The sequence below is a fragment of the Megalops cyprinoides genome, chromosome 21 (assembly GCF_013368585.1).
Source record: "Megalops cyprinoides isolate fMegCyp1 chromosome 21, fMegCyp1.pri, whole genome shotgun sequence".
In the NCBI taxonomy this organism is placed as follows: domain Eukaryota; kingdom Metazoa; phylum Chordata; class Actinopteri; order Elopiformes; family Megalopidae; genus Megalops; species Megalops cyprinoides.
Genome location: NC_050603.1, coordinates 9,405,414 through 9,473,013, shown reverse-complemented (window position 1 = coordinate 9,473,013; position 67,600 = coordinate 9,405,414). Strand labels below are relative to the sequence as shown.

At 41.4% G+C, this 67,600-nt stretch overlaps 8 protein-coding genes across 9 annotated transcripts in view; 4 read left to right on the top strand and 4 right to left on the bottom strand.

Annotated features, from left to right (window-relative positions):
• LOC118768998 (transmembrane protein 222-like) overlaps positions 1-1,907 on the bottom strand; it is a 4,596-nt gene extending 2,689 nt beyond the window's left edge. The window contains exons 1-2 of the mRNA XM_036515992.1: positions 1,789-1,907; positions 692-776 (exon numbers count right to left, since the gene is read on the bottom strand). Of these exons, the coding sequence (XP_036371885.1) occupies positions 692-776; positions 1,789-1,907 (204 nt within the window). The remainder of the gene's footprint in view (positions 1-691; positions 777-1,788) is intronic.
• A 7,163-nt stretch (positions 1,908-9,070) lies between these two features.
• On the top strand, positions 9,071-12,757 carry paqr7a (progestin and adipoQ receptor family member VII, a). The gene is made up of 2 exons (XM_036515869.1): positions 9,071-9,191; positions 11,166-12,757. The coding sequence occupies exon 2, from the start codon at positions 11,227-11,229 to the stop codon at positions 12,292-12,294; it is 1,068 nt and encodes a 355-aa protein (XP_036371762.1). The 5' UTR covers positions 9,071-9,191; positions 11,166-11,226; the 3' UTR covers positions 12,295-12,757.
• A 4,708-nt stretch (positions 12,758-17,465) lies between these two features.
• Positions 17,466-20,282, top strand: LOC118769235 (SH3 domain-binding glutamic acid-rich-like protein 3). The gene is made up of 3 exons (XM_036516277.1): positions 17,466-17,566; positions 18,964-19,131; positions 19,769-20,282. The coding sequence occupies exons 1-3, from the start codon at positions 17,522-17,524 to the stop codon at positions 19,832-19,834; spliced, it is 279 nt and encodes a 92-aa protein (XP_036372170.1). The 5' UTR covers positions 17,466-17,521; the 3' UTR covers positions 19,835-20,282.
• A 9,972-nt stretch (positions 20,283-30,254) lies between these two features.
• LOC118769130 (complement C1q-like protein 2) lies at positions 30,255-31,865 on the bottom strand. The gene is made up of 3 exons (XM_036516149.1): positions 31,532-31,865; positions 31,073-31,201; positions 30,255-30,535 (listed from the first exon to the last, which is right to left on the bottom strand). The coding sequence occupies exons 1-3, from the start codon at positions 31,863-31,865 to the stop codon at positions 30,255-30,257; spliced, it is 744 nt and encodes a 247-aa protein (XP_036372042.1).
• Positions 31,866-35,756: 3,891 nt separating this feature from the next.
• On the bottom strand, positions 35,757-37,543 carry LOC118769225 (complement C1q tumor necrosis factor-related protein 3-like). Its single transcript, XM_036516263.1, has 3 exons — positions 37,294-37,543; positions 36,698-36,826; positions 35,757-36,382 (listed from the first exon to the last, which is right to left on the bottom strand). Exons 1-3 carry the CDS (start codon positions 37,523-37,525, stop codon positions 36,102-36,104), a joined length of 642 nt encoding a protein of 213 aa, XP_036372156.1. The 5' UTR covers positions 37,526-37,543; the 3' UTR covers positions 35,757-36,101.
• A 3,938-nt stretch (positions 37,544-41,481) lies between these two features.
• LOC118769226 (cerebellin-1-like) lies at positions 41,482-43,386 on the bottom strand. The gene is made up of 3 exons (XM_036516265.1): positions 43,114-43,386; positions 42,518-42,646; positions 41,482-42,080 (listed from the first exon to the last, which is right to left on the bottom strand). The coding sequence occupies exons 1-3, from the start codon at positions 43,343-43,345 to the stop codon at positions 41,800-41,802; spliced, it is 642 nt and encodes a 213-aa protein (XP_036372158.1). The 5' UTR covers positions 43,346-43,386; the 3' UTR covers positions 41,482-41,799.
• A 2,516-nt stretch (positions 43,387-45,902) lies between these two features.
• LOC118768992 (tRNA selenocysteine 1-associated protein 1-like) lies at positions 45,903-50,340 on the top strand. Its single transcript, XM_036515986.1, has 9 exons — positions 45,903-46,026; positions 46,540-46,637; positions 46,801-46,900; positions 47,551-47,603; positions 47,887-48,018; positions 48,469-48,588; positions 48,911-49,082; positions 49,510-49,543; positions 50,127-50,340. Exons 1-9 carry the CDS (start codon positions 46,003-46,005, stop codon positions 50,333-50,335), a joined length of 942 nt encoding a protein of 313 aa, XP_036371879.1. The 5' UTR covers positions 45,903-46,002; the 3' UTR covers positions 50,336-50,340.
• A 2,197-nt stretch (positions 50,341-52,537) lies between these two features.
• On the top strand, positions 52,538-58,979 carry LOC118768845 (syntaxin-12-like). 2 transcript variants are annotated; one of them, XM_036515798.1, is made up of 10 exons: positions 52,538-52,630; positions 54,056-54,235; positions 54,660-54,729; positions 54,985-55,084; positions 55,483-55,620; positions 55,846-55,889; positions 56,560-56,668; positions 57,506-57,578; positions 57,801-57,883; positions 58,313-58,979. In XM_036515798.1, the coding sequence occupies exons 2-10, from the start codon at positions 54,136-54,138 to the stop codon at positions 58,403-58,405; spliced, it is 810 nt and encodes a 269-aa protein (XP_036371691.1). In that variant the 5' UTR covers positions 52,538-52,630; positions 54,056-54,135; the 3' UTR covers positions 58,406-58,979. The 2 variants fall into 2 exon arrangements, with proteins under 2 accessions (XP_036371691.1, XP_036371692.1); XM_036515799.1 differs by having other exon boundaries at positions 52,568-52,645.
• The last annotated feature ends 8,621 nt before the right edge of the window (positions 58,980-67,600 follow it).

Sequence of the window (67,600 nt, the reverse complement as noted above, 5' to 3'; positions counted from 1 at the left end):
CAGAATCTCTCTGTGTTTAGTGCTGACAAGCACTCTGTTCAGAGTCCCACTTGTATAGATTTTCTTTTTGGGACCGCAGGATGTGTTCAGAGGCTGTGTCGAAGAGTTAGCGAATGATATCGAACACTGCATCGATTGTGGGACTTGGATGGTCCGGACTGCTTTTTTGAAAGGAAGCCACCGTCATCGCAATACAGAGCAACATGCCCTCATCAACCAGTGACAGTACCCCGCTATTGGCTGCTCCACTGTTATATCGAGAAACTGCATTATCCCCCCGACCCCTGCCCCCACTCCAGCCGTTCATTTGTTCTTCTGGGAAGTTAACTGCTTTCAAAGGGCTCCACAAACATCACAGGTCATCTTTACCGGCAGTCAGTCTGAGAGGTATAGCTGTGCTGAAACAGAGGAGTATAACTGTGCTGTGCTAAAGGAGAGCCATGTAACTGTGCTGAAGGCTATTAGTATAGCTGTGGTGAAGCAGAGGAGTATAACTGTGGTGTGCTAAAGCACAGCAATGTAACTGCTTAAAGAATGATGTGTAACTGTGCTGAGGGCTATTAGTGTAGCTTTGCTGAAGTAGACAGGAAGAGAAGTAGAGGAGTATAGGTGTGCTACAGCAGAGTGATTCATCTTGCTGTTTTTTATACGACATATCACTTCTTTTGAGTCTGGCGTGTCACGGACTCACAGAGACAAAGTATGGCCCGGCAAAGTCTCGGATCACACCTGCGGAAGTGCAGATTCCCATGTGCCCGACGAAAGGCAAGAGCCACCTGAGCAGAGAGGGAGAGGGAAAGAGAAAGGAGGGTTTCTGTGACAACCAGGCAATACAAGGTAACGTGGCATGAGAAAGGGCAACATTTTCTGCTCGCCTCAAAACACCTCCCTTTTACACACCCTAAATACCTCCATTTTGCCCTCCTTAAACTAAGTGCAACTTGGCCCTGGCACTGGAGGGCCACAGTATCGGCAGGCGTTCATTCCAACTATGCAATTACCTAGCAACCTGAGTGGTCCTGTCCCACGCTCTCAGCCCTTGTAAGACTGCATTTTCAGGATTTAATATCAGACCTGACTCCTGGTTGGCACCACATATCAGAGGGGTGACACCCATCTCCCCCAAACATCCAACTTCAGTGAGACCGTAAGAGAACTCAGTGTGCCTGTGACTTGAGTTACCTTGCCCCTCTTTGAATTAAATTTCGCTACCTCAAATTAAACCTCAGCAAATTAAACGGCCAACAAAAACATGTGGCTTGTTTCACGGGATGCTATCCAATAGCCTTGAGCTGCCAGCGCATGCATTTGCGGCAGTAGAAGCGAATGCGATTAAACCAATCACGTTCACTTTCACTGAAGTCTCACTTCAACCACACACATGCACCTCGGGTTAGCAAAACTTCGGGCGCAATCGTCGGAAATTTCTTTTTTTAGTGCACGGTCATATGACGCTGCGGCTACATGCTTTCGTCTCAATACCGTCGCTTCACCGCGTTAATCCCCGTGATGAATAATGCAATAGAACCCAATAACATCACCAGCCCGTGCAATTCACTTTCTCCACTTATCGCATCCGAGCTAGTCATGGATGAGGAAAACGAGTTTCAACAGGCGGTGTTTTTAAAGCTGTTTATACATGCACTGAAATAGCAGCTAGTGACTTTGTTATGGTGCACTGAACACAGCCGTCATAAACATACCACTTCCCTGACATATGACATAAACAATACAACAAATATTAAACAGAACGGAAGCGAACGCATGTACTCATGAGACTAGACTCACGTGAGCACTGGGATAGGGGTCCAAACGATGCAGTATGGATACCGGCTAATGTCTGGGTCTATGCCCTCGAAGCCCCTATGATACTTATTCATGTTGTCAAACACGTCCACATCCGCCATCATTTGTTAACTTTTTTCAGTTCCGCGACGTCTCCGGCTCCCTCTAGCGAGTACCCTTACTTCCGGGTTCAACATAAGGACTTATGTATAATGATGCGTCCCAAACCGCCCCTCTTCCCGATTGCCTCCACCAGCGGGGCCCTCAGTATTTTCCCTTTGGCGAACAGTAGGGGAGGGGGACAGGCGGGAGGTTTAAATTTTCCACTTCTGTCCTTACTCAGCGACAATGTACATACATGAAAGAATTGTTCGACAGGCAAAAGCTTTTGGTACTGATGACTATGTGTTCACATTTTAAAACCAAACCAAAGACTTCACTACACTATGGTGGCTGAGGTTGCATGTAAGTAATCCAGACCAATCTCAAATTTAGACCCGATCTAATCTAAAATAGGTACCTCTGTCACTATAGTGATTGATACTGGTGCCAACTGGAAGCCAACTTTGGAGACCAAACCAGTGATGCCTCAAATTCAGTGTTTCTGTAGTACAGTCCTGGATGCGCATAGTACATGATGGCTTTCATTGTACCTGAGTTCACAAATAACTTGCTTTTGAGATGGTAACTCATTACTAATTTTTATTTGATATTTCCCATAACCATAACTTCTGAGTGAAAGAAATGTACTGTCAGAGGTGTGCTTGTGCAAATATAAAGAAAGTGGAAGTTATTCATTCGACATATGCTTGCTACTGTCTGGTAAACTGGAGAAATTGGTTCTTTAAATGATTGTGCAATGCCCCACTGAAGCAAATACCTGTCTAGCTGCTATTAATTTGTTTATGGGTCTCAAATGAATAATAATAATGGATTGCATTCATATAGGATCAGCTGAGGGGGTGAGAGTGGGACCTTTTTATCCATTTCTGTGGAAATAACTTGCAGAAACACTTTTACTTGTATCCTTCTTATGAAAACTACTGGCTGACATTGTCAGCAAAGAGGAAAAAAAAAACATCCTGCACACTAATACACAGACCAACTCACCTTAACTCAGTTAATAATATCATTATAACAATATTACTAACAAGAATAATTATAACAAATAATAACATTATCATTAAAATTGTCATTGTGATCATGACAATCATCACTGTAATGATACTAAAGAATAAAACACGTTTTGTAAAGTCCGTACAGACAGAAAAATAAAACATCAGATGATGAATACACAATGGTGGTGAACGGTGAAAACACAAGAAAATACAATGCTGCAAACCGAAGTCATTTTTTGCCATTTCCAGTCAAGCACTGTCAGTCCACCATTCAGTCAGATTGACTAAGTGACTGAATTGGGCTGGGAATGCCCCAGCACTGTGCCCCGCTGGCCTGCATGACTATTCACCAGCACTGACATGACATCATCTGTTCCTTCCCGCCAGCTGTGACCCACCACCTGCAGCACCTTCACAGTCGACTCCGCTCTCCATCCCCGACACGCAGGACCAGATGGCCGCACCTGTCTCCCGGCCACTCTATATGGTTCATCACTGACAGTATGTCCTTCAAAGGGCCGCAACTACCCTCGAAGCAAATTATTTAAGGCGTAAAACCCAACCAAAAAGATTGCAGATACATCATTGGTGTATTAGTAAGCCTAACTCTAATCTCTAGTGTGCAGAGATAGATGGGACAGTGTAGCAGCCCACCAGTTTCCCATGATCCATTGCTGGAGCACAGGTGTTACTGCAGGGCCTCTGAGTCCTGTTAAATGTGATAGGTATTTCTTGTATTGCAAGAGCAGCAAGCAGCTCATCTGACACTGGCAGATGTTAACAAACGAAAGCCGGATATCACACCAGAGTCAGGAACTCTTTCTGAAAATGCCACTTTAGTACTTGGCCAAATTAATCAGCCCAATTAGGCCTGTAGGAGATGTCATTACGCAGCATCGGGATTTTTCAAACCATTCTTTTTCTCGCAACTTTCCTGTCAAAGGCCTTGAGTTTTAAATGTCGGTAGCCGCCTTCTTTGTGCTTGAACTCTTTGTGCCTGATTACTGCGGTCAGGAAAGATGTGCTCTGTATTTACAGCTGTTATAGAGTCATTCTTACAGTGGGAACAAGGAGAGTTAGGGCAAGGCGGCGGGGAAGATCTCAGAGAAATGGGATGTTTAACAAGCTCTGTCTCATCCCCAGAAATACTGAAACCGTAAGAAGAGGTTTAAAAGGCAGGAAGCACAGGTTACATATTATGAAAGATCATGCATTGCCAGAAAATTTGAATATGTCATGTATAAATTCAAGTTTTTGTACTTGGTAAATCAAATAGGTAAGATTCTAAATATAAATTCACAAAACACAGCTCTTTTTGTTTACTTTGTTCCTTTACACAAAATCTACACAAAATATGGATTCTTCATCTGAAAAATAACCCTGAGAGCTTTTAACCTTTAAAAGAAAGGAATGATGCCACAGTGAGACACAATTACCCATGATATCTGTCTCTCACAAACCTCTCTGGCCTGCACTAACAATTCTCAGGGGAGCCTTCTTACCACCACAGACCTCCAAACAGCAAACCAACTATAACCTTCAAACCTACACCATCCTCAGTGGTATTTCTAAACATTAATTCCACCAGTGGTTCAATTGCAGGAGTTGACATGGGTCTTATGTATGTGAAATACTAACCGGCATCTCTATTTCCTTTTAACTGCTCTTTCAGTCACCCACGGTGCCCTACAAATGAGACAGATTCCTGGATTGAGGCTTCAGAGATGTACTGCAGCTATAATGAGCAAAACAACAGAATCCCAGAAGGATTGTCAGAGCGCGTGGGCTGTGTGCTCAGGATAATGGAATATCTTTCAGAACGGTGAGATTAGGAGACGAGGCCTTTATGATCTCCTGGGAGAGAAAGCTGGGTCCGATTTCGGTTGGAAGGAGTCTGGATGCATGCACGGTGATCCAGCCCGGGGCTGCAAGTTACCTAAAGCACACCTATGAGATGGAGAGCCAAAGAGGGAGAAAATGAGATCTGGTTTGAATTGTTTAGCATAACCAAGCCAACCAGTGGCAGGGCAGAACAGCTATAACATACCAGCACTGAACACCCTGAAGGTAACAACCCAAAAGTAACTACACACAGGATTCAATGTGTATGAACGGATAGAGGAAACAAGGGCAATGTTCCATAATGACATAATCTGAGGGAAAAAAACACCCGTGGCAGACCGTGAGCAGGATAAAAGGAAGCGGAGGCCAACCTGTTAAACTGATTAGGATCTTGCTTCTGTTTTCATCAGCAACAAGCTTAAGGAGCAATCAGCAGCTGATTACTTTTGGCCTAATTGTGTTCAATGTTGCAGCATTATAATACCTTTCCACATTATAGTGCATTCCACATCAAAGCAGTTAAATAATAACAAAGAGCTTAAGTCACTTTGAACAATTCTGAGTATGATGAAGAGATAGAAGGCAAATTTAAATGAATACTGTTTTTGTTACAATTAAAATGATTTTCTATGAACTGGACAGTAAAAAAAGGTCACAACCTAGCCACAGACCCCTAGGAAGAAGGGTGTATAAAAGAGAGGAAAGTCTCAGGTTATATGTTCAATATGAAGGTTTTTGTGTGTGTGTGTTCATGTTTTTTTACTTTTGTTTTTCCAAAGTCACTGATGGAAACATCAGGAAACACAAACTTTCACTTAAAGATTTTTGATGACGCAAATAATGTATTTTTCACCCAAAGCCTCCCACTGAAACATTAATGTAAGGCATAAACGGTCAGTGCCCCCTGGTGGATATTTCACTCAGAACCTGAGGTCACACTGTACGTTAAATGCAACATTATTATACAGACAGCCTACATAAAAGTGACATAACAGCTGCCTTATCACTCATAATATATATCGTGCATGACACACTTTATCACAACTTCTTGCATGTTATGTAAAAATGGATGTCACAACAAACTGTAAACATATTATATTGGGACACTTTTTGCCTCACCTGTGTCACATGTGTCAGATGAAACTGTTGGCAGTTACGGGTTGAGGGCTTCAAGCCTAAACTTACCTAATCTGTTAATGAAGTGAATCACACACAGTACCAGTCAAAAGTTTGGACACACTTTTCTTTATTTTTACTGTTTTCCACAGTTTAGAATTATAGTAACGACATCAAAACTATGAAATAACACAAACAGAAATGCAGTGACCAAAAAAGTGTTATAAACAAACCAAAACTATGTTGTATTTTAGATTTTTCAAAATAAGCAAAAAAATTAAACAAATAAATATTACATTTTTTTGGGAAAAGATGTATACATTGGCATCAACTTCACTATCTATATTTGTCTAAGAAGCAAATTTCAAGCATTTAAGCATAAATCTTTACATCAAAATGTCTTTGAATGCATGTATGCAATATTTGTCCACATTTAATTTGGTATTATGTAGTCACACTTACAATTGCTTGAGAACATAATAATTAATCAATAATTAATTTTGTATCCTTGTATCTTCCCTCTATAGTATTCTGACTGTTCTACAGAACGGCAAGCCCCTTTACATTTTAAGCAAAATTAAGCCATGAACAAACACATAAATGTACAGGAGATGCATAATTTAAGACCACAACACATAATAATTCCAAAGGGCTTTTATCATCAGAGGAGATTGGTCACTTTTATGGCCAGTGGAGATTGATTCTGTGAAAAGCACTTAAGAATTGTGTCAACCCCTGATTTAGGAGTGAATAAAAATCTCACCTACCAGTGGCATGTGGGAAATCTGTGCAAAGGCCCTGAGACAAACCTTTAGCAAAGGGTAGAGTGTGAACCTTTCGACTGGGTATTAACTTATTACACAATTACAAGAATTCTGATAATGTGCAGATCTCTTTGGTTGCGCACATATTTTCAATTGCTCGAAGCACAATAAAACTTTAGTTCTGAGCACAGCATCCGGTGACAAAATACTTTATTGACTCTACAGGCTGCACAATAATTCTCAGAGATCTGCACATTCACATCCAAGATAGACATTCCACGTTATACACCCCCATGGATACATGCTTGTCCAGCACTGCATAACTTACCAAGACCCAAGAGCAAAGCATGACGGAAGAAAAAAGTACAAAGCACAAATTTGGTCTGATGCTTACAGTTCTGGACAAACAATCAGCAAGGGGGTGCTGGTATAACGGCCTCATTAAAACACAACAGGAGTCTTCAAGAAAGCAACCGACAATACTAACTAAGGAACACTCCAGTACTACGTTCAAAATATCAGTGAAAGCTAAAATGTGAAACGGATTCTTGAAGTGAGCGCACGTTGGCATGAAGTCACTTAATGTGTCAATTTAGTCATGACGGCCATACACCTCGGCAGTGACCCGAGCTCCATACAGCTTGTCAGGGCAGCTCGCAGCTTCCTTGTTGCTCTGAGACAAACTTCGCTCAAATCTCAGCAATTGTTTTACTTTTCACTCTGCCTGGCTTCTGTCTCATGTTTTCACGGCTTTCCCACAACGCCCCCTTGTGATCAAAGCGTAAAAGACACTTCAGCTATACTTGCCTGTTTGAAGCTCCGACAGGAAAGAGAGTGAAATATCAAATCTATACAAACACCTGAATAAAGACCTCTTCTAATCGCCTCCAGTGTGTAGTTATTATTATGCATTTATTATTATTATTCATATACACAAATATTCCCATTTGGGAGCTGCTGTCAATAATTCCACATAGATTTTCGCATACCAAAATATTTTTCTTCAGTCAGCGCACAATTTACGTTTCACTTGATAAACACAGTTTTCCTTCAAATACAGTCAGCTAGTCCTCCCAAATCCGTCTAAAAACGTCAAAGCTACGGTTTTCAAACAGCGCGTTGCTTTTCACTCCGCAATCACTACGCACTCTTCTCTGATTGATGCAGATGTCCCACGTGATACATCTGGGCAAATAACCGACAAATGCGTGTTGCTTGCGACCGGAACTTAACGCCGAAGCGCTGTCCACAGCATCATTTCAGTAATACATGTTGTTGGCTTTGAGTGTTCAAATCAATTCACACCATCAGTCAATATAACGTACTGACACAGATCTCAGACTGTTGGCAGATGTCGACAGAGCCTTGGCTTGCAAGTTAACTCCTCCTTACTCATGTAGGAGCTATGTTAAAAAAACCCGACCCAGTAACGTTCAATTAATCAGTTGATTAAGACAGTTTCCAAAACTTCTAACTGGACACGACGTAAAAAAAAAATTAAGTAGCCAGTGAACTGGGTGGTCTTGACTACGGTAATAGGCTACAGCAAGTGCGTCTGTAAGTCACGTGTAGTGCACTGAAACAAGTAAGAAACATTTCTTACGTAAGAGATAGCTTACATATAGATACGTCGATAGGTATGAAACCCACACCCACACCTCAGTCGACTACTGACTGTACAGCGTTTTACGCCTGTGTGAAAAAAAGGTGTACAAGGATCGCCCCATTTGATGAACTAATTTGGGATTCTAAACCACATCCAGCATTAGCTGGCGATAATACAGACAGACATTTATCAATTCAATGCGGAATGTCACGGACCTCGCATCTCCCTGCCAGGCTTCAACCACCAACATTCAAATAACATTTTTGACACATAGCCTATGGGTCGCGAATTTTGTGAAATGACATCTCATCTCTTGTTGAAAAAGCTTTCGTCGGTAGCCATATTACCCCACTTTTCACTTTCCGGCCTAACTGGGTGCGGTTTACAAAAACACCAGTGCAAGACTTTACAACATCTCGCGTGTTTAAAACACGCTCGTCCCCGTATATTACACAATCAGAACACAAAAGCGGAAAGTTGTCAATTTACATTGGTAATCCGTTTGAGATATTTCTGATTACTGTTCTACTATATACAACTCTTTAAACTTTGAAAGCTGTATCTCAGGCTACAAAACTGCTCATTGTCCGTGCCAGCTGACGACTAATGTGACAAAGACCACAGTGTCAAAGTTTCCAGTTGTCGAAAAGCACGGCACTCTCCCCCCACCTTGTGCGCCTCTGTACGCGACTGCCCGGCTTTCTTATTGGATATCGCACATGAGAGTCTAGACACATCTGTAACATCTCGGCCTTGCAGTGGCTGCAACAGGCTGAAAGGCGTGTTTGGCGTCGGTTCAGTGAGAAGACAGAAAGGAGATACACACCCGGATAACTTGCCCGGCAGGCTATTGAAGAAGCACTCCGTCAGCGGGGACTGTTCGTACCAAGGTACGGGAGAAGCAGTACCGGATGTAGCTTTCGTAGCAGACTCCTCTCCCGTAAGATATTCTCCGCTTCCGTAAGTATTACTGATAATACTGAACTTTAAGTGTAACACGAAGCTGTAACAACACATTTAACTGGGTCGTTATGATAACAATGGAGCATATAGGTTAGCCTGCAGCCCTTTGCAGAAAAAAAACAAAATAGCTAGCACAACACTGCTGTTACTGTCAGTATTTGCGTACCAGTCCTTTCAGGTTTCATCTCTTCATGCGTTCAGCATATCAAATAAATATGAACATCATTTAGATACCTGATTAGCTGTCTGATGGTAATAAGCCTGCACGATTCCCGGACATCACTCTCAAGTGGCTATGCGCCGCCAGGGTGAACACTTGTTGATTTGCGTTTAACATTTCATTCATCAGGCATTCATCATTCATCGTGAGTAGTATACACGATTCATTAAAAGTCTTTTCATTCTAAAATTCTTTTCACGAGCTATACAAGGTAAGCTAATCAGGCTTGTTTTACCCCGTACGCACCATAAGATCTCGTTCACCGAATTAAAATGCACAGTCCTACATTTACTTAGACTGAGGAGAGATGAAGTAACTCTGGAGTAACTATGGCAGTAACTAGTACCCTAATAACTCTGGAGTAACTAGTAGCTTCGTATGGAAAAAAAAATCATAGATAACATTGATTATCATGACCCACTCTATTATTAATTAGAACTCAAATTTACATTAAAACGAGTGCATTTACACCTACGTTACTTGCACCCCATCAGATATATCCAGCTTTTTATAAAGGACATTACTGATTGAAAGGACATTGTGACCTTAGATAAAATATGACTTTAAGGACGTGGTGAATGCCAACACAGTATAGTGACAACAGCCAAACAATCCTCAGACACATATGTGTTTAACTATGATTATTAGAGAAACGACATCACATGTCCAGGGTGAGGAAGTGTTTGTCCTTTGCAACTCTTGCAACTCTTTCACAGCTAGAGTAATCCCCTCTGTCAAAGATCTGCTGCTGGCAAACCCTGTATCTTATATTGGCTTGACACTAAAGTTTCATAAAGGAGCAGATGTTCTGACAGGTATGTTCCTGCATTGTCCCTGAGATTCACTGAAAGTCTGCCATGGGCTCAGATTGGGGTGTCTCTGTAGGGCTGTGGCAGTTTCACTACGGTCCTCATAACATGTTGAGATTGAGAGGTCATAACAGTGAGTCTGTAAGTCATTACAGTGCCAGATATGCAGTCATGGAGGTGATGCCTACAGGTGGGCTAACCAGTAGTGCACTTTACAGTGGAACAGAAACTGCAGACAGCAGGAAGAAACTGCATTCTGTAACAGTTGTTAAGTCAGAGTGATGGATAGATAGATAGATGTTCACACCTTATGACAGTTTGTTCACAGCTTATGTAGAGCTTTAACAGGCTAAAGGTTGTGTGACCCAGGTTTAAATTTCTGAAACTCTCTTTCTCCAAAGGGTTCCTGGGGATTAATCCTAAAGATATTCCTTTAGCTGGTTAAACAAATGTGCCTTTGGTGGGAGAACTGAAGATAATCTCCAATATTCCTTTAAAACAATTCTTAATAATTAAAAAATCAGCTTCACTCCATTATTTTTAATTTATTTTATTTTTACTCTTCATTTTGTCATCACTAAGATCATAATAAAACTCCAAACTGATGTTTGGATTCTGTGATCTAGTGACTGATGTGTGGTAGTATACTTCCTTTGTCTAGTCAGGTTGCACAAGTTAACTAGGGGTAGGGCTTGAATAGTGTTATGCTGACACTCCCTGGTCTGGGACTGTTGTTAGCCTGGTATGACACTGTTGCTTGTTCAACCTGAATGGATGCACTTATGTTCTGTTGTTCTGGAAGTCACTCTGGATAAGAGCGTCTGCTAAAAGAATGTAATGTAATTAGATCCTCCGAACTCTCAACAATTGAATGTACCTGTTTACTTTGACATCATGCGTAACCATATTATCATTGTAATATTGAAATGTGTCCATTTAAAGTTGTACCTTCCAGCTGGACATCTCCTGAAGCTGCAGCTGGGTAACACCACCACCGGCTGTCATGGCAACCATGGTCATGGAGAGGATTGGGCGCCTGTTCATTAACCTGCAGCAGGTGCGGCAGGTGCCCCAGATGCTGACGGAGGCGGCGCCCTCCATGCTGGGGACGCTGAGGGACACCGAGGTGCCGCGGTTTTTCAGAGAGCGCCACATCCACGCCGGCTACCGTCCCCTCGACCAGGGCTGGCGGTACTACTTCCTGTCCCTCTTCCAACGGCACAACGAGACAGTGAACGTGTGGACGCACCTGCTGGGGGCGCTGCTGGTCCTGGTGAAGTTCGCCCAGCTGGCGGAGACGGTGGACTTCGGCGGGGACTTCCACGCCTGGCCGCTGCTCACCCTGTTGCTGTCGTCGCTGGCCTACATGAGCTGCAGCGCCGCCGCCCACCTGCTCTCCGCCAAGTCTGAGCTCTGCCACTTCGCCTTCTTCTTCCTGGACTACGTGGGCGTGGCACAGTACCAGTACGGCAGCGCTGTGGTCCACTTCTACTATGCTGCCGAGGAGGACTGGCACCGGCGCGTGCGGGGCATCTTCATGCCGGTCGCTGCTCTGCTCTGCTGCCTGTCCTGCCTGGGCTGCTGCTACGGAAAATACCGGAACCACAGCCTGCCACACTGGGTGCGCAAGGTAGGCCAGGTGGTTCCCTCGGCGCTGGCCTACGCCTGGGACACCAGCCCCGTGTTCCACCGCATGCTCTCCTGCGCGCCGGCCTGTGGCCGTGACCCCGCCATGCCCTTCCACTGCGGCCAGGTGGCCTTCTTCCTGTCCAGTGCCCTCTTCTTCACCCAGCCTGTCCCGGAGCGCTGGTTCCCGGGGCGGTGCGACTTCCTGGGGCAGGGCCACCAGCTCTTCCACGTCTTGCTGGTCTGCTGCACCCTCTGCCAGATCCAGGCCTCGTACCTCGACTACCTGGGCCGCCGGCCGCTCTACCTGCGTCTCCACGGAGACGGCGAGGCCCCCTTTTTCCTCGCCCTTTTCGTCGCCACAGGGGTCGTCTGTGCCTTGATCGCGGCCTTCATGATCAGGAAAGTGAGCCGTCTGCTCAACTGCAGAGACAAATCCAAATGAGGAGCGCCGCCTGGTTCTGCTCTGTTACTGTGGCCTTGTTCTGATTCTGCACTCTGCGTTTGCGGTTCAGGTCCACCTAAGCCTTTGTGTTATCATGGTCACCCTAAGACTACAGCCCTTAATGGACCACTACAAATATAAGGGATAGAGTTGTTACTCAATGTTATTTCTATAAAAATCTATTTAACAATGTAAACCACACACCCATGTTATCCCTATTGAAAACAACCAAGGTTGTGTCAAGGAGAACATTCCAACATTATAAGGTGGTTGAACCATTGGACAAGAATGCATCAGCAAAGATTTGCCAGGAGGTGGATGACAACTGAATGTTTCCATATGCTAGCTGACCCTAGTGGCTAAACAGTGATGTGGCATTAAGCTCCATTCATCAATGCAACCACATGTTTCAAGATGACTTTATATTAGGACACACATTGACATCAGCTAGCCTATGCTGCGTTACTTGCTTACAGTTACCCTGTTACCCTGTTACCCTCCATTATGTTTGCAGAGTAAATATAATTATATTTTACCCAAAGAGAAGTTTCACAGTGGAGAAAATGATTAGAGTACTTTGTAAAACTACACAGAATTGCTTTATCAAGGTATTAAATATTGTATTTAGCTAGACTTAATCATATAACTTCACACAATCAAGTGATCGTAATTTACCTCAATTTATTTTATGACACAAGTATTTTTATATATGTAAAATGCTGGAAGTGATGGTATATTTCTGATGTGCCTTTATTGTGAATTTATTTAAGGGATGAATTTTTCACTGAATAAAACTTGATCACAGGAGATGATTATGAGATTAGATGGAGTTTGGTTGCTCCATCTTGTGCCTGTATTTGACGTGTGGTGGACTCTTCCAGAGGGCAAAGCATCATCAAGTAGATTTTTGTGTTCTCTCTTCTGGAAAATTCAGTGCAACAGGTTTCCTAATACACCTGCCAATGTCTGCGTTATTCTGTTGCATTTGTTTCTATCTTTGTACTTCTCCTTCTCCCTCTCCCAGCTCTGTGGTTTTGTCACCACACCAGTGTAATTCCTCACTGTTTATCTCTTTTTTGGCCATTTACGTGTGTAACCATGACAACCTTTGCACTTGGTCAGGAGTGTTGAGGCAAGACAGATGTAATCCTCAAATATGCTTGCATGCGGCTGATAGCTGTTTTTCACACTACAAGTCACACGGTATACCACAGTGGAGCGGCACTCACTGGAGGATACGCACCACTCCACTGCTGTTGTCCGTGCAACTTGCAGGTGCCTGTTGAATCACAAGATTGCCTGAGAGCAGCAAGACGAGGAAACCCTGGCCAACCTACCCACTCCTAATCTCAGTGGCCAGTTGGATCCGCTGCTGTTCTGGTGTTCTGGGTATTGCCAGCAAATAACATGGCCTGTTTCAGACCAAGGCTGTAAGGCTCAGCCATGCTAACTGAACCATGTGGGACTTATCTTTTAATTTTTCATTTTATTTAAGGATTATATATACAGGGTTGTGGAAGGGAGTTTAGTGGATATCAGAATGCACTTGTCTGGTCCAGCACATTTATGCAAACCATTAAGAAATGAGACCAATAGAGACAGCTCAGCTTTGCAGGAGTCAGTTCCCTTGAATATTCTGCCAGATGTGCTCAGAATGTATTGACATATTGGTATTGTAAACTTGAGTGTGTGCGTGTGACTTTGTGATTTCTTTGATAATTATATTGATGTTGATAGCTAAATCTTTATTGTATGTCTTTTCGTCCTTTGTGTACCTGTCCTGTGCAGTCGAAGCCTGTTGGTTCAACGTAGGGGAGAGAAAAAGCGTTGAAAACTAGACGGTTATTCCCTTTTCCTGATGCTACCGCAGCCTCTGCCAGCTTGGTTTTTCCCTTCTAGTACAATTTTTTTTTCCCCTGGCTCTCTGACGGAAGCCAGAATAGACAGACACAAGCTCCGATTGGCTCTGGCTCTGAGATCGCCATGGTGACCTCTAATTAAACCCGTGTTCTGCCGCGGTGTTTTAATAAAGGTGAGAGCGGGCTCGCTGCTGACAGCCGGCGTGTCTCTGGCTCTCTGCCAGCTTCAGAGGGAGCATGTGTATCAGGTGAACTCACTGAACCTTGAGGCAGGGCAGGGCAGTGCACAGATTTGCCTCCTGCCAGCATCCCCCAAGCGCATCATGCAAATTTTGGTTGATTAACTTCTGTGGAAATTCAGCATTAATTGTTCAATGAGCTGGTAGGTGCCATGGCAACTAAGCTGCTATATTTGGGGAGTGTATTCCATTCAGCTGGTGTATGTGAAAGGCGGGGGTCAGACGCAGCTCCTGGAGAGCTGTGTGTGCATGCCTGTGCGCATACGGGTGGGTGGGCGGTGGTTTTTGATCCTGCTCTTAATTGCTCAGTTTGTTTGTGTGTTTGATAAAATAGCTGAAGATTTGTACATTTGCCTTTGCTCTGTTTTGCTGTTTGGGAAATACATCCCTGTGTGTCTGATTCATTGCCCGGACTGACCAAGCCAAGGTCATGTGTTGACACAACAACCAGCATATACCATGGCCATAGAGAAATTTACTGTGACTTCCCTGAGATAAAGAGGCATTAAATGTGTAACCATTACAACTGAGAATCGTATTGTATTTATTCAGGCATGCACTCCCACCCACAGGCCACCACAGGTAAACCGTTGTGTCTCACTGTCTGTTTTTCCTTTGCTGAGCTTCTGTTGCGTCCATAATGATCTGGTGAGAATGAAAATCTTCCACTGATAACATCTTAATTTGATAAAGCTTTTTTTTCTGAGGCAAAGGAGCTCTACTGCCCTCCTGTGGAAATTCAGTGAAAGGCTTGTTAAGTTCTGACCTCAGACAAGCAGTGCACATTGTTACATTATAATTCTTTGTTTATAGTTTGCTTTTTTACCAGACAAATTATTGAATGTCACTTACTTACCTCACCTTTGCACTCTTACCTAGAACAGTACAAGTCCCATGGCATGTTATGTAGGTCAGATTGATAAGTACCAGAGGAGTGAGACTTCCTGAACCCCATAAAGGTGGAGCTACCATGTTCCTTCTGTGACTCAGCAATTTGAACTAGTGAATGTGTCCTCTAGAGATGAGTGCTTTGATTTATTCATATCAGTCAATGATTGACAGCAGGTGGTATCTCCACGCATTATGGGATTGAAAAAATGCTAATGATGAATGTGAGACTTCACATTGTAGAGTATAAATTGTTGCTGTCTGAATATTGCTTTATGTATGACTGACCACCAGTCCTCTGCAGGACCCTCAGACAACAATAGGTGTGGACTAGCCAAACTCTAAAAAACGTGAGATTCCTCTCTGAGATTAAATAGCATTCCAAAGATTTATAGTACCAATGAAGCCTGTTTTCAGAGGCTTGCCAAGCACACACCATACACAAATGTCTTACTGCATAACTTTCTTATTGTATACTTGAATATTTCAATCACTGACCATTCCTTACATATTAGCCTAACAGGGTCACTGTCTTTCTCTCTGAGCTTTCTTTCAGTAGCATATCTGATGATTGTGCAAGCAATTTCTTCAGTTCCTTGGAAACATGTACTGAAGCACAAAACCTGTGGCCTCCTCATCTTTCACAAATGTGCGTTGAGACTGCTGTCGTCCTGATGCACTGGCTGCTTTGAGTTTTCCTGCTTTTTCTGCGCTATAACACTGTTGCTCCCAGAATGAATCTGTTATGAAGGGCTGCTACTAGCTAACAACAGCAGTGAAAGCTGTAAATCTAGTCAATCTAGTTAATACTGGGTTAACTCATTCAGACCCAAAGTGTACCGACTTAGGCTACCTGATGTTATGGTTAATACCTCTCACATTGACGTTAAAGCAGAGTAAAATGTCTTCAGTTGTTACCATTGGTGAGACAGGAAAATGAAATGAAATTTAAGTGTTCACAATATATGTTAATTATTACACTGTTTGTACTGTAATGTGTCAGGTCAGTACGATATCTGTGCGTAGTAAGCATGGGGCTCAGTAGGGGTGACAGCATCTACACTGACATCATTGCAGTCTGCTGCTAGGCCTGCTGGGTATTTCCTGATGATGCTATCCTCAGGTAATATGATGTCGACTGGGCAGGAGGACCTCTGTTGGGGGTCACCTGTCACTGAAGCAGCTGGTGCCATATTTCCATTGTACCTTTCTCATGAAATGCAGGTGATCAGACAGGGCTCTTTCATACACAACAACAAAGACTTGTGAGTTTGAACCAAAGCTGATTTATGTTCCTATATCCCTTTGTTACTTCTGTTTATTAATAATATCATAACTGACACTATGAACTACTAGTACATTCATTCGGTAGCCACATGTTTCATAGGGTCCTCATTTTCATGAATGCTAATGAAAAAAATTAATTTACCCTTAGTTTCTGTTATAGGGAAAGGGCACTGTTGGTCTGATAGCAGGAAACTTAAGCCCTGTGTATCAGCAGACATGATATACATCTGGTAAGTAAGGATATGGAGGTATAGCTATGAACAGAATTATTGTGAGGTTTCTCGAACCCTTGGTTAGAGAAACAAGTAACTTTTGCCAATGCGTTTTTAAAAAAACATAGAAGATGCTTATAGTATGAATTAAGGACATAGACATACATTTCACTCAAATTATATTTGATTACTTTTGAAAAGTGTCATTGTCCAGTATGTTGTCTGTTTTACTCTGATTCAACATCGTATTACATGATCAATGAACAAATTGATTTTAGCAGGCACTGGATGCTTTTGCAGGTTATTTGGTATAAAATGGAAATTTACAGAACGATTATACTTTTCTCCCAAATAATTCTATGGGAATACAGAAATGCTCCACAGTGGATATCTGAGTCTGAAAATCCACCCCAGTTATCGAGTGAAATTAGGCTGTTTTGTGTAAAAATGAGGGAAAAAAAAGTTCAGGGAAAGGTTTGCTTCTACCTGTCCGTGGCCCATGTGTCGCCACATAATTCATTATATGCTAATTTTACCCACAAGAAATGAAACTCTTTAAACAGAACTAACTTGGTATATGATAGAGTGAATTACACTATGTTACTATAGGATGTAAACGTCACTAGTGTCGGCCCCTTTAAATGACACGGTGAATAGCGCGCTTTCGGAAAAGGGGGTCAGGCGAGAAGGCTGTAGGGGAAAGCGGGTTCAGAGAGGCAAAGAGACGTTGGGATCTGCGGCTATGGGAATCAAAGTATACAGCACCACCGTCACCGCTTCCAGGGAGGTGAGATCGAATGCCTGAATCACCTGCTAATCCAGTTATAATCCTCTTGAAATTACATTTGAAAATAACGAAAAAATCGAGGGAGGCACACCCAGCATCCTGATAATAATGTTGCACTTCACGATTTACGTGACTAATAGCTATGTGCAAGAATTTTACCGCTGTCCACTTCGGAGCTAGCGCATGGCGCTATCCTACTCCATATGGGCATTTAAAATTGTGTTTACTTATGAAGAGAGCTGGATCGGAAATACAAACTTGCTTTCATGCAGAGGACGGAAGTAATATTGTTCTTGTCTTTTCCCTGTTGTTTCTTTTTCTTTGTTGGGCAGTGGGCGTGAAATCGCTGTAAGAATGTAAGAAGAATGAATTTCAAGAAACTAAGCCTAGATAACATGCCGTGAAAATGTTCAGGGCAGTTCCAGTCTGTTAAATACTAAATTGTAGTTCGACAGTCGAAAGTGCGCGTAAGGACACTGAATCACAACTCCCATTGCTGGCTACATTGCTTGATCATATATACCTCGTGATCACCTCGATAAAGTCTAAGAAACACACAGGTTGTTATGCTTGTATTTTGTTGATATTCTGTGTATCCAGTTATACTGTCACTTACGTTTCAGCTTAGTTGGTTTAACCTACTTTAATTGCTGTCACCCCTTCTACAATAATTACATATTATTGTACTTATACGCGCCTTTGAAATAGCTCGGGCTAATTCGTAAGTATGAGCTCCACTATTAGCTTGTGATAAAGATGTACGTTTCCTATAAAGTGCTTATAAGAAATGAGGGAGAGAGAGAGAGAAATTCTTTGCTGAATGGTTTGGGCGGGTGTAGCTACATCAAAACCCACTCCTCCTTTATTCCTCTTTCCAGCCCTTGAGCCTGCATCAGTTAATCATTAATTTAGGTTTTCATGACAGCTTAGTTTACCAGCATTGAAAGGCAACGTGCTTACGGTGCTTCTGGATGCAGTGCCAGATTTTCCCTGTGACTGGTAGTAATGCTGTATACCTGAAGTCAGGGCAAGTCCATTGAGGTATAGTAATATGTACTAAGTATATCATGGTTCTGTTAAACTGTATATAAAGTACCTAATTGACTGGTGACTGGGTACTTTACGTTTGTTGGTGCACCACCTGAGTGAAACATTTCAAGTGAAATAAATTAAGTGATAAATTAAGCTGTGTAGTATGAATTAGTGATGTTAAAACGTAACAGTGTCAGCTAAGCTTTTTGCTGGGCTTTGGAATGAGCTGAAGCTGGAACACAGCCTGCACTTCATAAACAACAAACAGAAATAATTGTGCTGTTCCTAGTCCCTTTTCTCCTCGCAAATTATTTGTATGTACCTTCTTGTGTGTCAAGATCTGACCTCTGACCTCCGTGCTGCAGGTGAAGTCCCAGCAGGCAGAGGTGATGCGCATTCTGGAGAGCAAGAGCATCCAGTTTGAGCTGATTGACATCTCTGTGGGTGGAGACGTGAGGGAGGAGATGAGGAGCAAGGCGGGGAACCCCACAGCCTTACCCCCCCAGATCTTCAATGACGACCAGTACTGTGGGGTGAGGACTTAATTGTGTAGCTGTGAACATAAGGAAGACTCTGTAGTATGCCTGGATCAGGTTCCACCTGGCCTGTCTCCGACTGTTTTTCAAAGGGAGCCACGGGCTTCTCTTAAACAGCACATTACAACATCATTTTCCCTGAAAATAAGTATGTCCAAATAGGACCAAGTATAGTGCACTGTGCTGGTCGTACAAGATTTCCTGCTACCTGTTTGTTATGGCCAACCTTATGTTATGCCTGTGTTTCATTTGGAACTCTTTGTTAAGTTTATTTCAGCAGCCCTTTAGTATATTTCTGGATGGATACAGGCATATATAAAGGTTTGGAGGTTTGGAAAAGTGTATGAGATTTACAGTTCAGAAGTGCCTATCTGTCCATCCATTCCTTATTCAGTTTAATGGCTGGGTAAAAATTCATGTTTAGGGGAAAGGCAGGGCTTGAAATAACCTCCTAGTATGTTTGTGTACGTGTGAGTGAATGAGTGTGTGTGTGTGAGAGTGTGGAGCTCAGAGCATGCTGACAGGAGTGAGTGAGAGAGAGAGAGTGTGTGTGTGTCATAGAGAGAGAGAGGGAGAGAGAGCGAAGCTCAGAGCATGCTGACAGTGTGAATGTGTGTGTTTGTGTAACCTGCAGGACTATGCCATGTTTTTGGTGGCAGTGGAAACTGACAGAGTGGAGCAGTTCCTCAAGATGGCCTGAGGACCCTGTGTGGTTGCTCCACCCTGCCCTCTTCAGCTCCACCGGCATGGCCGACTTCCCACAATCTCAGAGTCACTAAGAATGCCAAAAACAACCAGCCAATCAGTAAACACATTGTTACAGACCATACTATCAGATATGGTCTGGCAAATCATTTGTTGTTTTCTACAAGTTCTTTTTTTAGTTTTTCTCCCGCTCAAGTCCTTTGCTCACTGGTCTGTGAATGTCACCTAATCTATCTTAATCTCAGTGGGATCAATAAAACACCTGGTAGTCCTGCCGTTTAGGTAAACTAATCTGGGTTGTGGCCGTATGTTCACTAATGCGTAAAGTAATCCATGGTTTAACATTTGCCGGCAATCCTCTTTTTTTGCTGAAACTGACAGAGAAACAGTCACTAACACAAAAACCACAATCATTACTAGTCATGATCAGATTGCACTATTAACCACCAGTGGTGGGTAGACTGTGTTCCTTTTTTTTCTGCTATTACAGGGTGACAGGTTGGGGTGGGGAGGGTTGGGGGTGAAGGGGCTGCCCCAGGCAGGTTTAATTGGTGCCAAAGTACAATATCTGTTAAAAAGGTATGGTCTTTCAAAGTGCTGCTCTCTCAGTCCCAGTGAAGAAGTCTTATGTCTGTCCATGTATCCAAAGAGCTCTAAACTGCATTCATGTACAGCTCAGGAGTCTTCTTCCACAGTGGATTTTGTGTCTGTTAAGTATTTAAAAGGTAGTAGTAGTATTTGAAAAGTGGTATTAATGAGGAATGGGGCATGGGAAAGATATGCTGCACTTTTCTCTTGCTTCCCCTGTGTTCAAATACAGGTGGTCCCCAGTGTTTGCCTTAATGCTTACACTTGCTCCTAATGGTCATGCCACCACGTGAGGAACCGTCATTGATAGTCTGTTTTATTGCATATCACTTTAGCGTGCTGGATCCACTCACGCCAGACCTCTGTATTCTTCGTCATTTAACTTTGTTTGAGCCAAAAAGAAAAAACCCTGAATGAGAATGTTCGAGATTCAGTTTGTTGACTGTAAGAGTTTCTGGAACCTTCCAAATGGTTTCATTTTGTTGGGTATTTCATAATCCACAGCTGTCCTCTGAGTGATCGTCCCTAGCATATAGTCACCTGCGTATGTTTCCCTGCGGCTCCTGCATTTTTCCCACATCCCCTGTGTTCTTTGCCCTTTTCACCAACTGTCAGATATTGGCTCCTGGCCTGGCCTATCCAAAGGTAGCAGTAGGATCTGAGAGGTATCTTATTGCTGTGAATCATCTCAATGTCCAGATTACAACACTGTCCCATTCACACTCTGTGTATCTTTGGAGAAGAATGGATTGTCTCATAAGAAACAAATGTAAGAGAATAACTAAGGTCAAATTGCAATTGTGCAGTAGGTGCAGAAGTACATCTTCCTGGTTCTAACTGCAAGTGAGTAGAGTCAAGGGTTTTGTTCTTTTTTTGGGGGCATGGAGGCCACAGGTGTGTGAAACTGGAACAGACCTGGCTGCACACAGACTCTGGGCGGGGACAAGTGTGGGGACGCCAGTTGGCTGGTCTGAATCGACAGGTAGATGTGTGTGTTATGCAGTGTTTTGCTTATTTACTCCAACTAATGGTGTGTTCAAACCCTTCCTGGTGACCACATGTTGACATTCCATCTTCCTGAGATACTGCTTAGTTTTCTAGACTAGAAATATATACTATATACTAGAATATACTAATGTCTTCCGAGAAGATGATGCCGATGACAGAAAAATGAGGTAAATAAAGAGTGGAGGATTGTCCAGATGTGTGTGTCTTGCGAATTTATTTTCCTGTAATGAGCTGAATCGCACTCTATAAACTGCCTGGAAAGGACACAAACTTCCTGATGAACTGGAAGGATTCAGTTCTTTCCACCTGCTGGCAGCATATGACTACGGAGTAAAATGTTCCTTTTCAGGGCGTCCTCCCGCCTCCATGGATTGTGTGTTTTGACCCGCCGTGTGGCCCAGCAGCTTCTGACATTGCCTGTGTCTTTTCTGATTGGAAACGTTTGAAAAGCATCATCTCCATGCCCTCTGGGCTCCTAGCTCTGACAGAGCACAGAAGGCAAAGCAAGGTGCAGCACTCAACTGAAAGGTTGCTGGTTTGATTCCTGACTGGGGCACTGCAGCTGTACCCTTTGGCAAGGTACTCAACCCAGTATTGTCTCAGTCAATATCCAGCTGTGTAAATGGGTGACATGTAAAAATTGTAACCTATATAAGTGGCTGTGGATAAGAGCATCTGCTGAATGGCAATAGTGTAATGCAATGGGATGGGGGAACTAATGCCAACTTGGAGCACATACTCAAACATGCTGCCTTCAAAGGCAAAAGAAGGCATTTATGATTAATCTAGATGGATCAAGATATAGAAATATATATCTTGTAAGTCTCCAGTCATGAACCAGTGTCCTTACCAGATTTTTTATTTTGCTTATGTGCCATTGCACATTAAGTACTCCATTACATATTCAAAGCAATCTTGAAACAATTCTTTAAAAAGGATGGCTTGATTCAGACAATCAGGTTCTTATAAGGAGTGATTCTGAGCCATACTTGTGCACTATATTTCCTGTCTTATGTCTTTGACTGGTGTACACTTTCAAATTACATATGTCCTTATACTTTTTGTGCTCTCTGTCTTCAGTATAGTTTAGATGGAAATAACCAAGTACGGTGTCTTGAATATCAAAGACAAATAAAAGTAAAGCAATTCAGTTGTTTCAGAAACAAAATTCACACAAACAAGCATGCGCAACCATGGGCCTAGTTGACCCCTTTAGTAGAGAAAGAGATTCCAGGCTGAGATGTAGGTGAGTATTTTAAACCCAAGACTCTGACAGTCCTTCACCATCCAAGGGCACAGGGGTAGCGTACAAACAGTTTGTTACGATGCATGAGGTCCTGGAGAAAATGTTTGATTTGTTATATCAAAAGCTGTAACTGAACCCTCACAGGGTCTGGAGCGACCACTGCACAGATTAAACTCTGCGAGTCCCTGACAATTCCAAAGAAAATCAAAATCAGACATCCATCTGACACCAACAAAGGCATAATTGTTGTTGAGATGCCCCAACACAGTATAATGATGTTAAAATTATGCTTTAAATACAGGCACTTCTATTGTTATATCAATACAGCTCATCATACCCTCATCCCCTCACACAGGGAACAACAGGAAGCCACTGAAAGTGCTGTGGTGGTTTGCATTGTCGAAGATATGCCGGCCTGCCCACAGACGTGTGTAAACCTGATCTCCTGCTTCTAGAAGAAGTGAGGCCCCATTGGAACTATTCTCAAATGGATCTCCGGTCTTGTGACTATCTGCAGTAACTATACGTGCCCCATTCTTGAGTAGTTGAGCGTTTGTAGCTACCGAACCACGGGCAAAAATTGACATTCTGAAGTAGTACACTCCTTTCACTGGTGCTGTGAAGATCCCTGCATCACAGAGATAGTATTGAGAGGATTGATAAAGAAATAATGTGGAGAAGACAGACACAGGAATAGAGAAATAGAAATAGAAAGATATTTTACATTCAATCCAAGGCAAACTGAATTACAGAGCTGTCTGTAGAGCTCAGCTTGTGTCCTCATGTATACATGCAGGATATAAACACTACCTCTGCCTAATGCTGGAGGAGTAATGTCACAGGACTGAACAAGTATAATATATAGGCTACTGTATATATTGATAAAAAAATCAATACAGTCAATAAAAAAAATCAATAAAACTTTAAAGTATGTATGGATAAAATTGTAAGACACTGGATAACAGCATTTGCTAAATGGTAATAATGTAAGTATCCTTCTGAGAAAGAGCACAATGCTGGATTTGTCTTATTTTTTGTTAATAAACAGGCAATTGAATACTGATACTGGCTGCCCAGTGTTGATCTCAAGGCTGGATATAAAAAAGCAATTATTTCTTCTTATCTAAAACAATATTTAAATGTTTGTTATATATTATGTCATAATGTAGAAGGATTTAAACATCACCTGTATTTGGGCTGTAGGCGTTGCCGATGTTTGTGATGACGGTTTTGTAGACCACGGTGGTGTCTACATTGAAGGGTCCTGTGTCCCCATCGCCCCCTATGGAGGCAGAGAATGCTATCTTTGGCCTGTCTGTGAACACAAGAGAATCACACGCTAATTAGCTGAAGGACAACAGAGAACAATGGAAACCAACAGAAAACTACCTTATATATTAGAACAGGGCGCCAATGTCTGATGCAAAGAAAGACACTTGAACACAATCTGCAATCTGGTCACATGGCCACAACATAGTCATGATGTTTTTTTAACATTTAATATCATTTTGATATTGATTTTTTGTTCTCTCATCAGACCATTAATTGCATTAGTTTTTCAGTTTGAATTTGGGCCTCCTTTGAGTTTATTTGTTATTGACATGCACATTAAACACAGGTCATAATACTTCTGGCTCTGCATCCTTACCTCTGTTCGCTCTCCTCAGCTCGTCCACCTGGGTCTCAGCCGAAGTAAGTCTGGTTTCCAGGGCCTTCAGCTCAGTCACCTGGCTCTCGGCAGCTTTCAGCCTGGCTTCCACAGCTCTCAGCTCCATCAGCACGGAGTAAACGTCAGGCTGGCAGGCGGGCTGGGTGCCAAAAGTAAATTCTGTCATTTGTTTGTCATTCCGGCTCTGGCCTTCTCTAGTGTAGTCCTGCAGGGTGGCACTCACCTTGACCTCTTTGTCTTCTCTGCTCTGAGCCTGTGCTGTGCTGTGCTGTGTCAGACAGCACAGTAACACCATCAGCACTATGAAGCTCATTATTTAGCTCTGCTCTACTTCTGTGTACAGCATGAACCCCAGTCCCTGTCTTTATATACAGGTGACCCTGTTAACAATTGGCAGGTGTTCTGAGAAGAGATATGAAGGAAATATGAAGTGGAAAAAATGGAGAGGTTACTTGTCTAGGTGAGGGAATCACAGTAAATGGTCATAAGAGAGTGTAATTACAGTTTATTGGGTGAAGGGTTTCATGCTAGCAGCTCCTCACACATACGCAGGTGTTTTGAGAGTCTGCTTTGGTTCATTCTTTCCAGTGGTATAACATGTTCTGTAAATACATCTCTTTCATTGGAACATGGGATTCAGCTATCTTTTCTCTTGGTGAAAAGCATATAAGAGATTCTGCTAACAGTTTGTGTGTTGAGAGTAGTGAATCAGATCCTGTACTGCTGGACGGGATCAGCTCTGAAGGAAATATCTAAAGAGAACAGCTTGTCTGGTGGAACTCAGAATGAGGTGGGACTGTGTGTTAAGCTGTTGTTAATTTTACCTTTAGTTATTTATTCTGTTGTGTCCCATATTATATTAGATAAAAGTCCCATTTTTGGCTATGGGAACATGTTAATAATTTCATCTTTGATCATTATAAGAAATAGATTGTTGGAAACAGAAAACAACTCAACATGTATGTGTACGTGTGCATGTGAGTTTGTGTGAACATGTGATGGTGTGTGTATGTGAATGTGTGTTGTGTGTGTGTGTGTGTGTGTGTGTGTGTGTCTGCCTGTGAATTTGTTTTCTGCTTCTATTTGCAGATGTGTGTGTTCAGTCTGAGGTGGGACTGTGTGTAAGCTTCTAGTGCAGATAGGTGGGATTATGTGTGAGGATGTAGTTCAGTCAGAAGTGTGTCTGTGTGTAAGATTGTAGTGAGTATAGAGGTGCTGCATGGTCCTGACCACATAATTCTCTGTATGCTGTTCTCCTTAATATTTTACTATACTTTATACTATCGCAATTTGTGGTGTGGTGGCCATATTATTAAAGGTGATGCCTTGGAACTTTTGAAGACGTTATTGAAAAGCAAGGCCTGTTATCAGCTTTGATAACGCACTAACTATTGATCTTTGGACTTTTATGTCAGGTGTGAAAGATATTTATGACTGTACAGTGATGAACTTGAAATGTATACAGTTAAAACTGTATGTTCACAATTGGTGGTGGCTGTGAGTCTCTATCTCTGTGAGTCTCCAAACCAGGGGAATTAAAAATCCTAATAATAGAGAACATTAGATAACATTGGAGAACATTCAGTGTTTATTTCAAAATAAAAATAAAAAATTAATAATGATACAAAATTGTCTCATGCATACGATGGTTCCCCCAGATTTTTTGATTGATCCCACTGAAGCTTGTTACTGAACCCTCACAAGTTCTGGAGGGAACACGGCACAGAGGCGTTACGGGTTATCATCCTCCTGTCATTATTCTGTTAAGGCGTTCAAAAACAGAAAATTGCTGACACTCATCACCTTTGCACAAGGGCATAATCACTCTTAAGTCCTTCACAACATAATGTTGTTAAAACTGGGACTGTTAATGCAGAATCTTCTCCTTTATTTCCACCAGTGCAGCTGGTCATACCCTCTCCTCACATAGGGAACAACAGGAAGCCGCTGAAGGTGCTGGCGTGACGTGAATCGTCAAAAATGAACGTGTTTGCAATCAAGCGCATGTAAACCTGGTCTCCCACTTCCAGCAGCACCGAGGCCCCGTTAGCAGTGGTTTCGTTCACTTCTCCACTTTTACTTTCATACGTAGAAACAATAAGTTCTCCATTCTTCCTCAGTCTGACACCACAGTCTCCTGACCCTGAGGAATGAGTGGAAAATCCGAAGTAGTACACTCCTCTCACTGGTGCTGTGAAGATCCCTGCATCACAGAGACAGTATTGAGACATATTATCCAAGGCAAAGTGGCAGTGAAGTTACAGAGCTGTCTGTAGAGCTTAGTGTGTGTCCTCATTTATACATACAGGATTCACACACTACCTCTGTCTGATGCTAGGGGAGTGATGTCAGAGGACTGCAAAGGCATAATGGCTGTTCTCTTTATTCCTGTGAAATCTAATTGTGAACCAGATATTTTTCAAAGACAGCATATTAGTCAATGATAAATACAAAAATAGCATTAAAGATTTGATGTGTTGTGGACATAAAGCATGAAGGCTTACAATCCAAAGGTGAATGCTGATTTGGCGCTTAGACAGCATTACTTCCACAAATACTTGGATAATATCTAACAAAGTAAGTTATGAATATTGTACTGGATAGGGCAGTCTGCTATGAAAATACCTAACTGTGAGACATTTGCATTAATTTAATATTTTAATATTAATATGATTCTGCCAAGGGAATATTATTGTTGAATGTTGCCTTTTTCACTATGAACCTCCGATTCCTTTTGTGTAAATGCTAAGGCAAACAGGCAAATAATTCTGTTATTGTGTCAGTGTTTTTAAGGCTGTCCTTTTTACAAGACACATCTTTGAAAGTCTCGCCTACAGTAATTATATTGAAATGCCTGCATTATACAACGGTGTAGGTGGATGTAAACAATACCTGTTTTTGGATTGTAAGCATTGCCGACGTTTGTGAAGATGACCGTGTAGACCAGGGTAGTCTCTACATTGAAGGGTCCTACGTTTCCGCTACCTCCCAGTGATGCAGAGAATGCTACCATTGGCCTCTCTGTGAACACAAGAGAATCACACCTTCATTAACTAAAAGGTGACAGACATCACTGGAAGCAGACAGTAAGATCATTTCTGTATCATAGCAATGGGCCAATCGGATTCAGAAAGACACATGGACAGAACCTGTACACTGGCCAGCTGACACATGATGCTTTTTAACGTTTGTGTCATTTCTATGATTTATTTTTCTGTCATATGATCACTGTCCAGTGAACGTCATCCAGAACTTTCTTTGCCATCGTCCCCCGATAGTGGAATGACTTTCCACAGTTCATCCATTCTGCCGAGCCCCTCACTATTTTTAAGAAACATCTGAAGACACAGCTCTTCCGCTCTCATCAGATCACCTGAATCACTACCATCTAAAGCAATTTCTTATATGTCCTAAAACAATATGTTAAAAAAAGAATATTAATGGTTTAATGCACTTGCGTCTCTACCAGCTAGCTTGTACTTTGTCTTTGTCTGCCCAACTATTGAAACTTGGTCATTCAGCACTTCTATCATTGTGACTCCTTGTATGGCTTTTGCTTGCCTTGTATTCTGCCTCACTTATAAGTCACTTTGTATAAAAGCATTTGCCAAATGAATACATTTAAATGTAAATTAAATGTCACTGTGTTCAGGTGCTGCATGTATTAAAAGCGGATTGAATGAGACACAGAGCATGTTCTGTAACGGATATAACAGAAATCAGTGGTGTCAATTGAGGTTGTAATATTTCTGGCCCTGTGTCCTTACCTTTGTCCACTTTGGTCAGCTCCTCTATCTGGCTTTCAGCAGCTTTCAGCCTGGCTTCCACAGCTCTCAGCTCCATCAGCACGGAGCAAACATCAGGCTGGCAGGTGGGCTGGGTGCTGCAAGTAAACGCTGGTCTTTGTTTGTCATTCCGGCTCTGGCCTTCTCTAGTGTAGTCCTGCAGGGTGGAACTCACCTTGACCTCTTTGTCTTCTCTGCTCTGAGCCTGTGCTGTGCTGTGCTGTGTCAGACAGCACAGTAACACCATCAGCACTATGAAGCTCATTATTTAGCTCTGCTCTACTTCTGTGTACAGCATGAACCCCAGTCCCTGTCTTTATATACAGGTGACCCTGTTAACAATTGGCAGGTATTCTGAGAAGAGGAATGCGGAAATACGAAGTAAAAAATAAGAAGATAAGTGTTGTTGTGGATGGAATGATAGTAAACGTTCATGAATAACCATAATGACTGTTCATAAGATGAAGGGTTTTGTCACAGAGGCTCGGAGAGATGATGTTGTCTCTTTCTTTTTGTGTCAGATGGTGTGTAAATATATGAAATGAAAAATCAAATGTAATGCTTGAATAAATGGTGTGTTACTAAGGTATACAATCTGCAAAAGCACAAACTCTCAGCCACAACTTAATATGTGTGTATGTGTACATGTGAATTTTTTTGAGGGTGTGATTTCACAAGCATGATACACCTTGCATGTGTGCGTATTTGTGTTTGTATGTTTGCGTGTTCAACCCAAGGAGGGACTTTGTGTGAGTGTATAGTGCAAACAGAGATGGGATTATGTGTGCATTATGGTTTTGTCGGTATTGGAACTATGTAAAGTTTATTTAAAAGGCTTTGTGTTAGGATGTAGTTCAGTCAGAAGCGGTTCAGTCTGTCAGTCAAAAGTAGAACTGTTTGTGTGTGTGTGTGTGTGTGTGTGTGTGTGTGTGTGTGCGTGTGTGTGTGTGTGTGTGTGTGTGTGTCTGTGTGTGTGTGTGTGTGTGTTATAGCAAGAATAGAAGTGCTGGATGGTCCTACCTGCAAAATTATCCATACATTGATTTCTTTGATTATTTACTCTGTTGTTTTTCTCACAATAAATGTTGTATAGCATCACGATCTGTGGCCATGTGACCTTGTTTGAAATGGTGTTACCCTGGAACTTTAGAAGAGATTGACTGTAGAAAAGCATTGCCCATTATCTGCTTTTATTACACATTGAATATCGATCTTTGGCCTTTACAATGTTCTTTCTGTTGTCTGATTTAGTTATGAACTTATACTGAAAAACTGATAAGGTATACTTCTAAAGTGCTGTTTTCACAGTCTGTGGTAGATATAAGCTTCTTTTGCATCTTTCCATAACTGAGCCAGTGAAATTTAAAAAAAACAAAGCAACTAACAAAAAACAGTAATCATTATTAGCCATGATCAGATTGCATTTTTTATATGCTCATTAACCAATAGTGGCGTGTAGACCATGTTCCTTTTTTTTTTTTTTTGCTATTACATGGTAACAAGTTATTTTGAAGTCCTAGTCAGTCGGGGTAGGTTGGGGGTGAAGGGACTCCCCAGACAGATGTAACTTTGTGGCAAACTACACTATCTGTTAAAATGGCATGCTCCTTCAGAGTACTACCCTTTCACTCCCAGTGAAGAAGGTTTATTTCTCTTCACGTGTCCACAGAGTTCTAGGCTGCATTCCTGTGTCTGTTAAGTATTTGAAAAGTAGTAGTACATGTACTTCCATTGGCCTAGCTGACCTAGAGAGAGAGAATCCAGCCTGAGATGTGGATATTTTAAACCCAAGACTCTGACAGTCCTTCACCAACCGAGGGCACAGGGGTAGCGTACAAACAGTTTGCTACGATGCATGAGGTCCTGGAGAAAATGTTTGATTTGTTATATCAAAAGCTGTAACTGAACCCTCACAGGGTCTGGAGCGACCACTGCACAGATTAAACTCTGCGAGTCCCTGACAATTCCAAAGAAAATCAAAATCAGACATCCATCTGACACCAACAAAGGCATAATTGTTGTTGAGATGCCCCAACACAGTATAATGATGTTAAAATTATGTTTTAAATACAGGCACTTCTATTGTTATATCAATACAGCTCATCATACCCTCATCCCCTCACACAGGGAACAACAGGAAGCCACTGAAAGTGCTGTGGTGGTTTGCATTGTCGAAGATATGCCGGCCTGCCCACAGACGTGTGTAAACCTGATCTCCCACTTCTAGAAGAAGTGAGGCCCCATTGGAACTATTCTCAAATGGATCTCCGGTCTTGTGACTATCTGCAGTAACTATACGTGCCCCATTCTTGAGTAGTTGAGCGTTTGTAGCTACCGAACCACGGGCAAAAATTGACATTCTGAAGTAGTACACTCCTTTCACTGGTGCTGTGAAGATCCCTGCATCACAGAGACAGTATTGAGAGGGTTGATAAAGAAATAATGTGGAGAAGACAGACACAGGAATAGAGAAATAGAAATAGAAAGATATTTTACATTCAATCCAAGGCAAACTGAATTACAGAGCTTTCTGTAGAGCTCAGCTTGTGTCCTCATGTATACATGCAGGATATAAACACTACCTCTGCCTAATGCTGGGGGAGTAATGTCACAGGACTGAAAAAGTATAATATATAGGCTACAGTATATATTGATAAAAAATCAATACAGTCAATAAAAAAAATCAATAAAACTTTAAAGTATGTATGGATAACAGCATTTGCTAAATGGTAATAATGTAAGTATCCTTCTGAGAAAGAGCACAATGCTGGATTTGTCTTATTTTTTGTTAATAAACAGGCAGTTGAATACTGATATTGGCTGTCCAGTGTTGATCTCAAGGCTGGATATAAAAAAGCAATTATTTCTTCTCATCTAAAACAATATTTAAATGTTTGTTATATATTATGTCATAATGTAGAAGGATTTAAACATCACCTGTATTTGGGCTGTAGGCGTTGCCGATGTTTGTGATGACGGTTTTGTAGACCACGGTGGTGTCTACATTGAAGGGTCCTGTGTCCCCATCGCCCCCTATGGAGGCAGAGAATGCTATCTTTGGCCTGTCTGAACACAAGAGAATCACACGCTAATTAGCTGAAGGGCAACAGAGAACAATGGAAACCAACAGAAAACTACCTTATATATTAGAACAGGGCGCCAATGTCTGATGCAAAGAAAGACACTTGAACACAGTCTGCAATCTGGTCACATGGCCACAACATAGTCGTGATGTTTTTTAACATTTAATATCATTTTGATATTGATTTTTTGTTCCCTCGTGAGACCATTAATTGCATGAGTTTTTCAGTGTGAATTTGGGCCTCCATTGAGTTTATTTGTTATTGACATGCACATTAAACACAGGTCATAATACTTCTGGCCCTGCATCCTTACCTCTGTTTGCTCTCCTCAGCTCGTCCACCTGGGTCTCAGCCAAAGTAAGTCTGGTTTCCAGGGCCTTCAGCTCAGTCACCTGGCTCTCAGCAGCTTTCAGCCTGGCTTCCACAGCTCTCAGCTCCATCAGCACGGAGTAAATGTCAGGCTGGCAGGCGGGCTGGGTGCCAAAAGTAAATTCTGTCATTTGTTTGTCATTCCGGCTCTGGCCTTCTCTAGTGTAGTCCTGCAGGGTGGAACTCACCTTGACCTCTTTGTCTTCTCTGCTCTGAGCCTGTGCTGTGCTGTGCTGTGTCAGACAGCACAGTAACACCATCAGCACTATGAAGCTCATTATTTAGCTCTGCTCTACTTCTGTGTACAGCATGAACCCCAGTCCCTGTCTTTATATACAGGTGACTCTGTTAACAATTGGCAGGTGTTCTGAGAAGTGGAACGCGGAAATATGAAGTAAAAAATAAGAAGATAAGTGTTATTGTGGATGGAATGATAGTAACGTTCATGAACATGTGTCAGATGGTGTGTAAATGAATTTCTGAAAAGAAAAATCAAATGTAATGCTTGAATAAATGGTGTGTTGTTACAGTATACAATCTGCAAAAGCAGACTCTCAGCTGCAATTTAATATATGTTTATGTGTGAATGTGAATTTTTTGAGGGTGTGATAGTATGTTTCACATGCATGATATGCCTTGCATGTGTGTGTATGTGTTATTTCTGTCTACATGTTTGCCTGTTCAGCCCCAGTTGGGACTTTGTGTGAGCGTATAGTGCAAACAGAGGCGGGATTACATGTAACATTTTTAGGTACTGGAACATTGTAAAGTTTTAGAGGTTTGGTGTTAAGCTGTAGTTCAGTCAGAAGTGGTTTAGTCACTCAAAAGTATGACTATGTGTGTGTGCGTGTGTGTGCGTGCGTGTGTGTGTGCGTGTGTGTGTGTGCGTGTGTGTGTGTGTGTGTGTGTGTGTGTGTGTGTGTGTGTGTGTGTGTGTATGTGTTATAGCAGAGATAGAGGTGCTGGATGTTGTTTCTCTCACAATTAATGTTGTACAAAATCACGATCTGTGGCCATGTGACCATGTTTGAAATGGTGTTACCCTGGAACTTTAGAGAAAACCGATTGTAGAAAAACATGGCCCATTATCTGATTTTATTACCCATTGAATATTGATCTTTGGCCTTTACAATGTTCTCTCTGTGGTCTGATTTAGTTATGACCTTATACTGAAAAACGGATAAAGTATACTTCTAAATGCTGATTTCACAATGTGTGGTAGATATGAGTGTCTTTTGCATCTTTGCATACCTAAGCCAGTGAAATTTAAAAACAAACTTTATTATGCAATACATTAACAGCTTCAGTGTTTATTCCAAGTCAACAACAACAATAAAATAAAAAATAAAAAAGGTCCACATAAGATGTAAAGGAATATCTTAAACCCAAAAACATTTTCAATTGTTTTTTCTGAAACTGGTAACTGAACTCTTACTGCTCAGAGGCCTAATAGTTTATCATCCCTCTCTGATTATTCCAAAGGCAATCAAAAACAGAAAATTCCTGACACTCATCACCTTTGCACAAGGGCATAATTACTCTGTAAGTTCTTCCCCAACACAATGGTGTTAAAACCGGAACTGTTAATACAGAATCATATCTTTTATTTCCACCAGTGCTGTTGGTCATATCCTCTCCTCACATGGGGAACAACAGGAAGTTACTGAACATGCTGTGGTTATATCCCCACAGTGAGGCCCCATTAGAACTATCACCCCAGATGTGCCCGTTTGCCCACAGATGGCTGCAGACCTGCTCTCCCACAACTAAGCAGCATTGAGACCCCATTGGAGCCATTATTTAGATTTTGGACAAGCGAATCACACACTAATTAATTGAAGTCAAACACAGAACAATGGAAACTATTAGCAACCTATGTACTAAGCAGTGGGCCGATCAGAGTGAGGTGGGACTGTGTGTTAAACTGTAGTTCAGTCAGAGGTGGGGGACGGTCTTGACTGCAAAATTCCTTGTATAATTTTCTCTTTATTTATTTCCTGTGTTGTTTCAGTCACATATTATATTAGATAAAATTCCTATATGTGGCCACGTAAACACAATAATTTCAATTCTGATTTTTTGATAGTCAAAAACAAAGAACAACTTAATGTGTGTGTGTGTGTGTGTGTGTGTGTGTGTGTGTGTCTGTGTGTCTGTCTGCACATGAGATTGTGTGAGCATGTGATCTCGTGTGCACATGAATGTGCATTGTGTCTGAGGTGTGTGTGTGTCTGTGAATCTTTGTTTCTGTTTGTATGTGCATTCAATCTGACGTGGGACTGTGTGTAAACTTCTAATGCAGACAGGTGGGATTATGCGTGAGGATGTAGTTCAGTCAGAAGTGCGTCTGTGTGTAAGTTTTCAGCGAGTATAGCGGTGCTGGATGGTCCTGACTGCATAATTCTCTGTATGCTATTTTCCTTAATAATTTACTCTACTTTATACTGTTGCAATTTGTGGTAAGGTGACCATATTATTAAAGGTGATACTTTGGAACTTTAGAGGAGCTTGACTGTTGAAAAACAAGGCCTGTTATCAGCATTGATAACCCACTGAATGCTAATCTTTGGGCTTTAAAAGGTTATGTCAGGTGTTTAATTAATTCATCTGATGAACTTGAAACGTATACTTTTAAAACTGCGTGTTCACAATCTGTGGTGGTTAACTCCATTTGCAAACCAGTGAAATCAAATTTCATAAAATTTCAAAACCTCAAAAATAACAGTGAAGTCAATTAAGATCTTCCATGCCTCTTTCAAGATCAACAGCAATAGTAATAATAATACAAAATTATCTGCTCATAAGATTTATGGAATATCTATAGCCATAATGTTTTTTATTTATCATACTGAAACTTGAGATGGTCTTGAGGGACCAAAGGACAGAGGCCTTATCAGCTTATCCATGAGTAGTTCAGAGAATGCAACATTTGGTCTCTCTGTGAACATAACAGAACCACATTGTCATTGACTAAAGGGTGACAAGTAACACTGGCAACAAAAGTGAACCTGCTTTCAGCATGAGAACACTGTGCCAATCAGATGTAGAGAAGTACACATGAATATAATTCACACCCTAGCCAAGTGACAAGTGATGTTTCCTCAATCTATCGGTGTTCTTTCTTTCTTTCTTTCTTTCCCAAGATAACTGCATTCAGTTCAGTGTTATGTGGGAGATCTTAAATAGGGGACGGATGAAGAAGATAAATTCAGGATTGGGTTATTTCAGATGTCTCACAGGTCAGGTGGTTTTATATGGCGCCATCTGGTGAAGCCATTTTGACCCACCATGTCTTTCCTCTTCCCTGTTTGACTTGACCACAGTGCTACTTCAGGGAAGCCAGGTAAAAATACATTAATTGCACTTAAAGACCAGTAAAGGCCACTAAACTCTAACCAAACATGTTCAACTTTTATCTCGTATTACCACATTAAATATCCAAAATTTGTTCAATTCTGTGCACATTTATTAGTGTATCCTTTAGTTGAACTTTTTAACATGCTGCTCTCTACTTGAGATGTGGCCTCTGTGTGAAAGTGCACAAGAATTACTACGTGTATAATATACTGTGTGTATAAAGGTGTAAGTCCTATTGACTACAAAACTGGGTCCTCTTCATTATTTAAAAAAATTATTTGAACAGCTGGCATGCAAACAAGTGTCTTGCTGCTTAAAACCCATTGCGTTATCCCATTCTAAAGACAGTAGCTCACACAGAGGTCGGAATTTGTGCAAAGCTGTCGTATACACAGCTGTTGGACTATGCGTTACATTTTAGTACAGACGGAGGTGCCAGATGGTCCTGCCTGCAAAATTCTCTGTATGTTACCTTACTTTAATCGGATACTCTGTTGCTTAACTCACAATTTGTACTGGTCGTCCTGTCTGTGATCATGTAAAATGGTGATAGTTTTGTGAAATGTGAACTTGAGAGAAAATTTTATGAAAATCAAGACACCCTCCAACAAAAAGAACAACAATGATAATAGTAATAGGAATAGAAATAATTATAACAGCACAAGATAGAAATCAGGTTTTTGAAACCCAAGTTTGTGATGTTTTTCAACAATAGAGTGCAGTATTCTAATATTTACTATTATAATGGTCACTGTAAATGTTACAGTATATCATCATATTAATCATTGAAAAAAACAATAGGAGTACAGGAATCTTGAGAAAGTCGTTTAATTTATTTCATCGAAAGTTGTAAGCAAACCCAATCAACATCTGGAAAGGCCAGAGAAGAGATATGATTGTGTATATCTCTACACTGTAATTACCCTGAGTCAGAAGCCCAACAACTGTTATTTTAATTCTAGAAACAATTCTAATTACTAAATTCTAATCCCTAATTCCTAAAGAAAATCACAATCAAAACATTTCTGACATCAACTATGTTTAGTGATTTATGAGGGCAGTATAATTGTTGATGTCCTACTCTATAGAGTGCAGTATAATGATTTTAAAACTCATCTTGTTGTTCAATCACTACAGCCTGTAATACCCTCCTCTCCTCACATAGGGAACAACAGGAAGCCGCTGAAGGTGCTGGCATGACGTGGATCATCAAAAATGAACGTGTTTGCAACCAAACGCATGTAAACCTGCTCTCCCGCTTCCAGCAGGATCGCAGCCCCATTAGCAGTGGTTTCGTTGACTTCTCCATTTCTATTTTCATGTCCAGTTACAATGAGTTCTCCATTCTTCATTAGTCTTGCAACACAATCTCCTACTCCTGAGGAGTGAGTGGTAAATCGAAAGTAGTACACTCCTTTCACTGGTGCTGTGAAGATCCCTGCATCACAGAGACAGGATTGAGAGACAATATAGAAATAAAGTGGAGAGGACAGACAGCGGAACAGAAGATTGTTTTACATTCATATCCAAGGCAAACTGAATTACAGAGCAGTCTGTAGAGCTCAGCCTGTGTCCTCCTTTATACATACAGGTACACACACTACCTCTGTCTGAATCAGTACAAAATCAGTACAAAAAAATCACAAAAACTTTAATGTTTAAGCTGTACAATGGAGTGGTTAAAGTATAGCAGTAAAATCTAGTATGCATATGTTATGCATTATACCATTGTGAAGGTGGAAGTTAACAGTACCTGTTTTTGGATTGTAAGCATTGCCGACGTTTGTGAAGATGATTGTGTAGACCAGGGTGGTGTCTGCATTGAAGGGTCCTACGTTTCCGCTACCTCCCAGTGATGTAGAGAATGCTACCTTCGGCCTCTCTGTGAACACAAGAGAATCATACCTTCATTAAATAAAAGCTGACAGAGAGCACTGGAAGCAGACAATAAGCTACTTTCTGTATCACAGCAATGGGCCAATCAGATGCAGAGAAACAGACATCAACAGAACCAGCACACTGGCCAGCTGACACGTGATATTTTTTAATGTTTCTGTCTTTTTGGTATTCATAACAAGGATAAGTGTATTCAGGAGTGGGCGGTATTAAAATCAGACTGAATGAAACACAGAGATTTACATTTCTCCCTCTTTTAATTATTGCATTCTGTGTGTATTATTTAATTAGTGTATTACATTTACATTTATTTCTTTGGCAGACGCTTTTATCCAAAGTGGCTTACAAGTGAGGTACAATTCAACACAAGCGAAAAGCCATCCTATGGCAGATTTAACCGTGGTAAATACACAGTAATTCCAGGTGGTATTTTTTCTGCCTCTGCATGCTTACCTTTGTCCGCTTTGGTCAGCTCCTCTATCTGGCTCTCAGCAGCTTTCAGCCTGGCTTCCACGACTCTCAGCTCCTTCAGCACAGAGTGAACGTCAGGCTGGCAGGTGGGTTCGACTCCGGCTTTATCTGCGAATTCGGGGTGTGCTTGCGATTCTTTTCCAGCATCACTCTTCTGGGTCTGTGTTGCTGTCAGGCAGCACAGTAACACCAGTGGGACTACAAAGTTCTTCATTCTTCAGCTCTGAGTTTGATTTGCGTGCTGTCTGAGCTCCAGTGCCTTTATTTATACACAGGTGTTAACAGGAAGGAGGCAGTGTGACACGTAGTCCGCAGGAAATATGCTGAAACGTGAAGTTAGAATGACAAAGCTTTCTTGATGGATTATCAATAAAAGATCAGTAACGGTCATAATTATGTTTGATCAGATGAAGGGCTTTGTGCTAGAGACTCCTTTCAATAAAGCAGGGGTTTGGATAGGTGGTGGTGTTTCTTTCTTTCTAATTTCATGAATTGAAAGAAATGTAATAATTGTATGAATTGTACTAATTGTAGAAATGGATAACATTGTAAAGAAAGTGTCATTGATGTGAGTTGCTCTGGATAAGAGTGTCTGCTAAATGCATACAATTCTTTTCAAGAAATATTTTGGGTTATATAAAATGTTCTATGAACTGATCTTGTGTTTTTATCACTTTCAGGAAACTGTCAGTGTTTCAGTGACTGATCACATTTGATACAACATCTCCCAAATCTTTGAAGCCAAGTGTGTGTGTGGTCGAGTACAGGTTCATCTTCCAGTACGTATGCACAGGTTTAACTATCAGAAAACGGATGTATCAGTCAGTGTTTGTATCATATGTTGCTTTTTTACAGTTTCAGTATTTATTTATGTTGTATCAAAAGTTTCAGTGAAGTGTTATCAATAGGATACAGGATAGAATCAAGGTAATACAGTACAGTTGTTTTTGTGTAATTTTCAAAAAAAAAATGACAGATACATAGTCAAATTAACTGTTCACAAAACAGGCTATTAAATATTACATGGTGAAGTACAATTACATGAACATCTACAGTCCTGCTTCAAAGGTTTCATAGTTGCCAGCTATGAAAATCAGGGAAATCAGAAACTTACAAAAACAAATAATTCATCTAAAAAATCAACACTAAGATCCAGGAATAAGGAACAAGGAACAAGAACAAGGGACAAGGACGGGTAGAGGCACAGCAGAATTTTTATTTAATATGCAAATAGTAAAACATGAACGTTCAAGTACCCCCACTACAAAGACACATAGACAAACATTAGGAACGGACAAATTGAACCTTACAAAGTTTTTAACACAATAAGGGTAAATCATACAATAGACAAAGCAACATTATCAATGAGTAACACTGCTTATAACATTCTTGTTCTTGATCCCACTAATAGAAATGAATTCATTTATGAGTTTGAGTATGTTGTAAATTCCCTGGATTTCAGGTTCTGAAATTTAACTCTCGATTCTTCTTGACAATTACATCACATTTTATTTTTAAATAATGGTGTTTGTTTCGTGTATAAAATTAAAAAGCTTCAATTAATTTTCCTGTTACAATCTGAGCCATATTAAAAGTAAGAGGAATTCAATTTGTTCTTCACTTTTGAAACAATGGGACATATCTGGGACAACTTCATATCTGTTCCTTTTCCCACACTGGTCATGGTGCCATTGCTCGCTTAAATAAAGACAGAGACCTATAAAACAATACTCACTTAAAACATGTCATCCCAATAAATTGTGGGAAAGCATATTATTCACACAATACCTTGGACAGCTTTTTTCCCCTTTCAGCTGTAGTCCACAGTATATGCTGTTTTTTCAAATCATTCTCATTATGCTTGCTGGCCTTGAAAACAGGGAAAGAAGAACAAATAATTCCTTTAAAACATTCTACACTTCCAGGAATGAGGGGAAAAAAGAGTAAAAAAACTAACAACAAGAAACAAGGAACAAGGAATTGTAGAGCACAGCAGATTTTTTTTATTTAGCAAGCAAATAATACAATGTGTACATTCAACTCAAGGATCACACTACAGAGAAAATGTGAAATGTGATCTCATGTTCCTTTGTCTGTAATGAAACACAACAGTTAAAGTATCAAATTCAACATCAGCATCTATTCTACTCATATTAACACTGTGCATATCATTACAAAACAGATTAACATGTAGATGCTGGTTAAAAAAAAGTACTAAAATTTCAGCTTCTGCATCACAGATCATACGTCATCAAAAACCTTTTAAAATCCAGTTTATCCTATGAATAAAATTATATGACTCTTTTTAAATATTTCAGTGAGACAATATCCATTACAAATTTTCTTTCTAGCTGACATGGACAAAATGTGCATTCCAATACATCTTCACATGGACCATAGCTACACTGATGCATGTTGATCAGATATGTCTATAATTCCTCTTTTGTTCTATAAATTAGTGCCTTCCAGTTAGATTTTATATGCTAAAACCTCAACCACTGTAATATTGATTCTGCTGTTCTAACCTATGTGGGGAGTTCATTCCACCACTGTGGGACCTGTACAGACAGGGATCGTGTCTGAGAAGAGTGACCCCATCAGGTTGGGACAGCCATTTGCTCTGTAGATGCAGAGTGCAATGATTTTGAGGGAAAATAAGGTTTGAAGAGGGGTTGTAGCTATGAGGGGACTGTCCCATTCACTGTCCAGTATGCCAGCACCAAGGTTTTGAACTTGATGCTAACGATGACAGGAAGCCAGCGAAGTGAGGTGAGGAGAGGAGTAACTTGACCACATTTAGGGAGATTGTACACAAGTCGTGCAGCTGCATTCTGGATTAGTTGTAGAGGGAGGAGGGAGTTACAGTAGTCCAGGCGTGAGAGGACCGGGGCCTGAACTAGAAGGTGTGTTTAATACTTTGTGAGATAGGGGAAGATCCTTCGGGTGTTGTACAAGAAGAATCTGCACGCCCGACTCACTGCTGCCATCTGAGAGGAGAAGTATAGTTGGCTATCGAGCATTACACCATGGTTTTTGATAGTGCTTTTGGTGGTAAGGCCTGTAGAGTCTAGGCTGAGGGAGAGTTCTTGAAACGGGGAGGACTTGGATGGAAAGCAAAAACAGATTATTGTGAGGTCTGTGCTGGTTTTGGTCCATGTTTTTTTATATAACAGAAATGATCTCCACATAAGATGTGATGAAATATTTTAAACCAATATGTTTTTGATTTGTCACTTATATTGAAACTTGTAACTCGAACTTGAGATGTTCTGGAAGGAACAAAGGACAGAGGACTTATCAGTTTACCCCTGAGTGGTTTAGAGAACACTACATTTGAGCACATCTGAACCACACTGTCATTGACTGAAGTGTGGCAGGGAACACTGGAAACGGGAACCTACTTCCTGTATGAAAACACTGGACCAATCAGGTGCAGACACAGGGACATGAACAAAATTTACAGCCCATCAAACTGACAAGTGATGTTTCCTAAGTCTTTCCTTCTTTCTTTCTGTCTTTCCCAAGATAACTGTATTCAGTGTGCTGTGGCAGATCTTATGCAGGTTAAATTCGGGAGTCATTAATTTCAGATGTGAAAGTGCGTAAGAATTACTATATGTAAAATATAGTATGTGTATAAAGGTGTGAGTACTACTGACAACTGCAGAACTGTGTCCTCTGCATTATTTTAAAAGTATCTGAACATCTGGCATACAAAGAAGTGTCTAACAATTGCCCTCTATCCATTGCCCTCTCCCCTTGTCCAAAGACGGTAGTTCAGACAGAGGTACGGCCTCTGTCCTAGGACCTTCCTGCAAATTCCTCTGTATGTTGTTTTTCTTTAATTGTATACCCTGTTGCTTAACTCACAGAGTATTTGGAGTCCTGTCTGTGGTCATGTAAAATGTTAATTGTGTGAATTGTGTGAAACTGTTAATTGTTAATTGTGTGAACTGTGAACTTGAAAATATTATACAAAGCAAGACACCCTTCAACAAAAAGAACAACAATAATAGCAATAGGAATATGAATAATGATAACAACATAAGATAAAAATCAGTTTTTCAAAACCAAAATTCTGATATTGTTCAATGATAGAGGCCATGGTTACAGCTGAGCACTGGTGTTGAAAATTTTTAAAAAAAGCACACAGGAGACCAGGAATCCTGAGAAAAGCTTTTAATTTGTTTCATTGAAAGTTGTAAGCAAACCCTATCAACATCTTGAGAGGCCAGAGAACAGATATGATTGTGTATCTCTCTACTTTGTAACAACCCTGAGCCAGATGGATATCAGCTCTAATTTTAATTCTAGAAACAATTCATATTTCCAAAGAAAATCGCAATCAAAACATTTCTGACATCAGCTAAGTGCAGTGATTCGTGAGGGCTATATAAATGTTGATGTCCTACTCTATTGAGTGCAGTATAATGATTTTAAAGCTCATGTTGTTGTTCAATCACTACAGCCTGTAATACCCTCCTCTCCTCACATGGGAAACAGCAGGAAGCCACTGAAGGTGCTGTAGTGATGTGGATCATCAAAAATGAACGTGTTTGCAACCAAACGCATGTAAACCTGATCTCCCGCTTCCAGCAGGATCGCAGCCCCATTAGCAGTGGTTTCGTTCACTTCATCACTTTTATTTTCATGTCCAGTTACAATGAGTTCTCCATTCTTCATTAGTCTCACAACACAATCACCTGTTCCTGAGGAGTGAGTGGTAAATCGAAAGTAGTACACTCCTTTCACTGGTGCTGTGAAGATCCCTGCATCACAGAGACAGGATTGAGAGACAACATAGAAATAAAGAGGAGAGGGCAGACAGCGGAACAGAAGATTGTTTTACATTCATATCCAAGGCAAACTGAATTACAGAGCAGTCTGTAGAGCTCAGCCTGTGTCCTCATTTATACATACAGGTACACACACTACCTCTGTTTGATGCGCGAGGAGTAATGTCACAGGACTGTAAAAGTATAAAGGCTGTTCTTTTTACTTCTGTGAAATATTTAATAATGATCTCATTCTGAATGAGAAATTTTTCAACTACAATGATTCTACATGCTGATCAAAAGCAGTATAAAAAACACAAAAGCTTTAATGTTTAAGCTGTAATATGGAGCAGTGGTTAAAGTGTAGTAGTAAAGTGTAGTATGCAAATGTTATGCGTTATATCGTTATGTGGATAGATTTTCAGCAGTACCTGTTTTTGGATTGTAAGTATTGCCGACGTTTGTGAAGGTGATTGTATAAACCAAGGTGGTGTCTACATTGAAGGGTCCTACATGTCCGCTACCTCCCAGTGATGTAGAGAATGCTACCTTCGGCCTCTCTGTGAACACAAGAGAATCACACCTTCATTAAATAAAAGCTGACAGAGAGCACTGGAAGCAGACAATAAGCTACTTTCTGTATCACAGCAATGGGCCAATCAGATGCAGAGAAACAGACATCAACAGAACCTGCACACCGGCCAGCTGACACGTGATATTTTTTAATGTTTCTGTCTTTTTGGTATTCATAACAAGGATAAGTGTATTCAGGAGCGGGCGGTATTAAAATCAGACTGAATGAAACACAGAGATTTACATTTCTCCCTCTTTTAATTATTGCATTCTGTGTGCATTATTTAATTAGTGTATTACATTTACATTTATTCCTTTGGCAGACGCTTTTATCCAAAGTGACTTACAAGTGAGGTACAATTCAACACAAGCGAAAAGCCATCCTATGGCAGATCTAACCGTGGTAAATACACAGTAATTCCAGGTGGTATTTTTTCTGCCTCTGCATGCTTACCTTTGTCCGCTTTGGTCAGCTCCTCTATCTGGCTCTCAGCAGCTTTCAGCCTGGCTTCCACGACTCTCAGCTCCTTCAGCACAGAGTGAACGTCAGGCTGGCAGGTGGGTTCGACTCCGGCTTTATCTGCGAATTCTGGGTGTGCTTGCGATTCTTTTCCAGCATCACTCTTTTGGGTCTGTGTTGCTGTCAGGCAGCACAGTAACACCAGTGGGACTACAAAGTTCTTCATTCTTCAGCTCTGCGTTCGATTTGTGTGCTGTCTGAGCTCCAGTGCCTTTATTTATACACAGGTGTTAACAGGAAGGAGGCAGTGTGACACGTAGTCCGCAGGAAATATGCTGAAACGTGAAGTTAGAATGACAAAGCTTTCTTGATGGATTATCAATAAAAGATCAGTAACGGTCATAATTATGTTTGATCAGATGAAGGGCTTTGTGCTAGAGACTCCTTTCAATAAAGCAGGGGTTTGGATAGGTGGTGGTGTTTCTTTCTTTCTAACTTCATGAATTGAAAGAAATGTAATAGTTGTATGAATTGTACTAATTGTAGAAATGGATAACATTGTAAAGAAAGTGTCATTGATGTGAGTTGCTCTGGATAAGAGTGTCTGCTAAATGCATACAATTCTTTTCAAGAAATATTTTGGGTTATATAAAATGTTCTATGAACTGATCTTGTGTTTTTATCACTTTCGGGAAACTGTCAGTGTTTCAGTGACTGATCACATTTGATACAACATCTCCCAAATCTTTGAAGCTAAGTGTGTGTGTGGTCAAGTACAGGTTCATCTTCCAGTACATATGCACAGGTTTAACTATCAGAAAACGGATGTATCAGTCAGTGTTTGTATCATATGCTGCTTTTTTACAGTTTCAGTATTTATTTATGTTGTATCAAAAGTTTCAGTGAAGTGTTATCAATAGGACACAGGATAGAATGAAGGTAATACAGTATAATTGTTTTTGTGTAATTTTCAAAAAAAAAAAATGGCAGATACATAGTCAAATTAACTGTTCACAAAAGAGGCTATTAAATATTACATGGTGAAGTACAATTACATGAACATCTACAGTCCTGCTTCAAAAGTTTCATAGTTGCCAGCTATGAAAATCAGGGAAAACAGAAACTTACAAAAACAAATAATTCATTTAAAAAAATCAACACTAAGATCCAGGAATAAGGAACAAGGAACAAGAACAAGGGACAAGGACGGGTAGAGGCACAGCAGAATTTTTATTTAATATGCAAATAGTAAAACATGAACGTTCAAGTACCCCCACTACAGAGACACATAGACAAGCATTAGGAACGGACAAATTGAACCTTACAAAGTTTTTAACACAATAAGGGTAAATCATACAATAGACAAAGCAACATTATCAATAAGAGTAACACTGCTTATAACATTCTTGTTCTTGATCCCACTAATAGAAATTAATTCATTTCAGGTTCTGAAATTTACCTCCCGCTTCTTCTTGACAATTACATAACATTTTATTATTAAATAATGGTGTTTGTTTCGTGTATAAAATTAAAAAGCTTCAATTAATTTTCCTGTTACAATCTGAGCCATATTAAAAGTAAGAGGAATTAAATTTGTTCTTCACTTTTGAAACAATGGGACATATCTGGGACAAGTTCATATCTGTTCCTTTTCCCACACTGGTCATGGTGCCATTGCTCTCTTAAATAAAAACAGAGACCTATAAAACAATACTCACTTAAAACATGTCATTCCAATAAATTGTGGGAAAGCATATTATTCACACAATACCTTGGACTGCTTTTTCCCCTTTCCACTGTAGTCCACAGTATATGCTGTTTTTTCAAATCATTCTCATTATGCTTGCTGGCCATGAAAACAGGGAAAGAAGAACAAATAATTCCTTTAAAACATTCTACACTTCCAGGAATGAGGCAAAAAAGAGTAAGAAACTAACAACAAGAAACAAGGAACAAGGAATTGTAGAGCACAGCAGATTATTTAAGAAGCAAATAATACAATGTGTACATTCAACTCAAGGGTCACACTACAGAGAAAATGAGAAATGTGATCTCATGTTCCTTTGTCTGTAATGAAACAACAGTTAAAGTATAAAATTCAGCGTCAGCATCTATTCTACTCATATTAACACTGTGCATATCATTACAAAGCATATTAACATGTAGATGCTGGTTAAAAAAAAGTACTAAAATTTCAGTTTCTGCATCACAGATCACACGTCATCAAAAACCTTTTAATAATCCAGTTTATCCCATGAATAAAATCATTTGATTTTTTTAATGCTTCGGTGAGACAATTTCTTTTATATATTTTCTTTCCAGTTTACCTGGACAAAATATGCATTCCAATACATCTTCACATGGACCATAGCTACACTGATGCATGTTGATCAGATATTCCTAATAATAATCCCATTTTTGCTTTATAAATCAGATCATTCCAGTTAGATTTCGTATGTGAAACCCTTAACTCGTGTAACATAACTATCTTTATTCTTTTCCAAAAAGTGCATTGGTCCTCTGGCATAGCACCAAGCCCTGTAACATATTTTTGCTGATGACCTGGACTCCATACTTAATTCACCTTTATTAAGATCCAAGGACAGTCGTGGAACAAAGAAAAGATGTGGCTATCAATGCTAACTTTCCCATATGAGAAACCGTTGTTTGAAATCCCGCCTCGATGAAGGGGGCTCCCCCGGTCCACTACGCGGCGCTATTGATAAATATGATAGACTCAGCACACCAGCTGTCACACAGAGTAGTTGCATAGAAACGCGAGCTGGGTAGATGTATTGTAAAACGTGTTACAAAAGTTTGAAGTTAGTTCCATATTCATATAAATCATTTTGACATTGTCAAGTGTGGAAACCACTCGACAAAATGAGCAGCCTCTGGATGGGCAATGTGAGTTGATGTCGCACTGAACTAGAAAATGAAGTTTTACAGATGATTTGTCCGAGTAGAATTTAATTAGGCAACGGTAATGTTAAGTCATTGATAAGAAGAAAATGAATGATTGGTTGAGAAGCTTAACTGTAATAAACTGTATTTTGTTTGGTTCAATCAAGGGGGTTTCGTTGGTAAATGTGCCACCCAGTCATTGCGGTTCAGCCGTTTTCGTACTCGTGGGACTCGCTGACCATAGCCATCTTTTAATGTCGTTTATTCGGCTATGGTCCTTGTGCGTTCGAAGTTTGTACATTTTTTTTAAATATTACAGTAATGAGCTCCGCGTAAGATATGATGGAATGTTTTAAACCGATATGTGTTTGATTTATCATATTGAAACTTTTAAGTGAAACTTGAGATGGTCTGGAGGGGGTGGGGTGGGGGACGTACTAACAACGTTTTACCCGTAATGAAAGCAGTTTAATTCATCTTCCACGTAAAACGTATGCATCCTGTCTTTATCTGTAGCTAGAGCCTTACATGGACGAGCGCTTCATTGCGCGTGCCTTCGCCACCATGGGGGAGCTGGTGAAAGGAGTGAGGATCATCCGCAACAAATTAACCGGGTGAGAGAGGGCGGGTTTCTAACTACTTTACAAATCTGCTGACTGGTAAGGACACTGTGCTGATTACTGATCAGTTGACTGATTGGAGACCACTGCCAAGGTCCTACAGAGTGGAACCAGCTGGAAATGGGCCCTCTGACCTCCTCTCCCTCTGCCTTCCCAGGGTCGCCGCTGGATACTGCTTTGTGGAGCTGCCTGACGAAGCCACAGCAGAGAGGTGCCTACGTAAGGTTAATGGCAAACCTCTCCCAGGAGCAACACCGGTAAACACACCGCTAATAACAGAAGAGTTACTAATCAGCCATATAACGTGGTGGAGCTATAACATCAATGTTATAGCTATAACAGCGTCAATCACATACTGTGTTCTGACTCATATTGATCCGGCCAATACTTGACATACTATTGGCGAACCTGTTCAATTGGTTCAAAGCAGTGAGTCTCTGATGGTACGTTATAGTTTTACCCAGACCGCATCACCATTGACCCAAACAATTGATCACAGTCACACTTTTCTAGGAATAGTGTCCTTTGTAATGAAATTGTTATGGTGCGTTACTTAGTTACATAGTGGGGAAAAATGAATGAGCTCAAGCATGTCAAAGTTCACATTTCAGCTGAACATTCAATGGTGGCATGTGAGTGAATGGATGAATCAAGAAGGGCAGGCTGAGTCCTGTTAGATCCAGTGTAAGGTGGTATGAGCTGGTTTGCAGGATGGTGATGGTGATGGTGACGGTGACAGTAAAAAAGGCCCCCATAAGCAACACTCCCTCTCTGTAGGAAGCTGGACCCTTCACTGTGGGCCGAATATGACAAATGGAGAAGAATCCTAACAGTACGTGATAGCTGTGTTTCAAGTGGTCATATAGTGATTTGCCTTCTTCTTTTCTGTTTTTTTTCCCCTTCACAGCCTAGGAGATTCAAATTAAATCGGGCCAACCACGGGAGGCAGGGAGACAACAGGTAAGCATGTATGTAGGCACAGGGTCCTTGGGCAGGGATCTAGGATGGGGTTCTTTTTACTGCACCCTCTCTCTCCCTTTCTCTTGTCTTTTCTTTCTCTGTCTCCCCCTGTCCATCTCCATTTTTATATTCAATTTAAATTGGTATTGTTCTTTAGTGTTGTGATTTCACACTGTAGGGTCTACACTACTATTGCCAAAGCAGAGTTACAAATGTGGAGAATATGATGATAGCTTTGTTGGTGAAAGTTTCATTTAAATATCTTATCACGTTTGTCCTGCAGTCAGTGCTTCTCCCTGTTTGTTGGGGATCTGACCCCAGAGGTGGATGATGGGATGCTGTATGAATTCTTCTTCAATCGCTTCCCATCCTCCCGAGGGGGGAAGGTGGTCCTGGATGCCATGGGCAACTCCAAGTAAGTCCAAAAGCAACATGAGCCGAGCCAAATCCGGGGGGCAGACAAACCAGACAGTTCTGCACGAGGAGAAGAAGCAGAGGGATTTTTGCCACTCGGTACACATTCCAGATAATGTTTCAGCAGTGTTGTAGGAGCATTGTGAGAACTATGAGTGATTGTTCGACTAGAAATTGGGTTTCATTAGCAGTTGCTACTCAAAAAAAAAGTGTTCACTCTAGATACAGGTTCCCAAATTACTGAATTTGCACAGTAAAGTATAAGCTTTGTAAATTGTATTCAATAAGCAAGTAGATAATTGTATTCCAAGTTATTCCAAGTTATGCATTTCCTGATTTTTTTTCCAACTGTCATTTTTTATGCATGTGTTAAAATTATTGTTCCTTTTGTGTCTGATTTGTTGAGCTGGCTGTCCTGTCTGTGACCTGTGGACGGCGCTCTTTCTCCCAGGGGCTGTGGGTTTGTGCAGTTCCCAGATCAGAGGACACAGAGGCGGGCACTGGAGGAGTGTCAGGGAGCTGTGGGGCTTGGGGGGAAACCACTGCGTCTGTGTCTGGCAGCAAACAAAACGTGAGTCCTTCGTCATCGTCATCGTCGTCACCATCAGTGTCTATCATTGCGCGATGGTCGTGCTGCCTTCTCTTTCCCCTGAAACATTTGCCTTGGAGTGTCCCAGGAGTGTCCTGTTGTGGAGATCCCGAGGACTGGAGATTTCCCTTCCACCTGAAAGCTGAAGTAACACATTTAAATCATTAACGGCCTCAATGGGAGTGTTGTCACTCCCCCAGTTTAGGGAGTGTTAGGCACTCCTGCAATGAGAAAATTCCTGCAGGGTGCAGGTGCCCTCTTTCATGTTACCCAGTTACACCTTGTCTCCTCTCTGCTCTTCCAGGAACAGAAACAACTCATCAGATAGCCAGTATTCCCAGACATACTCTTACAGCTACAATCACAACCACGACCAGTACCACCAGCAGTACTCTAGCTACTACTCAGACTGGGGTTACCACGAGAACTACAGCTATGCGTGTGACCAGTATGACCTCACACAGACTTCCACACAGGTGGGTTTTCTATGTATTTTATCATTACCAACTGCTGTGTTGGACTTGCTGTCTCATGGCAGTATTATTTGGTCTCATTGCTGGAGGTGTAAAAGTAGTTTTAGTGTAAAATGTGATCAGAGAGTCAATTCATATGCTGAATTCAGATTAATACAGGCTGGTTTTGCTGCCTGCAAGTAGTGGAAATTCAACTTAAAAAGTAGTTCTCTACGTTTATTATTTAAACTGAAGACTGACTCATTGAATAACCATTCACCAGAATAACCATTCAACAACCACCAGAGCAGAGCATGTGATGGAAGCTGACAATGAGATGATGGCTTCAGAAATATTGTAACTACCACAAAATGTTTTATGTAAGTCCACAGATGTTCTGAAAGTCAGCATCAGCTGATTAGTAATGGATGTTGGCTGTTGTTCGTTTTAGAATTATGAAGAGGTTGAAGATGATGATCTGGAGGGTAAGTCCTCTGTCGCTTTCTCTGTGAAACTGGTAACACTTTATATCACATTTATTTTTTTTTATTTGGTCAACAGATGTCCTCCTTGAGGGTGACGTGAGCACCTTTAATATCCACTTAGCTAGCTATTTTACAGAGGCTTCCCAAGTTACCTTGCTCTGGGTTACAAAAAATATACCAGTGAGCCATCCAGGATTCCTGGCCACGTGTTTCTCTAACCTCTGCCTTGCGTGTACTTCCCTGTGTGTTTGTTTGTAGCGGAGGTTCTGTCACACAGTCTCTCTCTCTCTCTCTCTCTCTCTCTCTCTCTCTCTCTCTCTCTCTCTCTCCCTCTCCCTCTCTCTCTCTCTCTCTCTCTCTCTCCCTCTCCCTCTCTCTCCCTCTCTCTGTCTCTCTCTCTCTCCCTCTCTCTCTCTCTCCCTCTCTCTCTCCCTCTCCCTCTCCCTCTCTCTCTCTCTCTCTCTCTCTCTCCCTCTCTCTCTCTCTCTCTCTCCCTCTCTCTCTCTCTCTCTCTCTCTCTCTCTCTCTGTCTCTCTCTCTCTCCCTCTCTCTCTCTCTCTCTCTCTCTCTCTCTGTATTGCAGACCCTAACCCCACACTGGATGTGCTAGAGGCTAACAGGCAGTACATGGACCGGAGTGAGGAGCTTTACGATGCACTGATGGACTGCCGCTGGCTGTCCCTGGATTCCTGCGGGGAAAACCGAGACGTTGCCGCAATTGGCCCAGAGGAAATCGCCGACCCCCTTAGTCCTGTAACGCTTTCTTTCAGTTGGGATCTCTATTTTCGCTAGTTTTTTTTTTTTGTTGGGCAAACTGCACAAGGACAAGCTAGTGTGCCTGATACAGGTTAAAATGGAGTTTTCCAAACCATGCCTTGGCTGAATTGGTGAATCAGATGCATCACAATGTTTAGGGAGGTATTACAACTGAGCCTGTCAAAGTTGCTGTTTATTTGAAAGAGTTGCACCCCCTGGTGCTGCTGCCACAAACACAGCAGAATTAGCATTTGCTAAGCCAGTAGGACAACACAACACAGTCCTGTTGGTGGGGCCATGTTAAGAATCTGTCATCTCTGCCCATGTGAAACGTTTTCCTTGTTTGAGTTTGACTGCATGTTCTGATGAATGCTTCTTAGTTTGATTAGCACAGCCTGGTTTCTTTTTCAGTTCTTAGGTTCTCAATGAGTTTTTCCGTATGTGATGTTGAAGAGAGAAACCATTATTGAGGTGTGTGGGCCATACAGACTGTAGCCCCTCAGATTTTCTCTGATGGAAGCCTCCTAACATGTGTGGTCAGCCTGCAGTTTTGGGTGCTTTTTTTTTTTTTTTTTTACCTGTTCACCTTCAGGGACAGATGAGTCATGATCCAGAGATGACAGCTGTTACATTTTTTTTTTGCCCTCCTATGGAGTTTGGAGCTTGGAGCTTCCTGTGAACAAATAAGATAAGCTGTCTTCAAGTCAAATAACCTATTGATTGGTCTGTATTTCTGTGTGTGTCCAGTGGTGTGATATGTGCACAATAAACGTAGTTGGAATGGGAGTGATATGTATCACTGAAACTTTTTTCTCATTGCTTGCATTTGTTGTGCAGTTTAACTATTTTTAATTCTTTGGAGTGGGCAGGCTGTCATAAAGAATATGCTTACTAGTTCTTTCATGTCTAAATTTACCAGGTTGATATATACAAAGAAATGTAAGTTGAGTATGATGCTCAACAGTTCTACAACAGGTCATATCTGGGATTGGAACCAACTGCAGCCCTCCTGTTATAACTTCAGCTCTACACTACTTTCTGTATGTAGACTAGAATTTTAGGTTTGAGCAGCATACAGTAGGATGTTGTAAGGGCTGTGAGACTGTCAAAACAACATTTTAAATTGAAAACATCATTTACATTCTTTTATTTAGAGGATAAATTTGCGGCAGTGTGCAAAGCTTGGCTGCCAAGAAATTAAATATTGAAATATTGAAAAAGAAACTACTGATTTATATTATTCCTTTTTAACATTGACAATGTTATGTGATGTGTTCTTGTGTCCATCGATGGGTCTCTTAAAATATATTTTCTCCTAGTTGATTTGTCAGAATTATGTCGATTTCGGAAAAAGAAAGAAGGTTAAAAAAAGAATCGTAACACTTAAAAAAATATTTTTTTGTAACTGGGTTTGCTCCGTTTCAGTGCAAGTAAAAGTACGACACTGCGCTCTGTCAGCTGGCTGAAAGACCATCTCTCGTCACACGGAGCTTTTCGAAACTTCATCAGCTGAACAGGCAGCTAACAAGTACCAGGGACCCAAGTGCACTTCGAGGTCCGTTTTCACACACGCTCCCAACCCAAGCACCCCATCTACTAAAATGTGTGTCGTGGCTCAAAAGACATTAACGTTTTACTATTTTTCGTTCTCTCTCTTGCCTTCTTTGCTCCCAGCCCCGTATCATGTGAATGAGGCACGAGGTACGCCCTGCAGTCTGGCAGAGGTCCAGGGAATTTGATCTTTTGTTCTGCATGCCTTTTCTGCAACTCTGTCCCATGACATCCATGAGCTTTTTATTTACAGACCATCATTATCAAATCAATTATTGCTGAAAATAACGATAGGGAAACGCTAAAATGATGACAGATCATTGCAGCCTACGTAATTGTTGCGTCACTCAAAACAACACTTTCGTGTTGCAAACCCGTAAAACACATGGGTACCCCTCATAAAAAAGACTAAACTGTGGTCATTTGTTGAGCCGCAAGTGACTTATTCATTCTGTTGCAGAGACGTAATTGATAAATAAATCTTACATAATTTAAATTCTTAACCCTTTCAATATGTCAGTGACTCTTTTCATTTGAAAGCTGTAGAATATTTTTTAATTAAATTAACTTCGTCATGAAGAACGGCTATAGTCCTTGATTTATTATCTTTATCTTCTTTTTAGTTTGTTATATTACGCGCTGTGATATAAAAAGCCCTGTGTGTGAACGGACTATGAATTGATGTCAGTTCATTTACATGTTTTGGGGTTGGCCCACTTACGGAAATACGGAGTGAAAAGAAACGGAACCCGCCTCTGACATTTAAACTCCAAGAAAGAAGTAAGACTGCACTGGGTAGCTATATCATTTTAAAACAAAACGTTAATGTAAACAATGTGTCAGTTGCATATTTTGCTTATTAACGAACTCACTCGTCCAGGCAATAGCTGTTCTGCTTGAAACTTGTAACAAGATAGATAACTAGAGCTGTAATGGAGCTAGCTAACAGAAATGAAAACCGCTCTCTTGTCGAGATGGCTATAACGTTAGTTGCCGGCTAGCAGGCTACGTTAGATGGCAGTTCACATGCAAGGCAGACGAAAGAATATCTAAAACCAGCAAGCTAGCCACCTTGCGAATTATTGGCTAAATATTGTTAGCAAACGTTAGCTAGCTTGCTAAGAACAAGAACAAGGACAGTTGTGTAAGAGACAGTACCCAGAACTAAGTTGCTAGTTTATTAGCTAGTTGTTGCCGTTCTAGCTACCTAGCTAGTCGGTGATGTTTACTTGCAAGACATGGTTAACGTTACACAGCAACTTTTCACATCTTATAGTTACTAACGTTAGGTTAGCCTTTTGCAACGCAAATGCCGATCTTCTTACCAGCGTGGCTTATAATTGTAGCTATATGTCAATTTAGCATTAGCGTTATTTAGCTGGCTTGCTACATTGTTCATATAGGTAGCTAATTAATATGTGAGGACGCGATATATGCTACAGGCCTAGGGTGGAGCGTCTTGGCTGCTAAATAGCGTGCTTTTGTAAATTGTGGGCATGCGCAAGCGGCCTGCTTTTGCAATAGGGCGGCTGTATTGAGTTTGCATAGAAAGGCAGAACAGCGAACGACACGGCGCAGGACCGGCAGTGTTTTTTGTTTACCTGACAGCAGTAGAATGTCACGAGAGTCATAGGAAGTTCTAATCTGAGGATGCAGAAATATATAATGTGTCGGTTTTGCTGCGGGTCAGAAATCTCTGCCGGTGAATGAATGATGTAGGGATGGAAAACATATTGACTGGCAAATGAACCACAATAACTCAGCTAAAACATTCATGTTAATGAATATGTGCCCTTTTTGAGCAAGGTCTCAATTTCTTTCAGTGAATTTCATTGCCTGAAGTGCTAAATTTTCATCATGAACAGTCTTTTTGACTGTTGTTCATAAGAAGGAACGCATCTTCGCTTTTGCAAAGAATGGCGTGCGCTTTAGTACAGCTGCTGACAGTTTCTGTCTGCCATCATATGCACCATAAGTTGAACATCAGTGTTTCACTCAAACGCTGTGAGTGCAACTGACTACATACCTCAGGGTGTGAGACCACTATGTGAATGCAATTGGTGTGACTGTCCTATGATACCAGCATTTCCTCAGAAATGGAAGACGGGGCCCAAAGGATTGCCTGCAGTGTGTTTGTGTTGACTGCCCGCACTGGTCACGGTGATGGAAAAAATCACCTCTCGTCTCTCTCCTTTCCCTCCCCAGGGGTCTCAGACGTTGAGCTCCTGCACCTCCCTGCTCCTCCTGACATCAGAAGCTGGTAGATTGACAGGGCATATCCAGCCATGTCGTACGGGAAGGGAGACCACTATGGCTCGCAGCCGCAAGACTTCAGCAGTCTTATTCAGGCGTGCGGCTCTAACATCCACAAAATCACACAGAACAGTGAGTGTCTGGTCGACAAGGAAGTGTGCAGCTCTGATAAACGACCCCCCCCCCCCGTTCCAAAACGAGCGTTTGTCAGCACACCTGTTCTCAGCTCTTCTGTTGTCTATTGTAGTTGACAGTCATGAAAAAAGCACTATTATAGGAAAGAAACTGTGGTAATAATTGGTTGAAGTATGCATTAAGAGTTCTTTGTAACTGTTAAACAGCAGGCCATTCCCTCATCAGAGTCTTACTCCAAAAGTACTTGTTGGGTCAGCATTGAAGACTCTGACAGATTCAGATCCTCTTTCACACAACATTCTCAGGTTACAATAATACAGCAGTTGGTTGACAGTGGTGTGATCTTTCTGTGATGACTAATTCAGTCTCTAGTCTCATTTTCTCCTCCATGCTCTTCTGTTGTTTTTGCTCCTGCCTGCAGCTGCACAGATTAAAAGCATGGTGAACCAGCTTGGGACGAAGCAGGACACCAGTGAGCTTCAGGACAGACTGTGAGTGTGACAGCCCAACCCCCACCCTCCTGCATGGCACACCGCACAGGCCTGTGATCATTTTGCGCATTGTACGGCACACGCTGAGCAGTAATTATCTGCTATTCAAATATAACGAGTTGCCTGAACCCTGAAGATTAACTGTTTCTGCACATGACCTGTCCTTATCATCATGTAATATGATGCTTTGTTCCAGAGGTGTGCTCTCTCTGACCTCAGTTCTGTGGTTGTGTGTGTGTGTGTGTGTTTCTGCAGGCAGCAGCTGCAGCACTACACCAACCAACTTGCAAAGGACACCAACAGATACCTGAAAGACCTGGGTGCTCTCCCTCCACCTTTGTCCCCTTCAGAGCAGGTGTGTGTGTCTGAATGCCTGTGTGTGCATGTGATGGAAAGACTCAAACCACTGCAAATGCAGGAGGTCTGCATTAAGCCAAACAGAGACACTGTGTGTGTATCATTCAGGAAGGTACTGATGTGACACTCAAGTCATTCACCATTGGTGATAGTATGATTCCTTCAGCATTGGTATAACTAGGGCTTATTCAGGAAAGCATTGGTTTGACTGGGATTCATTCAGGAAAGCATTGGTTTGACTGGGTTTTGTTTAGGAAAGCATCGGTGTGACGGGGCTTTGTTTAGAAAAACAGTGAATTGGTTGGGGTTTGCTCAGGAAAGCATTGGTTTGACTGGGATTCACTCAGACACACAGGGAGAGGCCGCTGCAAGTTTCCCCTCCTTTCCTCTCCTCAGAGGCAGCAGAAGATCCAGAGGGACAGACTGATGAATAACTTCTCCACGGTGCTCAACGACTTCCAAGCTGTGCAGCGCCGCGCCGCTGACAAGGAGAAGGAGTCAGTGGCCAGGGCGAGGGCCGGGTCCCGCCTCTCGGTAAGAACAGGGGCACGGCCCTCACACCTCACTCCCATCAGTGTTACTGTCCACTAGGTGAATTTTTTCAGTTGAGGAAAATGGGGGTTTGGTTTTGAATGGGGTTTCAATCTATCTGACCATGAATAAAATGTGTTGAAACAGGTAGTATATACATCCCTCTCAACCTGTCTGCTGATGTATTGCATTTAGTAGTGGAGTATTCATGTTTTTTTTTTCTCACAGGCTGAAGACGGCACCCGTGATGAACAGCTAGTGTCTTTTGATAAGTGAGTCAGTCTGTACTGTCTCATTCGGATGGTTGATTTCATCCATCAAATTCATTGGAGTTCATTTCTTACTCCGGCCCTTGCTAGCTGGATTATTTGATTATGATTGGTGAATGCAGTACCTACTGACCATGAGAAGTTGTGTGTTATGGTATTGTTTTCCTGCAAAACAAATGTAGTTCACAGAGTTTCAAAAGATTAGAAATCAAAGTTCTTGAGCCTTGTTAGAGGGGAGTTTTCTGAGTAATGTGGTATTAATTATTGCATAAATAACCCTGTGGAAGGTAGTTAAATGGATTCACCAAGCACAAATGCCAATTATGCGGCCCTTTAAAGGTTGCTTAATAAATGTTCAGTGCATCCAACCAAACACTTTCCCTGAGCTGATGTTAATCAGAGAACAGGTATAGGTCACTGAATACAGATGCTGTTTCTGGACCAAAAGCATTAAATCATGTAGGAGGCAGCATTGTGTCAGCAGAAAGGTTCAAATCGTGACCCCTGACAATGCTGAGCAATGCATTCACCTCTCTGACCGTGTTAAGCTGTATTGATCTGTCATTATGTGTCATTATCCAGTTTAGCCATTTCTTGGATCTGACTGTTAAGATACGTGTTAGCTCTATCAGTATCTGTGTTAGTGCTGAGCTGTGTGTGTTTGACCTTTCAGTAATGCTGAGGGCTGGGGCCAGTCAGTGGCTCAGACTGAGGAGGAGGCCATAACAGAGGAGGACCTGGAGTTGATCAAGGAAAGGGAGACCAACATCAGACAGCTGGAGGTGAGGCCCTCCACGGCAACCGCACAATTCCATTAAAGGACTGCGCCAGCCTGAGACTGAAACCCAAACCTGACCCAACCCGCACACTTAAATACCCAAACTGAACACAGCTGGAAGATGATATGTTAATCTAGTGCCCGACCCAGTCTGAACCTGACTATACAAGGGGGCTTGTGTGGAAAAGCTAACAGGTACCAAACCAGCCACTGGTAATCATGAAATCAAATCAAAGTCCCATTTGGCAGTTTTTGTATGTCAAAATGATATTACCAAAACCCATCCTTTACAGTAAAGCACAGTGCACTTTGTGAATAAAGATCCATACAAAAATTACTCTTAATTTTTAAAATTTAAAATGTATACATCCCACAGTATGTGACATTCATCATCTTAAGCATGAACACAATACAGTCTGTCCTTGTTGGGACAGCTTACAGTACAAAAGACAGTGAATAATATCTGTACCAGTAAATAAATAAAAAGGCAACATTCAGCTCAAAAACTGAAACAAAATGAATAGTTCTTTTCAGGAAAACAACCTTTTCCTGTCTAAATAAATAAGTTAATTAATCCTCCTGTCAAGCTTGATACGGTAATATCAAGGAGCACAGGACAGAGAGTCATGTCTTCTCTATCATAAAGGACCAGGGAGGGCTGTGTGTCATTGGGGCTGGGCTGCTGTAACTATGAAACAACATGGAAACATGACATGTAATATCCATCTGTATCAGTGGGTAACATGTAAAGAAATTGTATCTTGTGTAAGTCGCTCTGGATTGAGTGTCCGCTGAATGGTAATAATGTAATAAGTCCATTCGCATCAACCTCTCCTTTCAGTCAGACATCATGGATGTGAACCAGATTTTCAAGGACCTGGCAGTGATGATCCATGACCAAGGAGAAATGATCGGTAAGTGCAGTGGCTGTGCTCAGAGGGATCGGTCACCTTCAGACACTTCCTTTGTGTGTGTGTGTGTGTGTGTGTGTGTGTGTGTGTGTGTGTGTGCGCGCGCGTGTGTGGTGTGTGTATTCTCACCAGTCTTTGCCTGACCCGTCCTGCTGTAGCGAAACCCTGAAACTGATAAAACCGAATCGCGTTCAGTTCGAATAAGCCATGTCTTTTGATTGGCAGACAGTATTGAGGCAAATGTGGAGAGTGCTGAGGTACATGTTGAGCGAGGAGCGGAGCAGTTACAGAGGGCGGCCTATTATCAGGTGAGGACCAGTCTGTTTCACTGTGTGTAACCCGCAGAGGGGTGGGGTTGGTCAAGTCAAGATCTGCCAGACAGACATATCATTTTACCACGGGAGGCCTTTGTCACCAAAACTAGCTACTTAATGAATGAGGTTGATAGTCTCGATTATTTTGATTCTGCTGTGCTTTTAGTGACCCCAGTATTGTATTATTATGTATGCTTTTTAATTATATACTGACTTTATTGTTTGATCTTGATGTGTATTTGGTTGGCTCTGCATTCTTGATTGACACTAGTATCATTTGTTAAAAGTAACCATGGATACGAGGGCTCTGCTAAACAACTTAAAAATAATAAGTAATATTAAGTAAGGCCTGTCTGCATTTGTGTTTAATGTTAACTGTACAGAAGCCTGCTTCAGTCTGATCTCCCCTCTTGCCTCCTTCAGCAAAAGTCACGAAAGAAGATGTGCATCCTGGCCATGGTGCTGTCTGTGGTGATCACCATACTGGCCATCATTATTTGGCAGGCGTCTAAATGAGGAAGACTGCTATCCCATCAGGCTTTTATAGTCCCTTCATCTTGTTGGGAAAAAGGGGGTCAGAGGGAACCATTTTAGGGGTGCACTCTGACTGAGGTTTGTGTGTGAGTATATGTGTGTGGGGGTGGGGGGGGTGTCATCTTATGAAGCCAGCCTTTTCATAAGATACAGAAGTAGTATTCATGAGCAAATGAAGAAGGATAAAAATGCTGGGGGAAAAATGAGATTGACTGACTGTAATCAATCGAATATTCCGTTAAAATTTTTGTACTATTCACTGCACTAACACTGACACTACTGTATTTTGAAGGATGAAATTATTATTGTTGCTATTACTGTTGTAATCATTGTAAAGAATACTCATGTAAGTATGTGTATAATTTTTATGCAATGCTGCATAGCTTAACATTTATGTAAATTCCATAAATGGATGGGTTCAGAGCGTTGTTTATTTTTGATGTTTTAGCATCATGTTCAACTCACTGACCAAACCAGTCCGCATTTCAACACTGCATCAGAGTTTGTGCCATTGAACCCTACAGCACGTGGTTATAAATTGTTTATAAAATGTGATTCAGGCAATTTATCATTTTAACATTCTTATCATAATTTTTTCATTTTTATGATAATTGTACAGCTGTCAGCTGTATACAGTAATAATTTACTTGCTCCTTTATTGTTATCGCCATGATTTTTTTAAAAAAGATGAGGATGACAGTGTAAGAATTTTAGGTTTTGACATTTTGGGCTTATTTTGGTGCTCATGACAGTACAAGCTGTTTTAAACTTTGATTGCCATCATTTTAAAAATTATTTTATTGTTATAATTATTATTGAAAGGCATGTAATGGGCACTAAAATAGGAACTCCAAACTAAAGAAATTGTCTGATAAGCTGAAAAACACAACCACACTACGCTGTGCTAAACAGCAGTCTCTCTCTATAACTGTCAGTTTCATTTTTTAAGATTTCTTTAAGATTATTTGTATTATTATCTAATTAAATATGTGGTCAACAAACTTGTTTTTTTTTTTCTTCTTAAACCTTTTTCATGGATCAAGTTTTGATAGACATCATTTAAATGCAACTACATTGCTAAAGATGAACCGGTGTTAAACATGGAGTTGCTGTATTTTGGTGAAGAAATGAGTCACCATAGTGTAAATTGCTGTGCAGTTAAAAAAAGAATATTGCATATATTTAGAGAAGCATTCGTCACTGCCAGATCAAGATTAGATGACTTAAAGCTAACAACAAACATCTGTTCCCCTGCTGTTCCACACAGATATGGAAAAACGTGTGTGTGTGTGAGTTGATAGTGAGTATGTCTCTGTGTGAGTGAGTGAGTGCATCCTTCATTGGTGGTTAGAGTATCCGCTCATTATAGCAGGACTAAAGAATGTCGTCAGGCCAGCTGTTATCAGAGGTACAAGTGTACTTTTTAGTTTTGCTCTGTTCTGTTATGAGACAGAGGGCGAGCTGAGAGGCTCCGGCTCATTCAGCTGCTGTGAAGGTGTGCACCCCAGCTCTCACTTTGCACTGACCGTTTGGGCAAATGGCCAGCCCTTCTCTGCAGGGTGGGTGTGTCTGTGGGGTCCCAGCCCCTGTCCAGCGGGGTAGATGAGGAGGATGGCCCTGAGATTCCTGTCTGTGAAACTGTGCAGGCATATAAACACGTTCATCGTCTGGATTCTCTCACAGCTTCCACCCGGAAAATTCACATCATTATGGAAAAAATGTAAGCCTAAATCAATGTAACATCGTGCCCTAAGCAGAAAAAATTGCTCAAGTTTCACATGTAATAAAATTGCTCCAGTCAATAAAGAGGACGGTGCCACGTGAAAGTTTAACTGCAACCGTGGAGTCCACTGATGAGGATGCAATACATATGCACAAAATCGAAGAGATACTCTTCCGTCTTTCACCAGCTGGAGCCAGATCAATAAACTGAACAGTCCAGGAAAGCAATAAAGGAATATCGAACTGCAAATAACACTTATAAACCTGGTTGTGAATAATATCAAACTGAGTAAAAGTGAGCTTTACAAAAGAGGACTATAACTGACAGTGGGCAGGATACGGCAGATACGGTAGAGTACAACGACTCATCAATTCAACACAAAGGTAACAGGAATAACAAGAAATTAAAAATTAATCTGTTCTTAATTGCCAATACTCCAGTATCTACAGTAACGTCAAAGCATGCTTACAATAGTGTAATATTAATCTTACTTATTTTTCAACGAGAAAAGCATCCATTCTCTATCATTTTGCAATACAGTTACTTGAAGACAGAGACTGGTGTAGCGCTCAGCACGATTACATATAATGTCTGTACAAATAAACGATTTAAATACTAACACATAGTCATTTAACATGTGAATCTAGAGGTTTCGTCTCCGAGTAGACTCACAGACCCTGTTCCAATCGGCTTTGGGAGGGAGAGGGATGGCTCTCTGAAGGTTGCAAGATATAACCCCCTCACTTTGCTGACGTTTTCGAAAGAGGAGGACAGCGTCGGAGAATAGAGGCCCCGACTTCTTAAAGGTGTATCGTACGATAAATTTTAACAAGCAGGATTGGGGACAGCGTTCTCAGAAGCTCTCAGGTAAACAAGTTTGTGCCGTACAAATGCATTGCACGGTTTCTCGTCGGTGTATTCATAATCTAAGAAATGTTGGATGAGGTTGTATAATTTGATGATGAATTTGTGTTTACCAAGAAGTAGGGACAGCTAGCTGTATAGATCTGCACTGTGGCTGAACATATTTTGCACGACATTAATTGCATACCCAGCGCCGAGTTGGCCGTCGGTCGGTGCACTGTATGTGGTTTATTATGAAACTCGTCAGTTCTCTCGATCTGTTTGTGTGTGAGCTTGATTGTCAGATCGCGAGGTTTAATCTCATAGGGGGACCTGAGGCATTAGATGGAGTCAATTAATTAGAGCGTCGGTGCGAATAAGGATTCAAGGTGGTTTCTGTCGCTGTCTGTACAGTATGGCTTCTCTACGATGACAACAGCCAGCATATTGCTTGTTATGGAGAGGGGGGGCTATCGGTACAGCTGCCCTCTACGATAACCTGCTGCGAGAGCAGATCAACCGGTCTGTTGTTTTATAATTAATGGAACGCGTTGATTACGCAGGTCAGCTTTGACAACCTCGACAGAATTTGTGTCGTGCGCTGTGCGTTTTTAGTGCCTTTTGGCTTGAATGTAATACATGCCGTCCGCAGTGCATATACAATATGTTGTTACATTCTGCTAAATGTCTATGCCAGGAAATGACCTGAATCATTACACTGTTATTGTATACTGCATGGAGATCGGCAGCACGCTTTCTTGCTTTCTGTCGGTTGGTATGAGCAGGGACTTCAACCGTTGTATAGCGATACACTCTTGAAAGCAGAAATCGCGCGCAACCGCTAGTTACCGTGCAACCGGACAGTAGCGCGGAGTTGCGACTGCTTGCGCTCCGGGTCCGCTGCGTTTGCAGCAGCAGTTCTGGCGAGCATCACCGGTCCTCGCCAGCTCAGGTGCAGTTGAGGTGAAAATGAGTTTAAGGTAGATGGCCAGATTTATTAGCTAAACAGAGCATTATTTTCATCTCAGATAGCTTTTCTTAATCGAAATAAAAGCATCCAGTCAAAGGCCACGCTTCACACTAACAGAAAGATTAATAAATTACACGGGGACAAAAATTTCACCTCATTTGATGAAGTCCCTTTTCCTTCTCATCAAATCTGGTGCTGTTGTAATGATTTGAGTGAAACTAAACACCGAATTACAAATATAAAGAATAAAATTGCTGGATAAAATGAATAAACTCGTTTTTTTTCTTCTTCTGTTTGCTCTTAGCTAAATTCGTCAAACATGGAACAAAATGCATTTGAATGTATAGTGTTCTCCACAATCTTTTATGAAATAATATAACAACAACAATATAACTCATTTAGTAATTTTACTGTCATTGTATGAATTGCTGGCATGAAGGGTCTCCAACAATCTTCATAACTCCTGTAACAGAATGAATACAAAATTGATGACACTGACAATTGGACATACATACAGGACCTTTACAACATTGGTTTCAGCTGGTATGAGCACCACATGTATACACCTACATCGTGTTCCAAGAATTAAAAATTAAAATAAAGGTCCAGTGATATAACACAATAACATCTCCTCATGAAGTCAGTTGTTCTCTCATGTTGACAATGTAGTTAATATTGCTAATTAATGTTGCTGTACTTCTTCCTTACAGTGCTTATGTTGAAAATTAATCTTTGCTGTATCTATTATATTACCCAATTTTTTGCAGGTTGATGGAGACATTCATCCTGAAATGTGTTATAATACAGCTGTTAGCTGGATATGACGAAATATAGTGTACTCAGATAGGACACGCCAATGGTGAACAGCAATGTTTGAATTTCTATGAGGTATAATAAGTAAGAGGGCTTCAAATGTAGCCATTTAAATTCAGCATTAATTGTGCTAGACAGATTTCTTTTTAATCAATCTGCAAGTATTCAGATAAACAGATTTTACTGGCCTGGTTAAAAGCAAAACCCTCCAGCTAGATACTATGGGCTTACTATCACACGGTGGCTGTAAAATTAATATTTTGCAAGCTGAAGGAAGCACCAAGCATTCAAGTGGACACAATGACAGATGGTAGCTACAGACTGAATGTGGTAAAATTTAGGCTCTCCAGATAAGATTAATCAAAGGCGTGAAGTGTTGTTTTTATTTCTATCTGAGTCTCCTTTATGGCATTAAGAAGCCTTCATTCACTTAATTAAGGGCTATTTTAAGGCAGAACAGTATATGCTGTAGTGAAAGTTTTGATTCATCTGGGATGCTTCTAGATGACCTGATTTTTCCTCAGACTTATAAAAAGAGAAATCCCTCCATTGGGATAACATGACCTTACTATACATCAGTATACATCACCTCCTCTGAATGCTCCATTTGGGTATCATACATCAAGTCAAGGAATTCTCATAGCACCAGAAATGGGTTTTTATAACACATAAATAAACCATAAATGATCCTGGCTGTAGCATGATTAGATACAAGATTTCATACCAGAGGACATAAAAAATTGAAGGGTACTATTGTGTAGCAAGAGCAGGTCAGAGTAGGAGGAGGTGGCCCCTCTCCCTTTCCCTGTTCACTATGGGTGTTTTAACATCTCGTGTTTTAGTCCCTCAGTGGTTACTTTTGTCTCTGAATCTGAGTCACAGTCCCATTTTAATACCATGATATGCTGTCACGATGTTATGCTATCAATGTTACACTATGGTTTTTCACAATTGTGTGCTTTCACAATGGTACACTCTCCACGATACATTGTCGTAATGATATGCTAACATAGTGATACCCTATCACTATGATGCACGCTCACAACTATAATTCTGAATACAGGGAAACTAATCCTGCACTTTGAGTGAATGCAAAAACAAATCACTTTTTGTCTGCCTTCCATGTCTGCAATGATAGATGTGGCTGGTTTTTAAATCCTGATTAATTTACAGTGGAAGTGCTGCAAACTCGCAGTACCAGCGTAGGACTGCCGGCACAAAATCCACACAGTGAGCACACACAGCAACCAGGCCAGGAGGGAGGCGGGTGGAATTTAGGAGGGGCCAAAACTGAATCACAGCTGCAGCACTGTGGTTGGTCCACCCCATGGGTCCACCTGCACACCGATTAAAATCTCAGATAGAGTTTGAGTCCAGAGGGGGAAAGGAACCACAGAGCTTCCATCACAAGCTCCACTGCTTCTGAAGTCGCTGGGGGGGCTCTGTACTCTGTACCAGAGCCAGTCTCCCTTTTACCTTATTTCTACCTGCGCTGTTCTGAGAAACACTTCGCAGCTCTAGCCTGGTTCTGCTGGCTGCTCCGCATGTTTGGGCAACAGGTGAAGGTGATGTCGTGTGAAACGTTCTGCTGTGGGATTAGATCTCTTCACTCCTCCCGTCAGCAGCACTCAAGGTGCCTGTCAGTCCCGACACGTGCTGCACAATAGCGCCATCTGTCAGCGACCCAAAACCAGGCTCATCGCAGTCACCGTTCAGACCTGTTTTAAAATATTGTCTATCTATAGTAGCATTTCAAAACTTGAATAAGGCTTGAACTGTGCATGCCTAGAAATATTTATAGTGTCATGGGTAACCTGCATGGTTAACTGTATGTGGTTGATGACCAAAATAAAGTGTTAATGGTGGTTTTGACATTCCGAGGTGTTGCAGAAATAATGCAATGTCTGTAGGTTATGTGTGCAAACCTCCTGCTAACCAGTCTCTCCTCTTTTCTGCTCACCCCCGGTGGAATGGTTGCGGATGTCCTGGGACTGGCTTTCTTTGGGGGTGTCTGGTGAGTGTGTGACATTGTTTCAGCTCTGCTGTTACACTTATGTTTGTTGGGTACATCTGTTCTCCGTGCGAGTAAACCTCAGCAGGAAGCTCTGGGTGCAGTGAGCATGGACGGCAGCAACACTCTCTAAATCCTTGGGACTGTATGCATGAGTAGACCTTACAGCAAACCATGCTGTTTCATGGGGCCCAAGTGATCTGGGGATGAAAGCATGGAAGGATGGAAAATCTTTTTATCCGCAATTTCACTTCTTGTTTTTTTTTGCCTGTTTGTTTATATAAGCAAATCATTGCATAGCTGTGAAATAGTTTTTGAAGATCCTGTTGGCTTTGTATGTGTAATGATTGAAGGCCAGGTGATATTGCCTAGAAGGACCTTTATAATCCCTGAACCAATATTGCACTTCATGATACCAGAAAGGGTTTAGTGCGGGTCACAAGTGGAAAGGATGCATCCTTTTGGCACAGTGTAGCAGGCATCTTAAGTCATGTCCCAAACAGGAGACCGTTTAGCAGTGTCTAGAGCTTATAGGAAAACGGTGAGTTGTTATTTCTGCTCACGAGTTTACACAGAATCATTGCTCTGATACAGCTGGATCTCCCGACACACTACCATGTAACCACAGGTCCTTCAGTGCCCAGAACCTCCAGCTGCATCTGCAGTGTACAGCTGTAGACCTGTTCCAGATGGTCTGGGTCTGCTCAAGTTCATCCATAATCTGTTTCAGTCCAGGAAAGCCGTGTCATGTTTAATGATGTCCATGCCAAACCATATGGTATGAATGGAACTGGCTCACCTGGTGCAGCTGGGGCTTCTGTAGAACACAGGCAGAGCGTTGTAAATTTTACACAATGTATTAAATCAGGTTAAACTTCGCTATGAGTATGAAAAGCACATTTCCAGTTAACTCAATTCCTTTGGTTATAAACTACAATCTACAGAAGTGACAGAAATATAAAACTGTCTGATGAAGAGTTCTGTACCTTCAGAGGCCCAGAGGCTGCAGATACTGTATATGCCCATGCACTGTGCTGTTTGGAACGTTTGTTGTTGTTGTTCCGTATTTGGCCATGGGGTGGCAGCAGAGTCAGCTGTGAGAAATGGGGGGACAGGTGGCAGCTGTCTTGAGCTCGAGATTAAACATGCGTAACAGCCACATGGAAACAAATGGAGGAGGATGGGGGGGGGGGGGGGGGGGAGCCCAGAGAGAGATTAACAGTGCAGAAATGAAAAGGTCCTGTTTCCATATGTGTAAGAACTTACTTACAGTGAAAATAATCAAGTGACAGAGACTCCTTGGAGTAAAGACTCACCCTCCCTCAGTTGAAATGGACTGCATATTTTCTCTTTTATGTTCTTCACTGCTGTGATCAGTATTTAAGACCAATGCGGGTATAATTTAAGTGAACACGCACGAGACAAGATCAGAGTCCTCTATGCTTTTACTGTCCTTTTTTTAGTGGGCTATTACAGCTACAGGACTTCAGGCTCCCTGTCTAAGCTTTCCTCCTGAGGCTTCCGTTCTCCTTTAAAAGTGATTTTATTTTGGGAGGGGAGCAAGTACTGATTCCTATCGTTGACAGTCCTGTCGGGGTGCGTTTTCATGCCCATGTAGGGACTGGGTGGGCTCCAAAGTCTGAGATAAAGGGCAAAATCTTGAAGAATCACAGATTTCACAAATATCACCACAATAGAACATATCTCGGAACAAATATAGTGGCCACATTTACAAACAGTCCTTTTAAACTGCTCATTCTACTGTGAAGTTGCACACAATCACTTGAGATGTATCTCACAGCTGTGAGTGAAATGACCACCAGACAACACTTGTACTGACCTTCCAGGTGTAGACTGTGTCAAGACTGGCTGTAACAGAAATCGTTGCAAGACAAGGTGTGAATTCACTGAACATACATTTTGTTATGTTTTAGCAAGCTCTCCCTGTATGCCTGTGTGTGTTCCCACTATTGACAAAGAATGTAATTTCCTCTCAAAGTTAATGGCACACGGCTCCCCCTGAGGGATGTTCACTAAATTTAAAGAAACACATCAATTTAATAGTATTGACACTGACACGAGTATGCCTTAACCCATCGTTAACTGCCACCATTAAATGGTACATGTGTGCAGAACATTAGGGTTAACTGCACTGTATAAAGAGAAGGCTAAAACCTTTTGATTGCATGAACTCACTTTAAAGTGAGGTGAACAGAGAAACAGCACAATGACACCACAACTGGGTGTTGGTTTGTTATACTGACAAACACAAGGCAATGATATTTAATCTATTTTGTTTTTCATTCCCTATTACAGCTTGGGTCATATCATCTTATGTTTCGTCGCCTGATACTCAGATGCACACACTGGCGCAATTGCACACATAGCGCACAAAGAGAGACAGACAAACAGCATACACACACCACACACACAGACACAGGAGAAACACACACACAGACAGACACACTTGCTTGCAATCAAGTACACACATACACAAGCATATATTCATACAGAAACAGGCAGACACAGATTAAACACGTGTGTGCACATGCACACATGCAAACAGCAACATTAGACAAACTCACTCTCACTCTCACACGCACGCACACACACACACACACACTATCCCCGCTCTCTCTCTCTCTCTCACTGAAGCAGGCAGTCAGACAGGTGTTATATAACAGCAGATATAATGCTTTTCCTCCTCTCCCTATCTCTCCTGCGAGGCTTTGCTGAGCCTCAGAGGTGCCCGTCTGGGCGCTGATGATAATGAGAGCGTTAGAAGAGAACCAGCCGTCCCAAATGAGTACAACGGGA

Coding starts and splice junctions, on each gene's coding strand:
- paqr7a (XM_036515869.1), top strand. CDS start 11,227: ATGGCAACCATGGTCATGGAGAGGATTGGGCGCCTGTTCATTAACCTG.
- LOC118769235 (XM_036516277.1), top strand. CDS start 17,522: ATGGGAATCAAAGTATACAGCACCACCGTCACCGCTTCCAGGGAG. Junction 17,567..18,963: donor CCGTCACCGCTTCCAGGGAG/GTGAGATCGAAT, acceptor TCCGTGCTGCAG/GTGAAGTCCCAGCAGGCAGA. Junction 19,132..19,768: donor ATGACGACCAGTACTGTGGG/GTGAGGACTTAA, acceptor TGTAACCTGCAG/GACTATGCCATGTTTTTGGT.
- LOC118769130 (XM_036516149.1), bottom strand. CDS start 31,865: ATGAGCTTCATAGTGCTGATGGTGTTACTGTGCTGTCTGACACAGCAC. Junction 31,202..31,531: donor GCTGAGGAGAGCAAACAGAG/GTAAGGATGCAG, acceptor TCTTGTGTTCAG/ACAGGCCAAAGATAGCATTC. Junction 30,536..31,072: donor CGCCTACAGCCCAAATACAG/GTGATGTTTAAA, acceptor TCTGTGATGCAG/GGATCTTCACAGCACCAGTG.
- LOC118769225 (XM_036516263.1), bottom strand. CDS start 37,525: ATGAAGAACTTTGTAGTCCCACTGGTGTTACTGTGCTGCCTGACAGCA. Junction 36,827..37,293: donor GCTGACCAAAGCGGACAAAG/GTAAGCATGCAG, acceptor TTGTGTTCACAG/AGAGGCCGAAGGTAGCATTC. Junction 36,383..36,697: donor TGCTTACAATCCAAAAACAG/GTACTGTTAACT, acceptor TCTGTGATGCAG/GGATCTTCACAGCACCAGTG.
- LOC118769226 (XM_036516265.1), bottom strand. CDS start 43,345: ATGAAGAACTTTGTAGTCCCACTGGTGTTACTGTGCTGCCTGACAGCA. Junction 42,647..43,113: donor GCTGACCAAAGCGGACAAAG/GTAAGCATGCAG, acceptor TTGTGTTCACAG/AGAGGCCGAAGGTAGCATTC. Junction 42,081..42,517: donor TACTTACAATCCAAAAACAG/GTACTGCTGAAA, acceptor TCTGTGATGCAG/GGATCTTCACAGCACCAGTG.
- LOC118768992 (XM_036515986.1), top strand. CDS start 46,003: ATGAGCAGCCTCTGGATGGGCAAT. Junction 46,638..46,800: donor ATCCGCAACAAATTAACCGG/GTGAGAGAGGGC, acceptor CTGCCTTCCCAG/GGTCGCCGCTGGATACTGCT. Junction 48,019..48,468: donor GATGCCATGGGCAACTCCAA/GTAAGTCCAAAA, acceptor TCTTTCTCCCAG/GGGCTGTGGGTTTGTGCAGT.
- LOC118768845 (XM_036515798.1), top strand. CDS start 54,136: ATGTCGTACGGGAAGGGAGACCACTATGGCTCGCAGCCGCAAGACTTC. Junction 57,579..57,800: donor TGACCAAGGAGAAATGATCG/GTAAGTGCAGTG, acceptor TTTGATTGGCAG/ACAGTATTGAGGCAAATGTG. Junction 57,884..58,312: donor AGAGGGCGGCCTATTATCAG/GTGAGGACCAGT, acceptor TGCCTCCTTCAG/CAAAAGTCACGAAAGAAGAT.